The sequence below is a fragment of the Natator depressus genome, chromosome 1 (genome assembly GCF_965152275.1).
Source record: "Natator depressus isolate rNatDep1 chromosome 1, rNatDep2.hap1, whole genome shotgun sequence".
Taxonomy (NCBI): Eukaryota; Metazoa; Chordata; order Testudines; family Cheloniidae; genus Natator; species Natator depressus.
This window is the reverse complement of record NC_134234.1, coordinates 168704956-168777044: the sequence shown is the minus strand read 5'-3', so window position 1 is coordinate 168777044 and position 72089 is coordinate 168704956.

The following is a 72089-nucleotide window of genomic DNA, read 5'->3' as shown; positions in this document are numbered from 1 at the left end:
ATACAGCAGGCACACATACTCATGCTTGTGGGTCAGAGTTCCAAAACCAACTGAAGTGGTCCCCACCTCACTCCTCCCAAGAAAAAGAGGGACGAAACCCCTAAAAACAAAGAAACATCAAGGAATGAAGCAAAACAAACACAAACTAAGAGAGAGACAGCTAGTATTTCCAGAACATAAAAAACACAGCCTCCCTCTCAGAAACTCTTACAATCCCCAGAGAGAGAGAGCAATCATGTGCCTTGGTGACAATCAGACAGTAAAAGTCAGAAGACTAAATGAGGTCTCTGGGGAAAGCTGCAGACAGAGAAAGTTCCCTGCAGGCCCTCCTGGAGAGAGGGAGGAGTTATCAGGAAGGCAGCGGAGGGGCGAGCCTGCTGACCTACCAGAGTCAAAGCCGTTGCTGAGAGGCTGAAAAGGGATCTTAGCTAGGAAGCCAGTGGAGGTGGTAGCCAGATGTCAAAGCCAGAGAATGCTGGAGAAGGCAGAAGGCTGAGAGCAACAGAGGGTGTTGCCTGATGCCTCTAAGCTGGAGAGCCGGTGCCAAATGCCAGAGACAGCTGAATACAGGGGGGGCAGCAGTGGAGCTTGCCTACTGACATCTGCAGGACCAGAGAGCTGGACCCAGAGGAACCGTGAGAAGCCCTGGAGGAGTAAATGATGCTCTCCTGGCAAGGATGCTCCCAGCAGCGAGGGCGTGGAAGTGCTAGGGTGTCTGTCCTGGTAGAAGGACAGGAGAGGACTTTGCTGGACAGCCAATGCATAGTAAGGGATGCTACACAGGAGAGCCAGGGCATGGTGAGGGATGCCGAGGCTGTATGCTGCTTGTACTGTTTGTACTATGCTGGGGGAAATTTTGACTACAGTTGTGGGACTTCTATTATGTGTTTGTGACTTTGATAATAAATGACACCCCCAAAGACTCTCTGGACTATTTCTGGGGAATCTGGAGGGAAACTGAGGCAGACACGGTGCTCCGATCAGCACTGTTCCAGTCAGGGCTACCCTCTGACATTCTGTAACAGTCCACTTCTGCATGTTCTTACAAACTCTGTCAAAAATCTTCCAATAAATATGCTTTCTGGAAGCATTACATTATTTTGGCAATTTAGACTTGAATGTGGTTGCTCATTTTTTCCATGTAACAGAGCACAAAAAAAGTTTATTTGAGGAAACAAAACATTTTCTATGTGCTCCCTGAGGGAAGATATACCAGTAAAATGACCATTTTTTTTTCACAGCACAGTAACATTGATAACGCCCAATAAATAATTCAAAGCTTCATCTGTAATTCAAAGATACTCCTCTAAAACTATAAAGTGCCAATACTGTGGCATCTTGTTTTCCAGCTGAATTTTTGTGATGCTCAATATTTTCAGCCTCATTTACTTACTTTTGCTATGATTGGTCTATAATAACAAACTTTCACAACTCCCTTTTGTGAAAGGCAACTCCAAGTACCATTTGCGAGACTCCCATCAATGATATGATTAGCTAATTTATCATAAAATCATAGGAAAATTTCCATCTGAATCACAGATTTATGGATGAGGCCCATTTTACCTTCTGACATCAACACTGATTTATATTGTGATTCACTCCATTGCCATTCTATATCCTTTTTAAGCACTTGGCTTAGAGATCCTGACACATTGATAAATATGGATTATGTAGTGTGACAAAGTTCCTTCTCTACCTTGGTGGGTCTTGCGCTTATTGGCGGATTTGCTCACCTTGGAGCTGCATGGCAGCCCTCACCTTGGCTGTTTTTCTGAATTCACAGTCCATGTCGATGACTCCTGTGTCTGACCAGGAGTTGGGAGGATTTGGGGGGAACCCGGGCCCACCCTCTACTCCGGTTTCCAGCCCAGGGCCTTGTGGAATGCAGCTGCCTCCTGAAACATCTGTGCGACAGCTACAACTCCCTGGGCTACTTCCCCATGGCCTCCTCCCAACACCTTCTTTATCCTCACCATAGCACCTTCCTCCTGGTGTCTGATAATGCTTGTACACCTCAGTCCTCCAACAGTCCACGTTCTCACTCTCAGCTCCTAGTGCCTCTTGCTCCCAGTTCCTCACACGCACACCACAAACTGAAGTGAGCTCCTTTTTTAAAACTCAGGTGCCCTGATTAGCCTGCCTTAACTGATTCTAGCAGCTTCTTGATCGGCTGCAGGTGTTCTAATCAGCCTGTCTTAATTGTCTCCAGAAGGTTCCTGATTGTTATGGAACCTTCCCTGTTATCTTACCCAGGGAAAAGGGACCTACTTAGCCTGGGGCTAATATATCTGCCTTCTATTACTCTCCTATAGCCATCTGACGTGACCCTGTCACACTAGGTTTACATGGTGACCACTCCTAGAAATGTCTCATGTTCCACTATGGATTGAATCTTCAATTAATTAATCTAACAAGATCTTGACTTATTATATAGTCAAGGATTTTTTATTAATTATTATTATAATTTCAGTTCATTCACACATTTTTCTCCCTTTTTCTTGTTAAATTTCAAGTTTACTGTTTCAGTCTTTGCTCATAATCTTGAGCTGAGGCACCAGACATTAGGTTGTCCCTCAGTGACATCAAAAAGCTGTATAAAACACACTTGTGGAAAACCTCCTTTAAAAAAAAGTGTCTAGGACTTCTGTTTATCTGTAGAAAGCAGTCTTAAATGGTATCAGAAATGATACAGTCAATGAAAATGGACTCTGATAGTGGCCATAACTGGCATCTATTGCAACCCCTGTTGATAGCCAGGAATATTTCTCTACTATGATTATCTGAATATATTCATTCCAAGTATTTAGATTGACATTAACCATAGACGTGACCCATTTAGTCAATCCACCTATGGAATTCTTGTTGGGCATACATAATAGAATTAACTTTGGTAGTTTGGGGAGATATGACAGTTCACATATGCACCTCTCTCTCTCTCTCTTCCATGCTTAGTCAGCCAGTTGCCTGTAGCGATTGTTTGCCATTTGGTCCATTCCTGTGCAACCGTGAAAGCTTGACGGCCTGAGAGTCCAACATCGGAACAGACTTGATGAACCCATGTAATAAGGGGTCTGCTTCTGGGCCTCCTCCACCCCTGAGTTGGTGGAATTTTATCCTGGATGTTAAAAGCCACCCAGAGAATGGCGTTCGCTGGAACATCTTGTGGCACCCTTGCGACATGTCCAAAAAGCATAAGGCGCCGTCTGCGGACAATGGCCCCAGTAGTCTGTAGATCTGAACGATCATAAACATCTGCATTACAGATGAAGTCATTCCACTTTATGCCCAATATACGACGTTAACATTTTGTGTGGAAAGCCTCCAGCTTTGTCCAGTCTGCGTGGCATAGTGTCCATGTTTTGCAGTGTACAACAGTATGGGAAGGATACAGCTTGAATAAATCCTGAATGTGGTTGTCATACTAAGGTGATGTTGATTCCATATCTGTTGTAAATGGCCCACGGCAGATGCTGTGATGCCAATCCGATGGAGAACCTCTGTGTGAGTTGGAGGAGATGGTAAGTATAGAACCCAGATAGCAAAAGCTGGAAGCTGATTCAACGGTTTCATTGTTCAAAGAGATTGGAGTTGTGGATGGACGTGGTCCTAGATTTTGCAGTTTTGTCTTTGACCATGAAGACCAATCTTAGCTGACTCCTCCTCCATATGCTGGAGTGTCTCACGAAACCTGTCAGGGCTCTGTACTAAAAGGACAATGTCATCAGCGTAGTCAAGGTCTGTGAGCAAGAGATCACCGATCTCAATGCCTATGGACCTGATGTAATGCTGCATTATGAAATCCATTGCCCAACAAAAGAGTGCAGGGGCCAAAACGCAACCCTGCCTAACACCAGATACTGATTTAAAAAGTGCTGACATCCGGTTCCCCAGATGAACATGGGCAGTGGTTCCATTATGCGGCTCTAATCAAGTCCAGCAGAGTGGTAGGGACACCTGTCATAAATATAAAGGGAAAGGTAACCACCTTTCTGCATACAGTGCTATAAAATTCCTCCTGGCCAGAGGCAACATCCTGTTACCTGTAAATGGTTAAGAAGCTCAGCTAACCTGGCTGGCACCTGACTCAAAGGACCAATAAGAGGACAAGATACTTTCAAATCTTGGCGGGGGGGGGGGGGAGAGGGAAGGCTTTTGTTTTGTGCTCTTTGTTTATGTGGTTGTTCTCTCTTGGGACTGAGAGAGGCCAGGCAGAAATCCATCTTCTCCAACCCATCCTAATCCAAGTCCCCAATATTGCAACCAGTATAGGTAAGTCAGACAAGGCAGATTAGTTTATCTTTTGTTTTATGTGAATTTTCCCTGTGTTAAGAGGGAGGTTTATTCCTGTTTTCTGTAATTTTAAGGTTTTGCCCAGAGGGGGATCCCCTGTGTTTTGAATCTGAATACCCGTAAAGTATTTTCCATCCTGATTTTACAGAGATGATTTTTACCTTTCTTTTTTTTTTTTAATAAAATCCTTCTTTTAAGAACCTGACTGATTTTTTCATTGTTCCAAGATCCAGGGGTTTGGGTCTTTGATGATTTTGTAACAAATTGGTTAGGATATTATTCTCAAGCCTCCCCAGGAAAGGGGGTGTTTAGGGCTTGGGGGGATATTTTTGGGGAAGACGTCTCCAAGTAGTCTCTTTCCCTGTTCTTTGTTTAAAATGCTTGGTGGTGGCAGCTTACTGTTCAAGGACAAGGCAAAGTTTGTACCTTGGGGAATTTTTTAACCTAAGCTGGTAAGAATAAGCCTAGGGGGTCTTTCATGCGGGTCTCCACATCTTTACCCTAGAGTTCAGAGTGGGGAAGGAACCCTGACAACACCTATGCCCTTTAAGGCCTTCCATAACATTACACAGTCTACTGAATCAAATTCAGCCTTAAGATCAACATGTGCTCCATGAAGGGGCTTCCTGAACTCGTGATGTATCTCCGACAACAAGCGAAGGGCCAAAATGGCGTCTAATGTGGACCTATTCTTCGTAGAGCCTGATTGTTGGGGAGGACGCTTCTGATGTAGTAAAGGCTCCAGACATGCCAGCAAAACATGCACAAACACCTTCCCTGGAACAGAGAGCAAGGTGATCAGCCTGTAGCTCTTACATTCACTGCTCAGTTCCTTGCCCTTGTAGAGTGAGATCACAATCCCTCCAGGTGGTTGGCAGGGTTCCAGTTCTCCACACCAGACAAAAGATGGCCAGAAGTGATTCTGCTACAGGATCAATAGCACATTTTAGCAGCTCTGAGGGGATGCCATGAGCACTGGCTGCACGTCTGTTTTCAGATTAGAGATGGCACACTTCACTTCATCCAGTGTTGGTGCATCAGTACAAATGTCTGGATCTGGAACCACAGTGACTGCCAGATCATCCAGTTCTGAACAAGCGGCAACTGGAGGATGGTTCAGGACACTGTGATAATGTTCCACCCAGTGTGAGAGAATATCATCATCCAATTTACATGGATGGCCTTGGCTGTCATTCAGGATGCCATTTGTAGTGAATACCTCTTGACCGCTGAGGTTGCAAATAGCATGGAATGCTAGTTTCAAGTCAACCCTGGCTAAGCCAAATTCGACATCATCGGCCATTTGGTTATAATATGGCTAATGATCACGGAGTGCCAGAGTGTTAAATTTTCACTTCAGCTGATTATGAGTGCGCTTATCACCATGCTCGCGGGCTGCAGCCTTCAATTTAATTATCTGGAAGGCCTCTTCCGATAGCCATGGTCAGTGTGATGGATGCCTATAGCCAATCGTCTGCTCAGCAGATTGGTTGAGAGTAGAATTGAACAGAGACCAGGCAGCCTCCACGTCGTCTGACAGATTAGCTAGAGCCGAGAATCTGTTGCTGATGTCAATACAAAACCTGTTGGGTAAATCTGGCACATGAAGTGCATCAATGTCAAACTTCATCATCGCAGAGGGCTTACCTGCTTGTTGGAGCATCAGTGAATTGTGGGTGACCACTAGATGGTGATTTGTGTAAAGGGTTAAGAAGCTAGGATAACCTCTCTGGCACCTGACCAAAATGACCAATGAGGAGACAAGATACTTTCAAAGCTGGAGGGCAGAGAGAAACAAAGGTTCTCTCTCTGTCTGTGTGATGCTTTTGCCGGGAACAGAAAAGGAATGGAGTCTTAGAACTTAGTAAGTAATCTAGCTAGATATGCGTTAGATTCTGTTTTGTTTAAATGGCTGATAAAATAAGCTGTGCTGAATGGAACGTATATTCCTGTTTTTGTGTCTTTTTGTAACTTAACGTTTTGCCTAGAGGGTTTCTCTATGTTTTGAATCTGATTACCCTGTAAGGTATTTACCATCCTGATTTTACAGAGGTGATCTCTTACTTTTTTTCTTCAATTAAAATTCTTCTTTTAAAAACCTGATTGCTTTTTCATTGTTCTTAAGATCCAAGGGTTTGGGTCTGTGTTCACCTATGCAAATTGGTGAGGATTTTTATCAAGCCTTCCCCAGGAAAGGGGGTGTAGGTTTTGGGGAGGATTTTGGGGGGGAAAGACGTTTCCAAGTGGGCTCTTTCCCTGTTATTTGTAGACGCTTGGTGGTGGCAGCAATAAAGTCCAAGGGAAAAAGATAAAATAGTTTGTACCTTGGGGAAGTTTTAACCTAAGCTGGTAAAAAATAAGGTTAAGGGGTTTTCATGCAGGTCCCCACATCTGTACCCTAGAGTTCAGAGTGGGGAATGAACCTTGACAAGAGGGTATGTCTACACAGTCCATGGAAACTTCCTTCCACTGGCTGTGTAGACATACCTAGAATGACTTGTGCTTTAGTGTTGTCATTAGGCCAGGAAAGAGCAAGATAAAGGTACTAAGCAAAATGTTTTTTTAAAAAAGACTATACGTCTACTATTGAATGAGAAGTTACCTCCCACCTATCACTTCATGTATCTTGGCAGCATTTTTCCATCTGGTAGTCTGGCTGAACATTTTTAGCTAACGCTCTTTTTCAATACAAAATTGCGGTTTTGACTAAATGAAAAAAAAATCATGGAAAGTGTTTACTTTCCTTGGAAAATTTAATCTTTTCTTCAAAAATCTGAAAACATTACAGTTTTCAATTGAAAGCTGAAATTTGCCCTGGGGTGGAGGAAATGACATTGTTACAAAGAAATTGAATCGCTTAGAGCACAGATATCATCAGTCCTTCATCATCATAAATGGGTGAGGAAGGGGGGATATGTATTGCCTATTGCAAAAGAACTCCCCCATCATCTCTCTACTAAATTCTCTTTTCTTTGTGCTTCTTTACAAAGGACAGACAAAACTTAAAAAGAAGGAAAAGAAACTTCATAAATGTGTCATGGATGCAGCATAATATAGGTATAGCTAAATTGGCTTAAATATCACACCTTAATTAGAATGGCATAACTTCTGCTCTAAACTTTTGAGACGAAAATGGTGGAGAGTACAAAAAAAAGTTATAAACATGTTAAAACAATCTTATGAGCATGAGACATAGATAGAAGTAGTTAGGTTAGAACTGAAATCAAAGAGAGAGAGACTAGCTGGCCCTTTTCCTGTAGCGAAATCATTGAGAATGTCAGGATCCTGACAAGGACAGTCAGAAGCAATTGGGAGAACTGGGTCAAACTTGAGACTGAGAGTAGCAGAGGAGTTCATGGTCAAATTTCAGGCTGGAAAAGGCTCTTGTGGCATTGTGCCTCTTCCATTCACAAGCCCAAGAATGTATTATTTCTTATTCATCTAAATGGGTTAAACAATCCCTAATATAGACACCATGTTACACCTAATGGCATCAGTTTACAAAATCAAGAACCAAAATTATAAAATAAATACTGAGGGCTGGACATTTAGTTCATATAAATTGACACAGCTCTGTTGGTTTCAATACCAGCTGAGGATCTGGCTCAGAACCAAAAGACTTCATATCCACCCATTTTTGGTAAGTATAAACCTAAAATCAGAACATTCTTTTTATTTTCTTGTTTTTGTTCTATGCAGCTTTATCTAAGTGAACAACTAAAATGTAATTGCTTCGCTGAGCAATGCAGTGTGATTAGTAAGCAAATGCCTAATGCCAAAACCATTTCCCCACCCCCTCAACTTCCACATAACTGTGTCTTTGATGGAAATAGTGACAAAAACGTGTCTGAATGCTAAGCAAATTAGAAGTGCCACAGCAATAGCAGTGCTATGAAATTCTTTCTGACCTTTTACATATCAGTGTAGGATGGAGACTTTCTAGACATGTCAGAAATGGAGTGGTTGAGGATTGTGGTGGGTGCAGTGTCAGAAGAGAGGTTACAGAAAATAGTTTCTCTTGTTCTTTTCTAATTTCCTGAAGAAGCTCAGAAGCCCTGATGGTAAAGGATATTTATTTTTCTTTGTCTTCTCTTCAGTTAGTTCATTTGGTGTTCATGTTCCCTATTTAATGTGTAAGATTTTATTTCCTGCATTTTTGTTTCTACTTTCCAGAAGCATGTTTTTGTAAGTTCCTCCCACTTTAAGGGGTTCCATTTAAGATTTTGGGGGGGGGGCAACTTTAACCATGATTCCGGGGGCTAATCAGGCACATGAAAACTCAAGTTTTTTTTCCAGATAACTACTTACAAATTAGCTAACAAGAGCACTATATCTAATTCCTATATAAAGAAAGAAGAAATATATACAAACACCAATTAAACCCTAATTTAAGTTTACAACAATCAGGAGATAATACAGCAATATATTCCCAATCACAAGACTGGAGGTATCATAAGAATGGCTGTACTGGGTCAGACAAATGGTCCATATAGCCCAGTATCCTGTCTTCTGCCAGTAGCCAATGCCAGGTGCTCCAGAGGGAATTAAAAGAACAGGCAATCATCAAGTGATCCATCCCCTGTTGTCCACTCCCAGCTTCTGGCAAACAGAGGCTAGAGACACACAGAGAACAGTGGAGTATTCCTGCCCACTCTGGCTAATAGCCATTGATGTACCTATCCTCCATGAACTTATCTAGTTTGTTTTTTAACCCTGTTATAGTTTTGGCCATCACAACATCCCCTGGCAAAGAGTTCCACAGGTTGACTATGTGTTGTGTGAAGAACTACTTACTTTTGCTTGTTTAAAACTTGCTGCCTATTAATTTAATTTGGTAACCCATAGTTCTTGTGTTATGAGAAGGAGTAAATAAAACTTCTTTATTCACTTTCTCTACACCGTTCATGTCGTTATAGACCTCTATCAATCATATCATAGTCATCTCTTTTCCAACCTGAAAAGTGCCAGTCTTTTCAATTTCTCCTCATACAGAAGCTGTTTCATACCCCTAATCATTTTTGTTGCACTTCTCTGTACCTTTTCAAATGCCAATATATCTTTTTGAGATGGGGTGACCAGATCTACACACAGTATTAAAGATGTGGCTGTACCATGGGTTTATATAGAGGAATTATGATATTTTCCATCTTGTTATTTATCCCTTTAGTAATGGTTCCTAACATTGTTATCTTTTTTGACTGCCCCTGTCAAGGCTGATTCCCCACTCTGGCACTTTGAGTGCAGAAGGTGGGGGCCCGCAAGGATTCTAAAATGTAATACTGGCCACTCCAGGCTTGTATTAAACTCCCAAGTTTACAGCTTTTTTTCTGAACTTGGATGGGTAGATGCTGCCACCACCCAAGTGCAAAAACTCCTTTGAGAACCCAGGAAGGCACACTTGGGATACCCTTCATGTGGGGTACCCTCAAGCCCTTTCACACACACCCCCCTCTGGGGAAGAGCTAAGAAAGAAAAGAAAGGAAATCAGCTGTTGCCACCAGCTAATTAAACAACATGTGCACAAACCTCTTAGGACACAAATATCCAATCCTGTTATTTAAAAAAGGAAAATTTTATTAAAAACAAAAAGAAAGGAAATACATTTGGAACTTACGCTTTTTGCTAGATTTAAAAAAAAACAATTACAAGCATTAAGCATCAAGATAGGTCTCTTGAGGTCCAGCTTAAAGGTTACAAGCAAAACAAAAGCACCTGGGGTAGCACAGAGGAGTCCACAAGTCATAAATAAATAAAAGAGATAATCCTAATCGCATCTTCCTAGACATTTCCTGATCTACTTACATATCTGGGGTTTCAAATGTTTCTAGGTATGATCTGGTGATTTTTCGTACCTGGCCCAAAGCTTTTTACAGCATAGTTCCAGCCTTGTCTCTCCTCTGGAAGAACAACACAGAGAGACAAAAGGGAAGCTTTTTTTCCAGCTTAAAAAAGTTCTAGCCTTCCCATTGGCCCTTTTGGTCAGGTACCCACTCCCTTCCATTTACCTATGCAGGGAGACTTTTTAACCCTTTACAGGTAAAGCAAGTACAACTACCAAGAGGGATTTATAGCTAACTGGCTGGCTGGGTGTCCCTAAAAGAGAGCTTCCGCCCCCCTCCCCTCCCCCGCCCCCGTTTCATTTATCACAGCCCCTGGAGTGGATGTTACCAGAAAATTATCCATGACTCCCGGATTTCTTTCTGGAGTGGTAACAGCTAATGTAGACCCCATCATTTTGTATGTATAATTGGGGTTATGTTTTCCAATGTGCATTATTTGCATTTACTTTCCTATATCTGTTTTGGAGCCTTAATATAAGAACTAATAACTAACCAGTAAATAAAATTTGTGCAGAATATTTGCTCAATATCATCATTCTTAGAACGTCACACCAATCACTCCCAAACATCCACATACTTTATTTTCATTTATGTTACCTACTGGAAAATTATAAGCAAGCAAACACATGCACTTTTAATTTGAATATATCAATGGTTCTCATCCTATTTACCACTGTGGGCCACATATGCAGCTCTCTATTTATTATGTGGGCCGCATCCACACAATATAAATACTACCTGTACGGCCCTGATCATGTCACATGGGCTGCCGCTGTGTGCTGATTGGGCCATGGGTTGAGAACTACTGGTATATCTCATTTTTCATTAAAAAGTTATGAAGTCTAAAGTAGTTCTTCTAAACCATGGAATAACTAACAAATTAGAGAACACATTCATTTTGGCACCAGCTTAAAAAAAATGAAAGACAAAAAGCTTTTAAAGTGCTAATTGGAAAGAAAATATTACAATAGATTGGCCAACATGGGTTTCCTATCAGCTCTAAGACGCCTGACGGTGTATTTCAAGTGGGAAAATATGTTACCTTTTTACCAATAGCAATGTGGCTTTTTTCCTATTAAGTTACTCTGTAATTAGAATGGTGGGTATTGTAAACATTGTAATCTGTTTCTACAATGCATTTGATATTTCTCCGGCACAAATGAAAACACACTTCAGTTCAAGGTACGAAAGGTGTAAAGATTCAAAACATAAAAGGAAATTAAAATGTTTAACTTGCATTTACATATGACTGATCTAAAAGCCTGTTTTAGCTTCTGGAAACTGTTCAGTTCTATAATGTAATATAGAAATCCTCAGTATGTGTCCACAGTAACCCAACTGGATGATTCTTAACCATGCCTTAACGAAAATAGAATATGACAGTATATGTCTTAAATGGTATTAAGAACATTTGTCCTGGAAACAATGTCTTTTCAAGGGCATACTCACATATTAAGGAAGTTAGTAAAGAGACCTGTCCCAAGGCTGTAACAACCTGGCAAGATAAAAGCCCTCCAGGAATTATATGGTTAAAAAAATGACCCAAGGGGACATAGATTAATTCAAGAAAGAAAATATTTTATTTTCTGATTGAGAAGTAGAGGTATGTATCATAATTTACTCTGGTTTCCATCAGGAGCAACTGAAATGTACAAAGGGAAGAACTTATGGTTGCACTGGAAATAAAACTGATCAGTTTTCTGGGAGAAACTTAGGAGATCAGCACTCAGCAAGTCTCTCTGCCAAGGCTATCCAGAAGCAGCTCTTTCCTGGGTCTCATCCTATCAGCTGGGTAACAAGGAGCTATTTACCTACATGAAGTGCTTTGAGTGCCTTTCTGGTCCCGGGGCTGCTAGCACTGCTGCTGGCCATGGCTCTCCCACTCCCGGGTATGGAGCAGCTGACAGAGCCAGGGAAAACATGAGCCGGGGGGGGGGGGGGAAGGGAGGAGTTGCCAGTCCAGCTGCTGCTTTTTGGGGACAGCCCTGCAGCAACTTCTCAGATCACAACTAAAGGCTTCGGGTTCCTCCCGCAACAGTGTGGAGCAGCGGTTCATATTCCTGTTTGCATTCTGCTGTGCTATGAAACTCCTCCCTAAATGATGCCGTGCCCCCCTTCTCTTTTGGCACAGAAGAAAACATTACAGAAAAGAAACATTACTCCTGTTTGCTTCAATGGGCTTTGGCTCAAGTGTCGTTTGACTACTAAAACATTTAGCCTTACTGGGTAACTTTTTTGCAGTCTGTCTAGGTATTTATATGGCCCCTATTAATATAGAATCTAGGCAACATCCATTTTTAAAACATATTTATACTCAGAAAACTGCAGAGGTAGGGAATTACCATTATTCTGATTTTAGAGATGAGGAATTGAGGCACAGAGAGACTAAATTACTTACCCAAGAACACACAAGTGATACTGTGGTGAAGAAAGTCTGGTTCATTTAAGTAACAGGCTTGTGCCCTAATCAAATGGACCATCCTTCCTCCCAAGTTAAGGGACTTGCCCACAGTCACACAGGAAATCTTTGGCAGAACCAGAAACCAAAGCAGCAAGGTTTCCTGACCACCATGCACCTTCTCTAGCCACTACACAACACTACTACCCAGTCTTGAAACTGAATACCCACCATACTCTAGAACTGATTCAACCCTTCCCTGCACATGCTGTCAGATTTGAGGCATAATGGTGAAGAGGCAGCTTGACCAGACACAGTCTAGTCACACCATAGCTTTCTGTAGAGAGAGAAGGGCTGCCTACCTAATATTTTTGACAAAAATGACATTCTTCTTAAATGTTTGATTAGTGAGAAAATATTTTCTGACATCACAAATCACTATCCTTGTTCAAGAAAAATAAGATTCAGTAGAACAAATTTCAGCTCTGGTTATAAGAATACCATTGAAAATAGCAGACACCAGAAGAATAAAGCCAGCAGACCCAATAGGCTATTGGTTGGGTGATTCTCCTTAGGATGAATCACCACCAAGAGGCATAACCCTCCATTAACCCAAAAGAACACTGACCTTTTCTCTTCTCTCTCCAGTGCAGGCCAAATGGAGTGAGAAACCTTGAGCCATTCTTTAGAGGTGAATGTTAATACCATGATGCACAAATAGACAATCAGTCTTTCTATTGGTAACCCATGAGTTTGAAGTAAACATTTTTCCAGCGAGTTCTATTTTGCCACCGTTCAGCATTAAAGGTTTGAGGAGAGCTATAATCTAGCTAGCTAAAGAGGGTTAACTTCTGAAACATAGTAACAATTTCCTAACAAATGTACTGATCAAGAGTATAATGCCTGTTCACACATCAGATCATTAGAACAGTTCTGTTCCCTTAACATCCCTTCTGCTCCGCAGAGAGGGAGAGTCTCTTTTTGGAATGATCTCAGTGTTGTTCATTGAAATTCATCTTGCAGATCACGTGGAATTTTAAAGAGTTATGATTGAATGATGATTTAAAATATTTGGTCTTGTGGTTAAGATATCGGACTGTGTCTCGGGAGATCTGTGTTCTTTTCTTCTGCTCTGTCACAAACTTTCTGCGTGATATTGAACAAATCACATGCAAATTTCTCTGTGGCTTAGTCCACTGAAATAGTCCTGGGTTTGGTACTGCAGTGTTAGCTAGAGCTAACATAATAAGCCAAGTGTTGGCCCAACCCAGTTCCCAGCCCCCCCCCCCCACCCCAACCCAACCCAACCCAACCCAACCCAACCCACACAAATATTAGCTCAAGCTGGGGGCTCCTTTAAACTCAAGCAAGCTCATTTATCAGGGAACATGGATTTAAACTCCAGTGCTGCTGTCGCTCAAGTTGGTGATGCAGCTACAGACTACAGCTCGCATTAGCACAACTCTGTGTAGCTGAAGTCTTACTCCTCAGTGTGGCTCTGATGTCATGTGCCTTTCAATGTTTGATCACTGCTGTTTCTACATGCTCCCGCTGTGTCTGTATATATTTCCTTCTCTGCTGGGTCCAGACATAACAGTGGCCACTCTCATTTGAGCTAGGCTAGCTCAAATTGAGAAACTCAAGCTAATTATTGCAGTGGAGACAAGCCATAAGTGTTTGTGGAGTGCTTAGGCTAACAGGTTCCTAAATCCCAGTTGGAGCCTCTATTTGTACTATGGTAGTGCCCAAACAATAAAATAAAAATGCCTTCAAAGCAAAGTGTGGTGAGTTCAGAAAACCAAGACCTAGACCTTAGTATTCAGTTTACTTATTTTATTTTAGGGTAGGACTGGGAGCAACATTTCAATGCAGTTTGTGTTTCATTTGCTTTCTAAACAAAATAATTTGCATATACTTTCTTTGAGTTCAGAAATTTAAAGGAGGTTTCTAACCCTCAGTGGGGATGAGATTCTGGCCCAACCTACCAATAGGAAGAGTGAGGGCAAATATCATTTTAAGAGGCTGCTGGACAAATATATGCATGGGATTGTATGATGGGTTGCTTGTGATGATACGGGGTCCAGATTGGCAGCCCTGAGGGTCCATTCTGGTTTATGTCTGATGTTTCTAAAAGTCTGTGCTTCTGGGCTTTAGCCAGTCACCCGCACGGGTCAGGAACAGAACCTCCCCCCACCGTTGAAATGTATCCTGGAGTGTGTATTTTGTTTTGTTTGTTTCCTTCCTCTGAAGGATCACAGATGGCCACAACTAGAGATGGGATGGGTTGGAGCTCTCAGGTGCCATGAAGCATTCTCTCAAGTGCTTGGCTGACTGGTTCTTGCTCATATGCTCGGGGTCTAACTAATTGTCATATGTGGGGTTGGGAAGGAATTTTCCCCTAGGTCAGACTAGCAGTGATCTTTCCTCTGCCCCCACCCCTTCTTCTGCAGTGTGGGGATGCAGCTTTATCTGGGTATATATCACTTAATTATGGTCCTGCCATTTGGGGGGGCATTAGCACTCTTTGGTCCTTCCTATTCTCTGCCTGTGGCACATAACAGTCTAGTCTCCAGTGGGCTGTAATACTTTGGTCTAATTTTGTTGCCAGGTTTATTGTGAGGGTGGTGGGCGGCATGATTTGATGGTCCCTTCTGACGTTAAATTCTATGACTGGTACTAATATTCATTTGCTTTTTATTATCCTCATCATAATAATGTCTCTGAAGACTGACAGGTTCATTTGTTTTGACTGAAACTTACTTTAAAGATATACAATTCCTGTTACCATCATGCCATTTAAAGAATTTGTAGCTTTGTCAATATGAAATGAAAGACATAATTGCCACACACATTAATATTATTATAAATTTCTTTGACAGAATTTCTCTCTTTCCATCAACAATATGGTGAGATTGCTGAGGCAGCACTTAGTTCTTTTCAGGTGACAAAATTTGCATAATGAAAATAAATGAAACATAAGCACTTTTATTAAGTATACATCTATACCTTGCAAAAATCATCAAAAAGTATTAAGTCCACATGTAGGACTGGTGGGTTACAAATGCATTTCCACTAGCAGTCAATACAAATTTAATGTTTTCACTGTTCAGTTCTTGTTATGGTTACTAAATGTAGATTAATGCTTTGGAGCCCCAGGGCCTATGCAAGTATATGCATGCCACCACTGAAGCATTAATTTGGCTTGCAGTCTGGAAAATGTTAGTGTTCTACTCAGGATGAAAAACAGTTTTCACGCTCTTTACATTAGTTTTCATATTACTAGTGCATGAAATGATTGTTTTCAGTAAGAAGAACAACATGGCGGGTTAGAAGGCTAGATGAAATGATTGCTCTGGTTATACTCATTTCAAATATATATAATAGTTTATTAATGAAAAAAAACTTGTGAACTTACAAGGTTTCTGTAATGCTTAAAAAAAAATGCATGTTGGGCCAGATGTTCAACTGGTATAAATTGGCTGAGTTAATGGAATTATGTTGATTTAGGTCAGTTGAGGATCTGTCCTACAGTGCCTCTGCTAGAAAGTAGCAACAGCCTGTGGGTGAGTTTCCAAGAGTTTGGCAGCTACCATGAGTGTCCAATTGAAATGAAAGAGAGATTAATGGGATTCCCCAAGAGTACTTTTGTTTTTCTTCTGTTTTTAAGTCTATTATATTCTATTCTCTTCAGGTTCTTGTACCCAACCAATTAATAGGGCATTTGAGTGCCCATGTTCCACCCAGTTGTGTAAACAAAATATCCTTGTGTTCTGCCATATCTAATGCTGACATTTTGAGGTGTTGATATAACCTGAATTTTGGTGTCACAGCTGATAATGCTATCATACACAACAAGGGAGTAAGTGTGCATTGTACAGCAGTAGACTAAGCTTTTAGGCACAATCTGGTGTGAGGCACATTGTGTAAGGGGACCACCCCCAGAGTAGCTCCAACAGAGATTGTGACTGTCACAATTCCTTTGTTTCTCTCCTTTTGTTCTGCTGAGAGTAATTTACTGCAGCCCATTAAAGTGTAACTAACCTTCTCCAAACTTGCTCTGCCAGCTCTGTTAGCTGGTGGGTAGTGGGAGTAAACCATGGCTCCCCCTACTTCCTGCACCTCTTCACCCACTTGCTCTCCAGAGGGGGAGTAACCAGAATGCAGCCCCTGAACTCAGCACAGGGCACAGATGCAAGATCCAGGCTGTCACCTCGAGGAAGAGGGAGAATTTAATCCACTGCATGATCAGGTTAATCCCAGAATCTGAGTGTGATTAATTCTACATGCTAGCTCATTCCTAGCTCAAGTAGTTAAATAGGCACATTCTGTTTAATTATAGATATCAATACAAATAAGACTGATGGGGGGGGGAAAGAGGGGAATCTAGCAGAAAAAAGTACTTTATATCAATATTCTGATATGAGAGTGCAAAGCTTATTCTTCAAGTATGGATTTTGTAAACTCTAAGTGAGATGCTGTATGGGTAAAATTTTATATTGCATAGAAATAACCTGAAAAAATCAACAGCCATAGGTTTAGGCAACCTGCACAAATCAATCTCTTAATTTCATATGTAGTGCATGTGACTGTCCATTCCCATATAATTAGCTAACATATGATAGGTATTCAGCATTGTATGTATGACCACAGATATCCATAGTCTGTAGGATAAGATAGAAAATAACCTCCTTTGTCCATACATTCCCCTCACCCCCACATATTTCTTTATCTTTCAGTGGAAAAGCATCAAAAATCTGATTACATACATAGTAATTGCAGCATTACCTTGAGGTTTGCTACTAACTGCTTTTATAGCTTGCCTTTCTATTGGAGCTAAAACCAGCTCTGTGAGACTAATCAATACAAGGAGGATTTGTAGGATTGCTGTAGATCATAACTGAGAACAATTTAAAGCCCTTTGTTATGATTCAGAATATATCTTTCAGCTAAGATAAGGAAAACTAAAACTCTTTTCATGTCTATAAAGGATAAATAGATACTTTGTAAGAGATACCAATGTATATAACAGATATCCAGATTGCTATTGTGAGAAGGATTACTAAATCCATTCACCTGGGCATATTGAATTCTACTGCTGACAAATTAGACTTTGAAAATATTAGGAAGTACTGGGGAAGAAAGTGTTCCAAGTAATCTATTTTCTTAAATTACTCCAATAGCCTGTTATTAGTTCTTTGGGATTTTTTCGAGATAAAAGACCCTAATTCTCATTTTTATATTTAAAACAGGAATGAGCCAGAGCACAAGATAAAAATCAAATTGACAGACTTCCCTGCACATTGCGGTTCAGATTTTCATTAGACTAAACCATATGCACAAAACTCTCCAAAGACAGTGAACCAAAACTTCGAGCCACAACATTCACTCCATGAATGTATAAACTCCAGACTATAAATGGACTAAAATGCACATGACTATGAATTGAACATTTCTTATACAACCAAGCACAGTGTTTATAATACTTACATATATACACACACATCGTGGAATTATAGAGGGGGGCAAAACAACTACGGATGATTGTATTGTACTGTTGGATCTGTTCACAAGGTAAAATAAATAATTGTGTCTTTTGTTGTTTACACAACAAAGATAACATGAAGGAACAGCACAAGCACAGTAGGGTTCAGATAACTGTATTTACTAATTATACACATGTACAACAATTAGCTACATACACACACTACTGGTCTGACAGGTTTCTAAACACAGAAACACACAGAGTACCAGTAGAGAGTTCACACACTATTTAAAGAGATAATACCCAATTCCTATGCACTACAAGAGTTTTTGGAAGAACTCAGTCTCTCTCTCTCAATATTGCCATATATCTAAATATAAAATCTCAGTGCTCCTGCTCCCATGGAGTATCTGGGCCATAGAGGTTTGGAAGGATAGCATCAGTACATTGTTTTTTTAACAAACAGGTCTTCTGTCATGCACCCACTTATTTTCACCCTGCACCAGCCCCTCTGAGAGAGTTTCAGGACATTCAAAAGGTTGGAAAGAGCAGTGTGAGGCTAGAGGCAAACTAGTTGTTGCAACTCTGTACAGTCACTGGGACACTTGATTGTGTTCCGCTTTTTGAACTGTGACCCTCCTTCTCTCAAAGTGGTCTGTGGAAGGAAGCAGTGGTCAGGGGAACACTTCCATCTGAAGAAGATGTTGTTGGGCTACTGGAAGCTGAGGAAGCAAGAGATCTTTGAACAGATGGCCCTTGTTTCTATGATCCCTGTAGCAATCGATCATAAGGATATGTGAGTATAAAAGAGTGAATCAGCTGCCTCTTCCCGGGGGGAAATCTCCCAGATCCCACATAGAAGTGTACAGGAAATTCAATAGCTGGAGTTCACAGAGCTCCCATTGCCTTATGCAGCAACAACCCACACTTGTGCATGGATAAAAACACTCCTAGATATTCTTTCCCTTCTAAATAGTAGCTGAGCTTTTTGCCTGAACACAAGTATACTTGGTCTTTTTTTCCAAAAAATGTTTTTCTCATCTATGCTTAAAGGAACTGCAAAATTTAGAGCAGAAAGCAAATCACTTCACTGCAGTTCAATCCAAAGTTTCAAGAGTACAGTGTCATTATGCAAATTCAGTACCAAAGCCATAAAGACTGAGGAATGGGAACAGTTTGAAATAATTCAGACCATAATACGCAGCACAATTCAGGCTGTTTGGTAAATTTATAATGACCATCTTAATGACTAGATTGTGGCTTTTGGCACAAACCCTGTGTATGGGGCAGCATATGGCTGTGCCATCTCAGGAGCACCCTAGAAAAGGAATTGTGACCACAGTTCTGTCTGCTTCTCACCTTGCATTTATCTATATCAGCAAGTTACTAACCCCCCGATGCTGGCTCCACCCTGATAGCTAGCAGATTGTAGGGGCTGGTGGTGGACTAAGCTTCAGCCCACCTGCTCTGGAGGGAGTGGGAGGGCACACAGTGCCTACTTACCACTAGATGGCTTGAACTCAAAGTCTTGATCTTCAAGTACCAGTGAAGATTGCTCCCAGTTCTTCCATATCAGGACAGGGCCTCTACCTAGGCTCACAAGGGAGCTGCTGAGATACAATCTTGTACCATCCCCCACTTGAAAACAGAGAGGGTATGGGAAGTCTGTGCCCAACATTAGACATCACTTGGCATGGTGCAAGGGATTTAAACTAGGAACAATGGGATGAAATTATGAAAAAGTCAACATTTAGAATTAAATTGTCTGAGATAATATGCCAAGTACACAAAAAAATCAAAGTGTATCAGATTAGGATTAGGCCTGCCATGATGTATAGGTCAGAATGATAGTCAATGAGGAAGAAAGAAAAACATACTTCATACTACTGAAATGAAAATGATCAGGTGGATACTTGGTAAGATGAGAGTTGACAGGCTTTTTACTGAAGTGGTATGAGACATAGCACAGGTAGCCCTCATCATGGAAAAGCTGAGGGAGTACTGACTGAGATGGCTGGGGGATGTGAGAGATGGGATATGTTGGCCAGAGAGTACAAGAGCTAGTAGTCACGGGACAAAGAACATGAGGAAGACCTAGAAAAAGGTGATTTGAGATGCTGAAGGGTGACATCAAGAAAGCTGGTGTCAGCCTGAAAGATACATTTGACAAGAATGCTTGCAGATGCTAACCCCAAATGATGGGACAAGATTAAGGTGGAGAAAAAGACCACCACCATTTAAAATGAATATGAAGGAAAAAATTGTGGAAGTCTCCCAAGTGACTGGTGAAATCCCTATCACTGGACATGTGTGAAACTAGCTTAGATAAAACAGAGTGTACTGTAAGGGAACAAGTTGGCATTGGAAGGGGGTGACCTGGATGAGCTAAAAGGTGTTTTCTGCCTCATAATTTGTGTGTATTTTTCACAATTTTGCAGTATGCTGGGATAATGGAATGTAGAAATCTTATTTCTAGTATTAGTATCTTTGAGAAAATAAGCTGCATAAACATCTCCAAATATTCAAGATAAATGACAACACATTCATAAAGACAGTTTCCTAATTAATGGTGATTATCTTGCTAACTACATCTTTTGTCAACAGTTTTAAATAGAGTGGCAAAAAGTAGCTATCCCTTCGCAAACCTCCACAGTGATCATTTGGATATAATGCAGTTTACAGTATACTATATATTTATGAAAACTCCTAAGTAACAAAGCTCATTTGCTGGAAAAGATTACAGCACTCTATTATATATGGACACTTGAATGGGTTTGGATATTGGAACTGTGTTATGCTGGTAGATGTAAATGACTGCCAACAAGTGTGTCTTTGATCTATAGTCAATCACAGACCTCATTAAAGCTGATGGGCATGCTAGCCACCCTTCATTCAGGCTACATGGAAGAAACAATTCAACTCCTTTGTGGAGTAAGATAGCTGAAACAATAGAAGTCACCACCCAAGGCACAGGTCCACAAGGAAAGCCTGAGCAAGAACTCACTCAGGGACCATAAGAAGGGTTTCTTGGACTGACTGTAATTGATTGCCATAGTGTTTTTCTGAGTGAGTGTTGGAGGCAGATAGTGATGGGAAGGCAAAGAAAAAGCCAGCAGGTAGAGAAAAACGGTTGTGAAGATAGTCCTGGGAGCTCTTTGGGGCACAACACTGATGGGAGGGTCAAACATGAAAATGTGAGCAAGGCAACTGCCTGCTGTTTGTTTCTGCTATTTACATTCTTTGTAAATAAACAGAATTGCAAAGAAATACCCAACTTCTATCATCACTTTTTCCAACTAATGGGAACAACCCAGCCAGACCCTGTATATTGGCTAACCACTGAAGCAAAGGGGTAACAGTGTATAGATTTCCTTTCATGGCATATAGGCTGGTTGCTGAGTACACTTTTGGTATGTTCATTTCCCCCCCCCCAGATTTCTTTATTTGAAATCTCAGCCATAGTTTGGTAAGATCCCATCCAAAAATCTGCCACTGTAATTCACTATTTAGGCATTGGTATGGATAACAGTGAGCGTGATTATTTCCTGGTATTCCGTAGCAAACTTGCATATCCCAAGAAGCTGGAAATAGGTCTGGCCCTAATAGACATATTTTTAAGATGGAAAACTTCTCTCATGGGTGGAAGTCAGGGAGGAGCAAAGATGCAGGTATGACTCATTCTTAAAATGATTGTTTAAAAATAATGAAACATGTAACATATTTGAAAAACAAAACGTTAACATTCAGCATGGAATGAACCAAGAGTAGAGAAAATCTTCTTTGTATGTTTTTTATTTTTCCCAGGATGTTTGAATTAGGTGAGTCAAATTAGATCATCAGAAGCAAGAAAGGTCAAACTTTACTATGAAATTATCTGTACTAAAAGGAATATCATCAGCACTAGCTTAGAAAGACAAAAGCTACTGAATGAAGGAGTAGACTGGTTAGGCAATGTTATTTACCTTATTTTTTTAAAATCATAGGAAGAAATAAACACACATCAAAAGAACCGTATGGCTTTTAAAATTATTGGGAGCACAGTGAACTATAGTGAATGCTTTCGAACCATTAGTCACTGGGTCAAATTCAGTCCTGTATAATTTAAAGTTGCAGGTGTTCCACTTGTTTTGCCAAGGCTCAGTTTTTTCCCCCATCATTTTTTATTCTTTTGGATAAATCTCTTGGTGTTCTATGAGTCTACAAGGAATACTTTCGCCTTAGAGCTCAAGCTGTTCTTTGCTTAGTGTTTTTCCAAATACTCCATTTCTGAATTATAGTACTGATTTAACAACTAACAAATATTCATGTATATAGCCACTATAGTTCTCTGACTATAGTAGACCAAAATGCTGCAGAGCTAGATTGCTTTTGGCACAAATCTTTGGCATTATTCATAACACTATTATACAAAATTGCACGATGAGAAGCCAAACTTTTGCAACAGTTCTAAGTTTACTAATCATGAATAAAGCTTTTTAAGATACAAAGAAACCATAAGAAAAGTATAAAGGATCTCTTATTTCTAACCTGATTTACAAAAAGTAAAGGTTACTGGAAATAGAATGTCTCCTATGTACTTTGCCATGGTAACATAAAGATGAAATTGAAAACCACGTTAAGTGACTCCTGTAGTACTTTTATCTGTTCTATCTACTTTTTAAAAGTAACATATCCTATTTTAGCCTAATAGAACTGAAATTGATTAGTGAGAGAGTGCAAGTGTTCGTTCAGTTAAGTTTAATTTTCTATTAACATCAGTATGCAGTTCTCAAAAGCTGCAGCATCTCACATAATAGAATCTTAGTAATGACATATGAACATCCAAACTTTTTCCCCCTCTTTTCCTTTTGGACATGTGTCTTAATTAAGCGGTGTAATGTTGCATACACTACTATATAGAGGTATTATGAATAATGGTTTATTTTAGACAGGTTTATTTACACATGAGGTGAACATATGTAAATTTTGGTCTCTTTGAAACATTTTGTGACAAGTCCATTGCCAAGTGAGTTTCTCCTCACCCACAAAGAGAGTGCTTTCAGACATATCCACTATTGCTGTGTAGCTGCAGTGCCATTAATGTGTGCGTACAGATAGCAGAACTGGGTGAATGCTACAAAACTAGTGGGCCAGATTCTCTTCCGAGATCTGGCCCTTTTGTGCTACTGTAGTTGGAGATCATCTGATTCTGCCAGATGGATATTTCCCCTGCAAAGTGGAGCCTGCAGCTGGCATAGTCAGCCTGGCCAGCTTTTACACTAATGTAGGGGCATAACCAGAGCCACCCAATGCATGTTTGAGCAATCTCCCAGCACAGATCTGGCCCCAGAATGACAGCCACAACTGACTCCTTTGCAGCTTCACTATTCCCTGTGCTTAGCAGATATTGGGCACTGCTAAAAAACTGGTACATGAACATTCTAATCCCATGCAACTGTACCCATGTCATTTGCATGCCTCGTTAATTGCTACACACAACTGTTTGGGGAATGGCTATATTTTATATCAACACTAATAGTGGCATGCAATCCACAATAGCTGGTATTCTTCAGTCACTACTCTCCCATTTCAAAGGTCTTCACTATCCAATCACCAAGAAGAAACAATACCATGTGCTTTAGGAGACTCAAACACATAGTAATGAATGGTGAATAGCCAGAAGAAACAAGTAAACATTTTCAGAAGTTTGCATCAACTGTTCAAACAATAGTGAAATTTTTTAAATAAAAGTTTGTTCACAAACACAAAAATGGAGTAAATTTGTCAGATAAACCATTGAGAATAGCTGAAATGAGCTCTAATTTACAGTAAAGAGTGTGATGGTGAATGATGTGAGACAACTTCAATTTCATTAACTAAACAGGACTACGTATAGCTTACATTTAGCTTGAGCGTGGTTATGCCTGAGAAATTACTGTGTTTCAAGTTGATTCGTTGTTTTCATTGTGCTTTGATTAAGTTACTATAATTAGCATTTAAATGCTCTTTGGATTTTAAATCTCAACCCTTGTGTGCCATTGTTTGTCTGTTTTTTCAAACTCTTCTACAATGAAAAAAGGAAAAGAAGGACTCGTGGCACCTTAGAGACCAACACATTTATTTGAGCATAAGCTTTCGTGAGCTACAGCTCACTTCATTGGATGCATCGGTGTAGCTCACGAAAGCTTATGCTCAAATAAATTGGTTAGTCTCTAAGGTGCCACAAGTACTCCTTTTCTTTTTGCGGATAAAGACTAACACGGCTGCTACTCTGAAACCTCTTCTACAATGGTTTATGACACCTGCTGAATACACTGTATCCTGTATGTACACTCTGTATAAAGTCATGTTTGTCATATTAAAAAGTACCATTAATTAGTTTTGTTCACATTTGTTTTGTCATTCCCAATCCTTACTAGTATGAAATTTAGAGACAACTGACTAATGTAATAATATTCCCCAAACTATGAAGTTTACTTTTACCTGCCTTTTGCCATTTTGTAACTTTGTTCCTTTGGATTCAAACAAGTATTTCCAAAATGGAATGTATCCCATTGAATACGTACCCAGTAATATCTGTTCTTTTATCAGTCTATGAGCTCATCCAAGCAGTTAAACTGAATGCAGTGCTAAGTGTTTATTCTTATGTTAAGCTTTGTTGCTTTCTGTACTTTCTAACCTTTTTGATAAATGGATTAAATTAATATGTAATTTGATTTGAATGTCTAAACTACCTTGATGCAACAGAGAAGAACATATTCCTGGCATGCAGCCTAAATGTTTGTCCCTAATGGCTTGTCATACTGTTTTATTTAGTAACATAAACCAGATACCCCCCCTCTCTTTTTGGAGCACATACTCCATACATAAAAACTGACATGATTTCATATGGGAAGAGCAACAGTGGAGATGATCTACTATATATAGGGCATCTTTTCTACAAAGTATCACTAAATCAGCTAGGAAGACAAAGATTTCCTTGTTGGCTATTTAAATCTTATTCTAAAATTGTAGCCACAAATTGATTGTTATACTCAGCTTAACACAGTGCAACAGAAGGAGAGGAGGGGTTGCCCAGCAGTTGTTACAGATCCCTGATTCTCTGCCCAGTTTTACTCTGGCATGAAACCTGGGCAATTTTAGAGCAGCCTTGGGGCTCTAAACTCTGCCATTTGGCAACGATCCTCAAGGAACTATCTGCCAGCTGGGGATATCTGCAGTGCAGCACATTCCAGCCTCACCTCTTTGCCACCCCACAACAACTTCTATGGTTGAGTTGTGAAGGGGAGGGGAGGAGAGAATGCATAGGAGCCAGCTAAGCACTCTTTCTGCCGATTTCCTTACATCAGGGAACTCACCACTTGGGGAGCTGTGACCAGATTTGGATCTGTTAATGTACAAAAGGAGCAAAGCAGGCTCACGAATCTGGTCTGTAAAATAAGTTACAGTTACAAACCATTTAAACATAATCATAATTTTAATTGTACTGATTAAGTTTACATATAAATCTCAACAACATTGGTTTACAGATATGTAATTTTAGGGTAGCAGTAGCCTCTCCAAAGTTAAAGGTTTCATTTTACACCCCATCACAAAGAAGAATCATGAGTCTCAAAACTGGTAGGTTAGATTTGGGTCCAAAGTAAAATTTTAATGAAAAATTGGAAATTAATTGGACAGATGTTCCTTTGAATGACCAAGATTGATAGCTGGTCTGTCCTGACACACAACAACATTAAAAAAGGATCAGGTTTTTGTTGTTGTTTTTTATTTTAAAGCTGCTAACACTTCAGTATTAAGATCAACCAAGACATTGGATACCCTGCAGAAAAGTTGTCAGTGGGAAGTAACGGATATGGCAGGATTTTTTTCAAAATGTCTTTTTTCTTCTGTTCCAGGAGCATGCTGTAAGTACTACCAGTACAAGAGTAATGGAAACCACTTATACTTCCAGCCTTGAAGTCCAGAAACATTTGTGAAAAAAGAATGTGACAGACCCAGACCAGTGGGGTACAGGAGTCTGGTCTTATTGGGATCCAGAAAGTGGGCGGGCGAAGTAATTACGGGGGACAACTAATGAAGAACAGGGACAGGAGTGCGGTCAAAGGGTCAAAAGAAGGGAACCGGACGGGGACACCAAGCAGAGGACCCCGGACAGCGCCCACCGCTCCTCAAAGGCGTCAAGGGAGTCGGTGGACGCCGCCCAGAGGAACTCTGCCCGGAGGCGTGAACGGACTGAGGATCAGAAATAGGCCCCGCAGTCGCAGGAGACTCCATCGGCCAACCTCCTCACCCTGGTTTTATAGATGGCCACTTTAGCCAGGGCCAGGAGGAGGTTGACCAGGAGGTCCCGTTCAGCAGAGTAGTTGAAGGGAGATATACTGGCCACTGGATGAATAGTTTTCTGTTCCCTGAGTGACCAGAGCAGGGGCTGCCCTAGAGCAATCAGAAACCTGCTAGAACCAATTAAGACAGGCAAGCTAATTAAGACACCTGGAGCCAATTAAGAACATACTAGAGTCAATTATGGCAGGCAGACTAATCAGGACACCTAGTTTAAAAAGGACCTCCCATCTATTAGTGGGTGTGTGTGCAAGGAGCGAGAAGGCGTGCTGCTGGAGGACTGAGGAGTACAAGCATGATCATGCTTCAGGAGGAAGATCCTGTGGTGAGGATAAAGAAGGTGCAGGGGGGAAGGCCATGGGGAAGTAGCCCAGGGAGTTGTAGCTGTCATGCAGCTGATACAGGAGATGTAGACAGCTGCTATCCACAGGGCCCTGGGCTGGAACCTGGTGTAGAGGGTGGTCCTGGGTTCCCCTCCCCAACTCCTGATCGGACACAGGAGGAGTTGACCTGGTCTGTGAGAAACACCAGAAGGGAAGCTCTAATTTAGAAAGAGAGCTGGCCTGTCCCCAGCGCACTAGGTAGGGCAACAGAGACTGTTTGCCATTTCCCCCATGCTGGCCAGTGATGAGGTTAGCTGACTGAATGGCAGGTTTGAGCCTCTAGCAGAAGCAGCCAAACTGAGGGCTACTGTGAACCTCTGAGGTGAGCAAATCTGCCAAAAAGCACAAGACCCACCACGGCAGAGGAGGAACTTTGTCACAAATGCTTCCAGAATGTTGCCAGGTTCAACAAGTATTTGTGTGTAACTAAGACTCATGCAACTGCCTGTATCAGAAAATAAGTTTAATATCTATTTGAAATTATCAAAAAGGGTTATATTTTTCCACACTGAAATACATTTTCATGCTCAATTCCAACACATTCAAAATTTTTTGGTATTGAACACCAGGAGCCAGTGAGTAGCCCATTGAACTCTGGGTAATTGTAGCCTGAGCGCAATTTATATGTTAGATACCTAGGACAGCATGTCTCAGTGAAGCATAACTAGGAGAAAGACTGCCATGCTGGCCATCTAGTGGTGTGTGGGAACAGACAGTGACTGCTGCAAATACCCTGGATGGAAGTATCAAGCCACCAGGTGTCCCCTTGGTATATGACCACATAACAAGTGTGAAAACATTAGGACATTTTTTTTCCCCCAGGATGCAGTAAATAGTTATGTATATCAGACAAAGCTCCTAATGTTGTGATGGTCCCATCATCATCAAGATGTCTGGTCACCCTACTTTAGGGAGATCTCTCACAGGGGATTTTAGAGAGTTTTTGAAAAATGGACATTAACACAGGAGGGAAATTAAGTAATGCAATGGAATACTTGAACAGCCTCTGTCTCCTTGTGGAGATCAAGGTCTTTAAACACTTTTGAATATCAAATCAAGGTCCAGTTTGATTTTGATCCTAGGAATGGGTGTAGGTTCATTGAGGTTCTAATTTAATCCAAAATGGTGCATCTCTATTGTATGTAAGGCTAGCCCCAGCCCTCTGTGTTGCTTATCTCTTCAAGCTCAAAGATGCAACACAGTTGTGTTTAATTAAATCTGCAGTTACAAAGCATTGTTTGAAAATTTGAGACAGTTAGCAATTGACAGAAAAAATCAGACTATTACTGATCAGATGAAAGCTTCCAATGTCATTTAAGGGGGGGAAAAACATTTTAGATTAAAAAACTTCAAGGTAAGATGCATTTTTCCACATGGCAATTAGGAAAAAAAACAGCGAGTCATTAACTCACAACTTGTTGATGTCCCAGAGAAGATAAAACTAGGTTCTGCAGTATCTGCACTTTTTTGTTCAATGGCACAAAGTCTCCCTAGTCTCCTTTGTGTCCAGGGGTGGGGAGGGAAGAAGGTCCAAAAACAGAAGCTCAAATGTAACATGGGTGGGAATTACATGAATTTCTCAGATTTAGTGCATTCTTAGTGACTTTACCCTATGGAACACCCCTTGAGCTCCTAGAGGGAATTAAAGGATCTCATACAGTAAGAGGAGAACCTGAGACATAAGCATTTGTATTAAAGGCCTGGTATGAGGCAGGGTCTGCTCACAGAATTTGGCAAGAACAGGGCTGATATTTCAAAAATACATATTCCTAAGTACAGAGTACTTACACAAACACACCCCAATATCAAGTAGTACCAGAACATCTCCGATATCAAGGATGGTACAACAACATTCCTCAAGGATAACAGAAACACACTGGCCCCTCCTAAAAAAATATGGTCAGGATGACAGTATGTAACCTGTTTATATTAGGGTATAAAGATGTATTTTAGAGGGAGTATTTTGGCCAGCCTAGGAGGCAGTGCTGGGACAGCATACAGGGAGAACACACACATAGCCAAACATCTTACCACACCTTGCTCTGGTAGTTACTCTCGAAACCCAGATATTGAACACTAAAATCCAATTTATAACAATAAACAAGAGCTTTGCTGGGAGAAATGTAGATTCTTCACCACCTGGGCAAGAACTATATGAGGCATAGTGCCAGATACTCAGCTGGTGCAAATGGTTGGAGCTCCATCAACTTCAGTGAAACATTACTCATTGCCTAGGTGAGGACTTGGCCCACTGTGTGTAATTTGAAGCACTATTGCCTCCCAGATCTCTCAGGACATGCAGCTGCTACCCCAGCTTTAAGCATGTGATCCTCTCCACAATCAGCTAGCTTTGTAGTGCATGAAGGTGGGAGGGCAGAACTATGGTCCTTCACCAGATTTTACCCCTTTGCACAGTCAAGCCCAAAGAGTAGCAATTAGAACCCTGTGCACAAAGATTCTCATTGTGCTTGACGTTGTGCATTGGTTGCAAAAGGATGGGACTATATGGCTTAAAAATGGAGTTCTGTTTGGTTGTTGCACATATAAGACAAGACTTGTTAGCTACAGGCAGAGCTTTTTTTTGAATATATATTAAATGCCATTTACTATACTGAACCACTAACTGTAGACATCTTGATTAAAAGCCTTGAGAGACATTACAGAAGGGATGGGAGAGTAGTAGTATCCATTCTGGAGGTATATTTACCTTATTTGTCTGTCCTAAGACATCTAGTTTTAGTGAAATTAAAATGAGAAGAATTAGACAGAAAAGGGGAAAAAAGAGCTAGTGATCAATAATCAATTAAACAAGTAACATTCCTATATTCAAATTGCTTAATTCTGTTTCAGCACAAGCCATAATAATAATAATGTGAGGATATGGAGCCTTGAGAGAGGCATCTATTATTGTTCTAAATTAGAAAAAGTCGGTTAAAAAAATAGCATGTAGACATTATAAGCTTGTTACTATAGTTAATTTGTTAAATGCTAATGGACATGGCACCATACAAGACACAGCATATAGTATAGACAGTCCCTGCTCTGACCTCTGTCCTGTGCAGATATTTTAGATCCATTACTTTCCCTATCTTCTTGGAAAACTTCTGAACACATTTAGAGGGACGGCATCTGAGGTCATATAAATGCTGTATGTCCCAAGGGTTCTACCAATTTGTATAGCTTTATTCCTTCAGGCTTCAACTATTACCTCTTCATTTGTTTCTAACGGCTCATACTGCCTCACTTAGGCACAACCTATCTTGGGGCAGCATGGAACTGCACTCCCCCCTAGAAACTCTGGGAAGAATTAATTTCTCCTCAAATTCCCAGGTATTCAGGGGGAACATGCCTAATGGAAGCAGAGAGCATCCATAAAGGGGAGAAACTTTGGCCAAGCGTGCCATCCAGTAGGTCTGAGCTGGCACGGCAGGGGGATGTAATCTGTCCAGTAAAGGGGCTGGCACAGATTATTTCCCACGACAGAAAGTGGTGAAATCTGAGGACTCAAATACAAATTGGATCCTGTTGGGGCAATAAAAATATATACTGACATTTATTCTGGGCAGATTGTAATTTACCTCCCTAGCCCTTAGTGTATATATTTCTCAAAATTCTGTTGTAACAAAGTAATGGCAAACAGAATGACCCTAATTCACTACTTGTGGCTTATTGGAGTAATGTCATGAAAGAATTTGACCTAGTAAATATAAAAGATCAACCATAGTTTGGCTAGAGGAATTTAAAGAACATATATATATTTTTAAAGTATCCATATTTTATTCTATATAGGTTTTTATACTGCACTTATCATTGTGGTATTTGAGTGCCCTCCAGGAGTTCAATAAGCAACATGACTACACATCTCATGTATTCTGTTGTCTCATGCTCTCCCCACAGGGACAAGTGTGTGTAGTGGAATATGTTGGGTGTGTTGTGTAGGGTAGTGGTGTGTTTTTTTCCCTTATTTTTTGTGAAATATACCTGTTACTGTGTGTTTATATTAGAGAAGGCAAGGTCAAAAATGTGCATGCACTTGGAGCAGAAAGTGGTGAGACTTTCGTGGTACATCTCAGTTCCTAGGGGAGTTCATGCCACACTCTCCGACCGTCCCTGGAGAAAGTTCTGTCTCCTGCAAACCAGCTTTACTTTTATTGCTGAAAATTCGACTGTGCCAAAGGAATGAAGTTGTCACCCACAGTCTCTGTCCCAGAGTTTTAAGTTATATTTTAGGTATCCTGGGCCCAAGTCATGGATTACTTTAAAGATAAGATTAAGACCTTAATTTGAAATTCCAGAGTAGAGAGCAGAGGACCAAGCATGATGTACTTATGGTACCCTGTTTTGCTGAGGTAATATGTTCTGCACCTTTTTGTACTATTTGGCGTTTCCTAAATTGTTAAGATTTCATACCCGGGTATACTGCATTGCTGTAATCCAGCTGATAAATCACAAGTATGAATAACTGAGGTCAGGTCTTAGTCTGCCAGGATTACTCATGGTCATTGCGATGAGAGCTTAGCATCAGCAAGGACTCCATGAGTACTCAGATTATGGACTGAACTGACCAGTTGTACATGTGAACCATCCAACAACGGAGACTGTTCTGTAACTGCAAACTCCTCAAAATACTTCCCTCTTCTCACCTGCATCATCTCTGCTGATCTCATCCATGTACTGGGCCATTAGAAGGGATTTTCTATTAACATGATTTTAAAAAAAGCCTTCAGCCTGTATTCTTTATTAAAAAATGAATCTGTGCTTTCAAAATAAAACTTGTTTACATCTAAACATTGTAGAATACTTACATTTCAAGCTGATAAATGTATTTTTTGTATCTTAATAGAACTTTATCTAAAATGTGATAAGATACAACACTTAAAATATTTTAATTGAAATAAAAATCTCAGATATTCAATTAATTATGACAACACCATCAAATTGCAAAATGTTATCTATACAGAAAGGAGAGACAGAACGTAGGTCTACAGTGCAATCTGGAGGTGTTATTGCAGTGCATGTAGACATACTGAGCTAGCTTTGATCAAAGATACCTTGAGTAACAATACTGGTGAACCATGGCAGAACAGTCCAGAGCTGCTTGAGTATGTACCCAGGGTTCTGGTTGGGTGGATCTAGCCCATGCAGCCTCCTGAGCTGTTGTTGCTTCACTATTTGTTACTTGACCAAGCCTGAAGCTATTGCAAGTGTTACTCTAGTAAGGATCAAAGTTAGTTCAGGGATGCTTACGCATGCTGCAATCCCACCTCCCTATGGCAGTGTAGACAAATCCAGGTTTAGCTGCATGCAGCTTCCAGTAAATAGGAAGACTTTCAGTAGGCCTAGTTAGAGTACCTATTTTGTGCCCTCCCTGCTAGTGCTTTTTTTTTTTAAACTACGAATTCAGCCTCTGCCACTTGCTTATTTCAGTCTTCTTAGAACACCCACAAAATGGGAATGACATTATCTGACAGCACTGAATGGATAATGTCTGCTTTCAGTGGAGTTAAGGACTGTAGTCTTTCTATTAATACAGGGAAAAAGCAGTAGATAGCTTACCACAGGGAACAATTTTGTACTGGCAGGGGGATTGATTAAATGATATAATAGGTCTTTTCCATCTCTTATTTCCTTGCTATAAAGATATTGGAAGTAGCGATGTGCAAACAAATTTTGGGTTTTTTTTGTTCACAGGTAATTTAAAAAATAAAACAAGTTGAACCAAATCCAAAATTTCAAAGAAAATTTACTAGTTGAAAAAAAAAACCTATTGTGACTTGAACAAAATGTGCTTCATTTGACCTGAAACAAATTTTGCAATTCCTTTTAAAGTGCTAGATTTACAAAATAGATGGCAGTAGTAGTGATGCTGCCTTCCCTATAATATTTAGCCAGTGATTAAGGCACTCACCTGGAATGAGGGAGACCAGAGTTCAGTTGTCCCTCCCTGCCTGATGTGGAGAAAGGATTTGAAGACTGATCTCCCACCTCTCAGGAGAGTCCCCTAACCACTATATCCCTATGGGATATTCTGAGGTGGGACTCTCCCTTGTCAAAGCTATTCTACTTATTATAAATAATTAAAATGTCACTGGAGCAGAGACTTGAACTTGGGTAATCCATGTTGTAGATGAGAACCCTAATCAACAGGCTATTATTCTTCCTGTCTAGCCCAATGACTATTCACTGTTGTTCACAGTGGCACTTCATAGTCATTCATAATGACAATTTGCTATTCTCTTTCACTTATGTTAGACAAAGTGATTGGGGACACTGATTTTTTATTTTTTGTACAGAGTGCCAAGCACAATGCTGGTCTCTAGATGACAAAATATGATACAATTATTAAACAAGTCATAGGTTTAAGGTCAGATGGGACTTCCAGATAATGTGTTCTGACCACTTGTTTATCATCATAGGCCAGCCACCAACAACCAAAGAAGAACAGCCTTACATACTCTTCTCTACTCTCTTCCCTTGCTACTTTATCTCATCTAGTACCGGTTTCCTTAATGTCTCTTCAAAAAAAACTTTCCAGATGGCATGAGCTGAAGAAGAGAATTATTTCACACCAAAACTGGCATCAGCCTTCAGCATTTCTCCACCTCATTGACTCTTCATCTATTTTCAGTTTTCATCTGAACACCTATTTCTTGTTTATATCCCTTAATTTCTCTCACTCTGATTTTTATTTTAATTTGAACTTTGTAGCTGTATTATTTAACAGTACAAGGTGTTGCAGGAGAACAAATGTTGTATGAAACACATGGTCTGTATGAAAAGATGCTTTTACAAGATTAAGCTGTACTATATTAAAGTCTTACAAATAAATGATATTTGAGGAAATAAAGGTTTCTAGGTGACAGTTACTTGTTAGTTGGTTACTGACTGACTATTTCAGTGTCAGAACATTTTTTTGCATCTTAAAACACTGGATTGCTTTAAATGAAAAAAGAAATTCATATAATTGAAACACTGAGACATAAGAAATGGGTCATCAACTTGTGCCACACATCAGGTGCCCTGAGAACATGAGAGTGTAACTAAAAGTCTCGCACCTAATTGTTAGCTGATTCTGATTGCTATGAATTTTATTTCTAGCTAACAGACGATATCAAAAATCTATGCAGTCAACCATAGAAAATCTCAGAGGGGAAAAAAAATCTAATTCCAGATGAGCAGCAGTATTACAAAAGGTGTAACAATATTTACAATCGATTACATTGAATGAAGTGTGACAAGCCTGAGAAATAACCATGTCATAACTTCAAAACTAAACAAAATATATGAATAACTCATCAGCTGATTGTTTAAACATTTTGTGAGAAAACACAACTTTTAACTATTTGTTTTCTTCCCCTTAAAAGGTCTGAGAAAGGAGGGGATAATTAGAAAAGCAAGATTAGAAAAAAGTAATGATTTTAGGAGGGGGAAAGCCAAGATTCAATTGACTTCAATATTAAAGCAGATTATTGAAATATTGCCTTTGTGCAAACTAATGAACGTTATGAATGATGCTTGAAAGTATTGCCCTAGAAAAATCAATTTGGTAAAATCAATCAAGAATTTTTTTTTTAAAAAAAGGAACCATTACAATTGCAATAGAAACTGCTCAAAAATCAGGAAATTCCAAAAGGTAAGATGGCAGCAATAGTAACTCAGCCAGGATGACAGCTTGCTTTCATAAAGCAAGTAAGTTCTTGATTTTAATAGCAAAGAAAAAAATCCACTGACAAAGAACACATGCAATGCAAATTACAAATTAAATGTCCCATCGCTCAAGATGATGCAACATCATATCTCATGACATTAACACTGATGCTGATATAAATCCAACAAAATTACTTTTCCTAGTTTCACCTACTTTAACCACTACCCTCCACTTTCATGCATTGTAGAGTCTGAAACTTCACATTTCCATAACCCCTCCTTTCTTTAATTGCATATCTGGAGGTAGGACCCTTATTCTGTTCTAACAGAGTTTTTGCATATCCAGCCTCAGAGAAATTATTTTAAAGCCAGACAATTCTAAATTATAAAACAAAAAAACTATAAATGTTAAACATAAGCTTAACTCTCACCTCTTAATTAGCTCAACCCCCAAATTAGTCAAAGGATTCTTCAACAGAGAATAAATCAAAGATCATATATATCTGTGTGGTTTGAACCATCATGGCACTGTAACAGGGCACAGGCATACCCCTCTATCTTCTACCACCTCTGCACCCACAAACCAGCCAAACACCTCTGCTCTGGTGCACTCACCCACGCTCTTTATTTACAGTACGAGTTCCCAACACCATGTAGCTACAGACAGCATCAGGCTTACAGCATCAGGGACTGCTAGCTTCTGTAGCCAGCAAGGTAGAGTAGCCTTTAACTCCCTGGCTTCTCCCTTTCCTCTCCCCTTGCTTCCTGCCAGCCTTTATGTAGCCCCTGGCTAAGGAGGCTAGCAGCTGTATCTTATTTGCCACTTAGGCCTGGGCTTATTCAGCCAGCTCCAATTCCCCTTACACCAGCTCCAATCAGGAGACAGAGGTCTGGCTCAGGGTTTCCTAGCCAGCATCCTGTCACAGGCACAATCATCATCCAAATTCATACACCAATCATCCTCCAGACAGTCTATTTGGTGTATGTTGTAAAACAATATTTTCACCTCTTCTGTGTTATTGGCCTAATGAAGGGGATTGTGGGAAGTTGAAGCTTTCTGTCTTTTACAACACAGATATAACAACATTTACCTTGTAATCATACCATACGGTGCACATTACAATTCTCTATAAACTTCAAGTGTGAAATGGTTCCTCATGATCAACAATATAAGCTAGGCACCTATCTTACCCTTTCACCATCACACTGTCCAGGCTATTATTTGACTTCAGCAATGCATACCATATATTTTTAAGTTATGGACATAGTTTCACATCTCCACAGCTGAAGGCTGCATAATTTCTTAAGAACCTCCAGGTAATTTTACTATCTCAAACTGTGCCTGTTTGTAAAGATTCAGAAACTCCTGGTTGAATCTCTGTGGTTTACATCATTAGAGATGGTAACTAATAGTGCCTGCTATAGTAGGGGACTGATTCTGTACTCACTTAAGCCTCTAAATATCAGGATAATGGCACTGAAGTCACATGAGTAAATAAGATAATTGTAAATAAGATCAGAATACCTGTCCCACATAGAGCTGGGCAATTATTTTCAACTTTTTGCAAAGATTTGTGCATTTCACTCCTTGAATCCAAAATAGAATAATTGATGTTGTCCTGGTTTTAATCTGACCAGTCTCCTAGCAGGACATCAAACTGTGCTCTTCCAAAAAATAGTCATTATGTAAGTTTCTGAGCCACTATCTTGGGTCAGACAGTAGGTACTGTCAGATAAGAGAGATCAACATAAACAAGAGCTCCTTTTAACACTAGTAGGGTGACCACCATCTGTAATTGAGTGGGACAATCGTGAAATGTACATTTCAAGTCCCAGGGTGAATGACTCCAGGAGCCAAGACAGCATTTGTCCCTGACTCCCTCGATGGCTGCTCTGCACGTGCACATGGCTCAGGAGCGGTACCAGCCGCTTCCCCATGGGGGGGGGAGGGAGGGGCTGAGGTGAACTTTAGCTCCTCCTTGTCATGAGGTCCTACCCCCTGCTCATCCTCTTCCCCCCTGAGCCTCCCCTCTCCCCCAGGGGCCATGATGGAAGCCAAAACTGGGCAGTAGTAAGAGCTGCCCAGGGAGCCTGGGCTGCTGTGGGGAGCCCTGGACCCTTCATTTGCCCTGGGTGGCATACCTTAGGGGCAGGGACATGGGGTGGGAGCTGCTCAGGGCAGGTACAGAGTCCGGGGCCCCCTGAGCAACTCTTACCACTGCCCAACTCCAGCTTCCACCTTGGCCTCTGTGGGTGGGGGGAGGAAAGGGGGCTCAGTGGGGAAAGGAGGAGGCGGTGGAGCCATAGAGAAGGGCAGGGATCCTGCACATGTCCTGTTTTTGCATTTTGAAAAGGTGGTCACCCTAAACACAAGCAGCCAATGACTTAGCAGGGAGGCGGAAGAGTGTGTTCCAAGCAGGCGTAGCACTGACTACTGTTTCTCACATAAATCTGGCCACCAAGTCCACCCCCACCCTGAACTGCTGCAATTTTTCCAACAGGGGGCATTCTCAGGTAGCGTGATGTCAGAGCAGCAGTCCCAGAGGCCAGACCAAACATGGGACTGGTGTGGGCAGATGGCCACTTCCACCTTCCTGATACTAGAAAAATCACAGGTGCTGGGGATGGGGTGGGGCGACAAGGCAGCTGGCTTTATGCAAAGGAATGCAGCAGTGACCTTTCACTGACTGCATTCCATGCATTTCCCATGACACTGCCATGATGTATTTTTAATCCAATTTTTTCTCAGGGCTCTAGATGTAATATATGAAAAGGCCCTTGTAGAAGGCATATTACTTCTCTAGAATTCTACAGAAAGGAAAGCAATCATCATATATCATATCATTTCTTCTCATAGAGCCTGATCCAAAGCCCACTGAAGTTAATGGAAGTCTTTTCACTGACTCCAATGGGCTTTGGATCAGGGCCATAATTTCTAATCTAATTAAACTCGGCTCACCCTTTGTCTCTGATGAAGCAGTTCTAACCTGTATGCCAGAAACTCAATGGATGCCATTCTAATATCAAGAGCTTTGTTCTAGTTCAAAACATGAAGCATCATATGCTTCATCTAGACCTTCTGTTTTTGGTGATGTGTATCTGAAAATTTACTTGGCATCAGTTATGAATATTAAAACAACAGATGTGTTCATCAATCAATAAATTACAGATTACATAGCTGACATTTCATCTTTTTTTTAGCTTTATGGAATTAGTGTTCCTGTTTCATATAGCCTAAGACAAGTTCAGACATTTGTAAAGTTTCCAACTTGTTTGAGCAGTTGCACTCCTCTTTTTGCTGTCTAGTTTGGCAGCATATCCCACATTTATAAATTTGCAACAGATGTCTTAACTTTGAAGCATACGTATTATATAGTCAATAGACTGCATCAAATAAAATGATCAAGATATGACAACTATAGGATCAGACTCACTGAAATTTTGAGTTCTGCAGAATCCTTCATGACTTGACTGTTGTTGAACATTCCAGGTGCATTCAGATTAAAAAGAAAAAAAAAAAGCACACGCTTGCTGTATTAAACATCTCAGATATGTCCCACCTTCAGCTGATTTCAATCAGAAGTTGCTAGAAAATGGCAGTACAACAGGGGCACTGAAGAAATAAAAGGGATTTAAATGTGACTGAACTGGATTGTGTTGGTTAAACAAGTCTGGTATTACAATACTTAAATCAAAATGGAAATTCATAATTTTTGAGAAATTTGAAAACTCTCAGATCTTTTTCTCCCCACATTTTTAAAAACAGAACCTGAGTGCTGCCATTTTCTGGCCAGAACTGGAAGAATTGCCAAAATACTGCAAATATTTCTCACAATAGTCACAGCCCAATTTTGCAGATGCAGAAAGTTTTGATAGTTAAGATAGATTCTGGAAACTGTCCAGTCTTTTGCATTTTTATGTAAAGTGAATTGCCAAAGATTTTGAGGTTCACCCATCACAAGTAAAAAACACGTTTTATGTTGTCTTGAGTTGTAATACTATGTGGATTGTGACTATACAACACACTTGGGCCCAGATGGAGTCATGAATTTTAAATATCCTATAAAAAACATTTAGTTTATAAAGCCTACATAATGAGTATTTGATAGTTGCCTTTAGTTTCAAAGGCTGGTAGACAATAGCAATTAACAGCTGCACATACAGCCTTTGACACAATAAGTGTGGTATACATTTCTCTGGATTTTGTTTTAATTTTATACTGTTCTTAGATTAGAGTAAGGTAATTTACTTTGATATTTTGAATAGACTTTCAGAATACAACATAGTGGAGTTAAAAAACGGACAGTCCCCACATACTATTCCCAATTAGATAAATATTAAATGAAAATAAACTGTCTCACCGCATCTATATGAAAATGTTTCTTCCATTTCAACCACTGAGAATATCAGATCTGGTTAAACTTCAATTTTATAGAATGTCAATTTTTCACTGTCAAAATTCAATTTACTGGTAAAAGGACAACACATTTAGAAACAAGACACTTTTATCTTTCCTTAACTTAACTGGAGTTTATCATTGCTTATCATTTCATGAAGAGAGAAACACTACTGTGAGAAAAAGAAAACACCAGTATATACCGCAGGCAGGAACATTATCACCATTATGACTTTGTGACTATGAGATACATTGATGTATCAATGTATATCATAGTCATTATCTTCCAACTCAGCTACCAGTGTTACTGATTACTTAGTAAATGCAGTCTTCTTGTAGCTGTGTCTGTCTCACGATATTAGAGAGACAAGATACATGAGGTAATATCTTTTATTGAACTAACTTCTGTTGGTAAGAGAGATGAGCTTTCAAGCTTACGCAGAGCTGTTCTTCAAAATGTGTCACAGCTAACCACAAGACCGAACAGATAGTTTAGCATAAATAGTTAGCACATATTCTAAGGGACCATTCAAGTGAAGTGGCTAGTCATAGGACCAATAGGGGACATAAAGGCAGTGTCTTTAGTAAGACCATGATTTTTAGTGTCTAGCAAAGTTATGAATTTAAGCTCCCAGGCTTGTCTTTTGCAAGTGTTGTGGAATGTTTTCTTTGAGGAAGAGGACTGATATACAGTGATAGCTTTGTGAAAAGTGTTCACCCAAAGGTGATATGGTGTTTTGTCTTATTTTCCTATGTGAATTCATTGGAGAGCATAGGGATTATCTGGTTTCACCTACATAGTTGTTGTTGGGGCATTTAGTGCACTTAGGGTGACCAGACAGCAAATGTGAAAAATCAGGACAGGGAGTGGGGGGGTAATAGGAGCCTATATAAGAAAAAGACCCAAAAATCGGGACTGTCCCTATAAAAATGGGACACCCTAAGTGCACTGAATGAGGTACACCATTTATCCATTTAATCTCTCCCATAACACTTTTACATTCAATGACAAACACTTTGTCCAAATCATGGGAACAGCCCTAGGTACTAGGATACCTCCCCAACATGCCCATATCTTCATGGGCACCTTGATGAAAAATGTCTGGACAAATGCACTACAAAACCATTTATATATCTGAGATACATTGATGATATTTTCATCCTCTGGATAGACAATTTAAATTTCCTCAGAGATTTCTGCCACAACTTCAGCAACCACCACCTATCCATTAAACTCTCTCTAGAACATGCCCAGATACCACAATCAGCTTCAACAATGGAACCCTACAGACAAATATACACAAAAATAAAAACCCTGGATCACCACACCTACCTTCACAGATCCAGTAACCACCCCAAACACACCAAGAAATCAGCTAGGCATTCAAATATCACGGAATAGGCTCAGAGAAGAAAGTCCGGGATACACACCTTAAAACACTCAAAACCACCATCATTAACAGGGACTCTGCACCAGAGCAGTAGATCCCACCCTGGAACGGGTCACCCAAATACCATGAGAGTACCTGCTTCAGTACAAAAATAAAACCCCCTCCAACCACACACCTGCATGGGGCATAATAAGGCAAAAACTTCCCCCACCAAACCTGCAACCGGGTGTCCAGAGGCAGCACCAGGGGAGGCTGAGCCTCCCCTGGCCTATTATACCTGCCACACATAGCTGCAACCCTGGATGTTGCAACAACAGTAGTGGACAGTGAAGCTCAGCCAGCCACACAGCACTGGAGCTGACAGTGTGGGGTGAGTGCCAAACAGGACCCACACCCCCAGGGGGCAGGACCTGACTGAAATTACCCAGGGCCCCCACCCTCAGGCAATTTACTGGGTCATGATTGGCCATAAACTTTTACAAATGGGTCCTGAGCCCAAAAAGGTTGAGAACTGTTTCAATAAAAGATATGTCACTCACCTTGTCTATTTAGTAAATTGAGGAGACATGTTTGCAGTCAAAGAAGAGGGAAATGATACTCAATTTTTTTCAGACTTTAAAGAGGTAGGTTGATTTGGTTTTAGATCTGTACTAAGGAATAAGACAGTGATTTTTCTCCAAAATAATTTGATATTTCCTACTGCAGACATTCTTGTTGATGCTAATATGATTTTGTTGGATGCTTCTACTTCTTTTGACCAAAGGGTATTTTAGATGTGCTCCAGTAATAAGAGTCAATTCAAAATCTTTGCTTAGCAGAAAGAAATTACTGTCCTGAATTTTGAAATGGCACCCCCAGCAACATATTGAACTACATTATCCAGGACCAAACCAGATGATAATAGTTGCAATATAGCTGTTTGATTAATAAAATCGTCCACTTACTATATAATAATGATAGCACTGAACATGCAAGTCGAAGACCGGAGCAAATTGTTACATGCTTTATAATCTACTTCAAACCTACAAATAATTTGTGTGTACATTTTTTAGCATTAAAGATATTCTATTTCAGTCCATGTTGGTTATTACTGATTTATTTAAATGAGTTAAATCATTCTGATTTTAAAATCTGTAAGGCCAGATATTTCGCTGTGATGCATTATTCCCATTTGAGTGTGTCTCTCTCACAATATAAAAAAGATATTGCTCTTGCCCAAACAAATAGAAACACTGTAGTAGATTTCTTTAGGCGTCCAGGGAAGGGATATTATGATCCCAGCTGCCAAGCATAACAACAAATAGACCTTAGTATACGAATCAGGGGCCAATCTAACTCCCATTAACTTCAATAGGAGTTGGAATGATCTTAAAAGGTGACCCCTATGTAAAGCACATCTGGAGGCGACACAGGTGTAGAACACTGTGGCAAGAGCCTCATTGGAAAGAAAAGGTCATATTTAAACTTATTCTAAGAGCTTCGCAAAGCAATGATTTAAGCAGTGGTACTGTGTTAACTACTCTGTGTAGAGAAATGTGGCAGACAGCATATGCTGCGCAATACCACACACCAAGGATCAGATTGCACCTCACCTGTGTGGAGGGGCTAGGAGAGAGAAGTTGAAGGGAGGCCAGATACAATCATGGATCCTAATCCTGAGTAGGATCCCACTGATTTCAATTAAAAGCCTCATATGTTTAAATTTCTGCCAAGATGGGGGGGCACTATGCACAAGGAGAAACAAGTTTAGCACCACAGCCAATGCTGGATCCCAACTATAAGGAAAGTCCTGCTCAGCAACCACAGCCCTGGGCTGAGCATGCTCAGTAGAGATGGAATATTTGTAGAAATTAGTGGTCAAACTCTAACGAGTCTTTACTGAATATGCACAATTTGAGATTGCACAAAGCCTGATAACTTGGCCAGATTTAGGCAGTTTTTCATAGGAACAGCAAAAGGTTTATCCCTGATATGAAGGTAAACTCTGCAAAATTTCAAGTCCTTGATTCAAAGCATGGAGGCAATAGAGATTCTCAATATTACAGATGTAAGTATTTTTAAATGGTATATGAGGAATACAATTTATTTTCACCTAATCCAATTGTAAGAAAAGGCTGAACCATTTTTGCTTAAAAAACATTAGCCTTAAGCAGACACCCAGAGTGGAACATTTCAGCATGAAAAAAGTTTGGCAGCATTTAAAGTATGTAGTTATAAGTCACTGAAAACAGGGTCTTATAATGGGAAGTGTTGGGCAATCTTAACTAGCCCCGCCTATAATAATTGCTAGGTAACATTCTTACTGTAGCCCAGAGTTGGGAATGCTACCAAACAAATTGCATAGAAACAAACAGATAATTATATTGAACACAATTTATGGGATTTTTATATGCAAATCTTTCACATTTTTTATAGTTGTCAATAAAGAGAAGACAAAAACAAAGTATTCCAGGGTTACATATTTCTGAAATAAATTCTCAGTGCATATATCAACGTGACTTAAATGACACTCTGGTGATTGCAAAACAAGGTGATTGAGTTTAATATATTTTTGACACTTCTTTTTCCAAGTGACTATAAAATGTTTACCCCTGTAATTGTGTCCAATTATACCATTTTGCAATATAAAAAAGCACTCCTAATTAAACCATTAAAATTGCACTACAGAGACTATCAGCCTGGCATTTCTTAATAGAAAAAACATCTGGGCAACATTATTAATTGTATCATGCCTTTGGAAAAAGTGAGTCTAATCAAACTTAAATCTATTCAATGTTTATTTAAAATTGCTGCTACTGTGTATGTCTGCCCTGCAGTTCAAGGTGTGATTGCAGTTGGAGTAGACATACCTGTGCTAGCTTCACCCATGCTCACCCAGCTAAAAATAGAAGTGTAGATGTTGCAGCACAAGCTGTACAAGAACACTTGGGACCCTGGATATACTCGCATTGCTGAAGCCTGGGCGTCCCTCACCTACTTTGCTCTTTTCAGCCGTGTTAGCATGCGTAACATTAGTGCAGGTATGTCTACCAAAGCTGCAATCACCCCTAAGATTGGAGTGTCGGCGTACCCAGTTTCCATTGTTTACAATACATAAGAATAGTTCTGACAGTCTGTGTCTTCTAAAATACAATATTTTAAAGAGTTGTTCTTCCCTAAGAAGAGTCTGTAAAAATGGCAACGTGAAGTTCCATGTTTCTCTCAATGAGTTCCAGACCAGTTAATGAGCAAAGAATATGATTTTTTTCTGTCCCGTTTGAAAAGGCTACCTGGGATCTGAAAATGAAGTTGAGTTCCCTCTTGCAATAGTAAATCAATAGCAGCGCTCCTATGAACTTCAGTGGTGCCAGGTTCTGTCCCTTAGAGTGGAAATCATATAAACTCGTAATGATTTTGTCCAACTAGTGTTTAGGAAGTTAGTGAAGCAGGATCAGGTTGCCATCATCCTCTGATGATTTTAAAGGTGTCACCAGGAAATTTGCCAGTCAATCTCACAACCAAACAGGGTGGCCAAAATTGCCCAACAACAATCTATACTTTGCAAGGATGCCCACAATGTCCAGATATTGCCACAAACTGCTGCAAGAAGATGGTTTTCTGATATTGCACTTGCAATGAAGCACTGAAAGGCTAGAATGCTTATTGATGAAGTTATATTTTATTCTCGAACAAATGGCACTAAACTACTCATTACATATGGTAGATACAGAATCTGGTCCTATATTAGAGTCATATTTATGTTGTTCTTAGCACATACTGCCAGAACAGACAGACAGTTTGAACTGGCTGCTATAGCAACACAGAAAGCAAAAAGCAAGCACCCAACAAAATATAGAAACCCTTCTAATGCCACAGAAAGTTGTACAAACTTGGATTGAGAACAAATCCATTTGTGTAGTGATATGCAGAAGTTGAATCATCATCACACCATTTAAAAAACCTGAAAAAGCAATCGTAAACACAAATGGAACAATAGAAAACAAATTCCCCCAAATCCCATATCTCCCAAACACATTGTTTTTGGACCTTACTTCCAAATATCAGCAAAGGCAGCAGCAGTTTTCTTAACAATGAAATATTTTCAGACACCGAACATCTAAGTAGGAATCTTTTTGCAGAATGGGCATTCTAAAGAAACTGGTTTTAGTTCATTTAAGATTTAGGTAAATGTTGAGAATTTAAGCTTTATAAAACATGCTAGATTGACAGATCTGAACTGAAGTGCTCTATCCAGTCTATAATTTTACGTTTAATACTCTTTTTCTTAATTTTTTATTTGTTTTTAGGAATAAAATTCCTCTGTTTGCATTAATGACTGTACAGTTTGTTTTCTAACTTTAAACTAGAAATATGACAAAACAACAGTAATTAATAGGGAAAAAATCTTACATAGACCTTTGGGGCACAGCCAAATGGGTCTAATGAGACTACAAAGGTATCTATAAACCCCACTGTAGGTTCCTGGTTTATTGATCCTTAGTTCCATAGCATATATGCTCAATTAATAAGTAAAGAGATGTTTTAACAAGCCAATCCCATAAAACCAAACTAGAATATGAGCCTTAAAGTGGCTTATTCCTTCTTTTGCATCATCATCATCATCTAGTACTAAAGGATCTATAGGCTAAATTATGCCTCTCATATCTTCGTCAATGCTATTTCATCAAATTACACTGCAATTGAAGGCAATGAGATTGGAAGGATGTAATTGATTGGAATGTAGTAGGCCATCCTGTAAATGCAAATGGTAGAATAGAATCCAGCTCTCACTTTCTGACTTGTGTTATTTTTGTAGTTTAACTAGCGTAAAAAAACAGTAAAAACTTGTTTTTGCCACTAAAATGAGCAGATATGACCTTGTCCACACTGTTGAATGTGGTGTCATTTTACACAGTCATTTTTAAGTAGTATTTTGATAGCAATGAGTATTTAAATAGGTAATAGTCCACAGGACTAACTATTTTAACCTACTGGCTTTGTCTACAGCGATATGAAAACTATCAATTATAGCTAGAAATATTGTTCTCTGTAAAAACACTGACTTCCACAAAATATGGCCTATGATGAGCTCTAATCCCAAAAGAAAAAAATATCTTGTGCCCAGTCCCTGCCCTGAACAGCCAGTCCAGGTACTGGTAGATGATCATCTTCTCCCCATCACAGTCATGGAACCGTTCCGTGGAGGCTACACAAGCTAACAGCTGAAGTGGGCTTCAGGATCCAAAGGAGAGTCCATCCACACAGAAGCATACATCCAGGCTCACTGATGGCAAGCTTCCTCCTGTCTGTTCTCCACAGGGGGCAAATAGAGCTCTACACTTTGCAGAGAATGTGCACTGCTGGGCAACTCCCACACATACACATCCAGACAACCACATTGCTTCTATTGCAAAGCCTTCTGGATTTTCCCCTAACTAATCAGCCAGCAACTTGATGCACATTTTCAATAAAAGGTCTGATGCATTTGGGCTATGCTGCCACCAAATTCTCCTTGTTTTAAACATTTGTGTGTTCAATAGAGCTGGTTGAATTATGTTTTGTCTAAAATTTAGTTTACAAATGTGTGTTTTTTTAAAGGCTGTTTTTTTTTTAAATGATAATTTCTTGTGCATATGTGGTGGGGGGCTACTTCAGATTTTTTTTGATGAAAGAAACAAAAATGGAAAATGTTAAGGCTTTTGGAATCAAAAATGGGGGGGGGGGAGAGGAATGTTTTTTGGTTGCAAAACCAGAATATTTCAAAAAAAATTCACAAATCAATTTCAAAAGACATTTTTTTTTAAAAAGTAATCACACACCATAATTACCATTTTCAAACAGTCTAATAAGTCTCTTTCTGGATCCCTCTATAGTTTTTAAGAAGCAAGTTTTGAAGGCAGTCATGTTCTACCCTTGTGTACTATGAAGGTTTCTATAAAGTTATATTGATAATATATAGGAAAATATACACAGATGTAAAATCTGTTGACAAAAATTAACATAGCAATAAATTATAGCCAAATGGTAGTTGATAGCCATCACACTAATATGATTAAAATATTAATGTTTATTTATTATCCAGTAAATAGTACTGATGACATCAGGTTATATTACTTTCTCCAAACTGGAGGCCTCCTGTTTCACTTAACGGCCTCATGAAGAATTTAATATATATATTTTTGTAAATTGTTAAACTGATGAGATTTTACTGACTGAACTATGATAGGAATGTCAAATTTAAAATCATTTTGCCTTCCACCTTATTCAGACATCTATAATGAACGTGTACCAAAGTTCAAGATTATACTTCAAAAAGGCACTTGTTTCAAGACTATAGCTCTAAAAGACACTTGTACGGTTGAAATAGGATAAGACAGACAAACAGCCTATTGGTGATTTCTAATGTAATGGACAAATTTAGGATGTGTGTATGTAATCAGAGACCAATAGTGAAGGTCTGTATTAAATTTCTAGTTCAAAATTTAGCTCAAAAAGGCACTTCAAAGGGTGAAGTACAATAAGAGTAATGACCTTTTGGTAACCAATGATGGAAATGTAAAAGCCAAATACAGAACATGTTCTAAAGAGGGAGTTAGTATCAATCAAGAATGAATAATTAAATATCAAGACTATCTCAAAAGAGACGTAGGCCAAAATTTTCAAAATTCGCCAGCAATTTTGTATGCCCAATTTGAGACACCAGCCTCCCATGTCAATGTTACAATGAGGCAGACTATACATTTATTATTGTAGCTCTAATTCAAGAAATAAGATGGCATTCCTCTTCTTAAAACTTTATTACAGGCCAACACTTGTCACATATTTTGGAGAAGATATATAGCACTGGTACCCCAGGTTCCTCCTATTCTCTGCTTGTGGCAGATATTGTAATAGTCAAGCCTTCTGTGGGCTGTAATACTTTGGTCTCATTTCAGTTGTTGGTCTTAGTGGTGCTGGGTGGTATTGCTGGGCCTGTTATATACAGGTCAGACTAGATGATCTGGTGGTCCCTTCTGGCCTTAAACTGCATGACTCTAAACTGAGGACACATTTCAACAATTACAAAGGCTGTACTATCTTCTATAGATTTTCCACATTTTTCAAGTGTCACTCATATACTGAAACAAATAAAAATAAATAAAACATTTTTTTCCTGGTGGCAGCATGAGCAGGGTTCCTGTTATCACTGCTACTCTGTGCATCAGCTATAGTGGAACATTCCTGATAATAAGTAATTCAAATTAAAGACATTCACAAAAAAACACTTTGACATAATAAAGTCTGTCAAGACAAGTATAATGAAGTCTATGCATAAACTATAATCAGGCTTGCAAATAATAGATTTTTATTGGTAAATGTCTCACATATACAATCCAATGAAAAATATTTCCATCAAAAATCATTAAAATTTACAGAGAGGCGACATGAGAAAAAATGCAATTTGAGAGCTTATTAGAATTTTATTTAAGAATAGTTACTGTGTATTTATGACATACACTGTTGACAATTTGTGTTCTACGGTTTATAAAGCTTTAACTTGTTTACTCTGTACATCTACAGGCATTAAATAAAAAGAAAAGGAGTACTAGTGGCACCTTAGAGACTAACCAATTTATTTGAGCATAAGCTTTCGTGAGCTACAGCTCACTTCATCGGATGCATTATAATTATCATTTGACCCCCTGCTAAATTTCCCTCAATAGTGAAAATTTAAATTGATAAAAATAAAAATGTTTAAAAATAATCAATATTACTTGTCGAAATTATAAAAAATAAAATCTAATTCTGCCAAGCCTAACTATAATTGAGTGGTCCTGATAACACATTATAGAAGGGAATGCTTTTTATTATACTTGACTATAGAAACAAATATATTAATCTGCTATGCAAATTCCAGGACTTTGAAAATACCAGTGGAAGATTTTGTTTTAACCATTTTTAATTTCCTATTAAAGGAAATATTGAGAATAATTAGATTTCTTGTCTTTTACTCATTTAGTTTATCATCATCTATCACGCTGCACAAAATGTATCAACATACATTAACATTGCTGTTCAATTCCATACTAAGAGCTATATCAATACAATCGTGTGGGTTTGCACACAATGTTTTATCCATTTGAAAAAAAAAACATGGTACATTTCTACAGCTGGGCAGGCATTCCTCTGGAATAAGGGTCACCATCGCATACATCATCACCAGCACAGCATCAACTAGTATGATATCAAGGGGCATCTCAAAATGAAAATGGAAAGTGAGTGAAGGATATCCTGCCAAGACTACTGAGTTTCTTACATTTCCCTAGAGGGTAATTTAAAAAAAAAACACAATGAAAACAATAGTTGCTAGCTCTCTATGGTATGTGTAACATGACATCACTATAGTTAGAGGTGGGGGAATAGAGAAATAATTGTGCTGTGAATATTTTCTGCCCTTTGTGTATCACTTTTCTGTGAATATTCTAGTGGACAAGTATACTCTGGGAGGGATCTTTGGCTGAAACAGTAAAGATTGCAGATTATCCTCAGAAAAAAGAATTTAAAATCCATAATCATGAGATTTCACCTCAGAAACATGATTAAGAATTATGTTAATTCAATTGAGACATCTAAAATACCTTACCACTACATAAACTAACCATCTAAGCTCAGAATTTAAGATCATGCAGTGAATTATTAATTAATTAATTAACAGATCAAGAATGATTTAAAGATTCTCAGCAAATAGTTTCTGGCAACAAACATTATCTGGTTATAGAGTACTTGCAAACACAAAATGGATTAATTACCTAAACAATAACAAATTTATTTGCCAATTGTAATATTAGCCCCCAATGCTCCAAACACATATGCATGTGCTTACATTTACTACTGCATATCTGTTAGCAGGATTGGGGCTGTAGTATCTACGTGCCAATATATTGGGTAGTTTGAAATCTTATATACAATATGTAGGATTCTTTTCATTTTCAATAGTGTACAGTATTATAGCACAACAATATATAGTTCAGATTTATTGATACATTAACATTATTATAGCAACAATCTTAATGTTACATAGTTTTTATACTTCACAGCAACTTTTTTATTTTTGATACTCCACTGGGGGTTGATGGCACCAACTGATCTTTATGCAAAAAATAATTTGTTCACCAAAGGTTGAGGTTGCATTCCCAAATATTTTGCACTATCAAGAGCAGCAGCAGCAAAGCTCCAGATTTCAATAATTTGCTGTGGCATGCATCAGTTATTCATTTATATTTGATTTCTCTCCAATGCCAATAGCTCAGACAAATGTGATCCTCTTGTTTAGTTTTGCCAGAAGCATGAATGAGGTAATAATTGCTCTAGGTGAGATTCTCACCAAATAAACAAACCCATGGATTGTACTATAGCTTCTCAAGCACAGTAGAACTCCTAACACATTCACCTGACAGGTTGACCCACATTCACTAACAGAAAGGAGTGTACATGCACATCTTGTTGACTGAGAGCCATTTAGAAAAAGACATCCAAGTCTGTGAATATTACAACTTTCATTTTTACTTAGACAGGGATGTACCTCCTCCCTGTTTTATTTGGCAACTAAAATGTTACCAAATAAATGTTACCCCCTTTCTGTCTAATAAAGTTCAGTTTGTTTTCACTGCCCTGCCTCAGTCCTTGTGAGTGGGAAAGAATTGTTCATTGGTGCTTTCACAGGAAATCTGGTTTGGCAAAAAATAGTGTGTGAATGGGGGGGGGGGGTGAGGTGGTGGGACATGGAGCATTTGGTCTTATTTTGAGAGCCATTAGAGCTCATCATTGTTGAAAAATCTGGCAAAAGGTTTTGGGAACCCTACTCCTTGCTGTATCAAGCATTGTGCTCTTCCATTTAAATTATATCACATATGCCAATATTAGAGAAATCAGTGAAAGGTAAGAACCTAAACACTATTGATGATTGGGGCGTGAGAGATTAAAAATTGCTTTCTACTTCAAGGCTTTCTTTCTGAATATTCCTGGATCAAATAAAATCATATTTGTCTAGGCTGTGGTCAGCATTATTCAACCGTTTTCCCCTCCCCTAAATTTAGGAAAAGAAGTCACAGTTGTTAACTATGTGGTATCTTTTGATAAACTTTTCACTAGAGACCTGTAAATCACCATTCTTTATAATTATGTTTCTATCAAAAATCCACTTAAAATATCATTTCTGTAAATTACATGCAAAAACTATATTACATGAATAGGATTTGGACTTATTCTTTTAGAGTGGATTATCTTCATTTCTGGTTCACCTTTGCATGTGAGGTCTGCTGATCTACTTAGCTTTTGAATACTATCTAAAGCAGATGGTCTGCTAAAGCACTTCCGTCTATGAAATCAGACAGTTCCATAGTACAATTTTTTTAAAAAATGAATTCTATGGAAATATTTCCAGGAAGTCTCCCTTTTCCATTAACTGACATTTGCACACTGCACTAAAGCTTTTATAATGAAATCATACACAATGATTGCATCCGATGAAGTGAGCTGTAGCTCACGAAAGCTTGTGCTCAAATAAACGTGTTAGTGTCTAAGGTGCCTTTCCTTTTCTTTTTACACAATGCAGTGGAATTTGATTATGGGACAAGGCCACCTTTGTATGGTAAGGCTTTTGTTGACACATTCAGGCTGAAGCTGAAAAGCTTTGAGAGAAAGGAAGTCTGAACATTTGTGAGAGTGTTATATGCCAGAATGCAGTCTTTATCACCAAGATATAGATTGAGGAATATATAGAAAAACTGTTTTAAAGTCATTCTTCAAGACATGAATAAAGAACTTTTAAATAAAGAAGCAGTGAGAGATAAAAAGGCATCTTTTAAAAAGTGGAAGTCAAATCCTAGTGAGGTAAATAGAAAGAAGCATAAACACTGCCAAATTAAATGTAAAAATGTAATAAGAAAAGTGAAAAAGGAGTTTGAAGAACAGCTAGCCAAAAACTCAAAAGGTAATAACAAAATGTTTTTTAACTACATCAGAAGCAGGAAGCCTGCTAAACAACCAGTGGACGATCGAGATACAAAAGGAGCACTTAAATATGATAAAGTCATCGCGGAGAAACTAAATGAATTCTTTGCTTCAGTCTTCACGGCTGAGGATGTTAGGGAGATTCCCAAACCTGAGCCGTCCTTTGCAGGTGACAAATCTGAAGAATTGTTACAGATTGAAGTAACACTGGAGGAGGTTTGGGAATTAATTGAGAAACTTAAAAGTAACAAGTCACCGGGACCAGATGGCATTCACCCAGGAGTACTGAAAGAACTCAAATGTGAAATTGCGGAACTGTTAACTATGGTTTGTAAACTGTCCTTTAAATCAGCTACTGTACCCAATGACTAGAAGATAGCTAATGTAACACCAATATTTAAGAAGGGCTCTAGAGATGATTCTGGCAATTACAGACTGGTAAGTCTAACTTCAGTACCGGGCAAATTAGTTGAAACAATAATAAAGAAGAAAATTGTCAGACATATAGAAGAACATAAATTGTTAGGCAAAAGTCAACATGGTTTCTGTAAAGGGAGATCATGTGTTACTAATGTATTAGAATTCTTTGAGGGGGTCAACAAACATGTGGACAAGAGGGATCCAGTGGACATAGTGTATTTAGATTTCCAGAAAGCCTTTGACAAGGTCCCTCAACAAAGGCTCTTATGTAAATTAAGTTGTCATGGGATAAGAGGGAAGATCCTTTCATGGATTGAGAACTGGTTAAAAGACAGGGAACCAAGGGTAGGAATAAATGGTACATTTTCAGAATGGAGAGGGGTAACTAGTGGTGTTCCCCAAGGGTAAGTCCTAGGACCAATCCTATTCAACCTATTCATAAATGATCTGGAGAAAGGGGTAAACAGTGAGGTGGCAAAGTTTGCAGATGATACTAAACTGCTCAAGATAGTTAAGACCAAAGCAGACTGTGAAGAACTTCAAAAAGATTTCACAAAACTAAGTGACTGGGCAACAAAATGACAAATGAAATTTAATGTGGATAAATGTAAAGTAATGCACATTGGAAAAAATAACCCCAACTATCCATACAATACAATGGGGGCTAATTTAGCTACAACTAATCAGGAGAAAGATCTTGGGGTCATCTTGGATAGTTCTCTGAAGACGTCTACACAGTGTGCAGCGGCAGTCAAAAAAGCAAGTGGGGTGTTAGGAATCATTAAAAAAGGGATAGAGAATAAGACGGAAAATATCTTATTGCCCTTATATAAATCCATGTTACACCCACATCTTGAATACTGCGTACAGATTTGGTCCCCTCATCTCAAAAAAGATATACTGGCATTAGAAAAGGTTCAGAAAAGGGCAACTAAAATGATTAGGGGTTTGGAATGGGTCCCATATGAAGAGAAATTAAAGAGGCTAGGACTTTTCAGCTTGGAAAAGAGGAGACTAAGGGGAGATATGATAGAGGTCTATAAAATCATGAGTGGTATGGAGAAAGTGAATAAGGAAAAGTTATTTACTTGTTTCCACAATATAAGAACTAGGGACCACCAAATGAAATTAATGGGTAGCAGGTTTAAAATGAATAAAAGGAAGTTCTTCTTCACTCAGTGCACAGTCAACCTGTGGAACTCCTTGCCTGGGGAGGTTGTGAAGGCTAGGACTATAACAGGGTTTAAAAGAGAACTGGATAAATTTATGGAGGGTAAGTCCATTAATGGCTATTACCCAGGATGGGTAAGGAATGGTGTCCCTAGCCTCTGTTTGTCAAAGGGTGGAGATGGATGGCAGGAGAGAGATCACTACATCATCACCTGTTAGGTTCACTCCCTCTGGGGCACCTGGTATTGGCCACTGTCGGTAGACAGGATTCTGGGCTGGATGGACCTTTGGTCTGACCCAGTATGCCCATTCTTATGTTCTAACTTTCATGAAATTCCTTTCATGAAGAGATTGCACAGCTGATGAAAAGACTCCATATGCTCAAAGTGCTTTTCCACAAAGCCAGAGAGATTGGAAGCAGCCAATCTGTGTGGCCAGCTGTGTTCTGAAACTGGGGCGTGGGAGTTCCGTTCAAAAATCCTGTGGAAGTTAATGCTCAATGCCATGTGAAGAAGTGAGGTAAAGGTGAAGTGAGCTGCCAGAAGGTAGAACATAAGAATGGCCATACTGGGTCAGACCAAAGGTCCATCTAGCCCAATATCCTGTCTTCTGACAGTGGCCAATACTAGATGCCCCAGAGGGAATGAACAGAACAGGCAATCACTAAGTGATCCATCCCCTACTGCCCACTCCCAGTTGCTAGCAAACACAGGCTAGGGACCCATCCCTGCCCATTGATGGACCTATCCTCCATGAATTTATCTAGTTCTTTTTTGATAGTCTTGGCCTTCACAACATTGTCACTTTACACTCCATATTATTTATAGAAATATGCTTATGATATGAATATGGCATAAGTAAAACATACTTTATGGAAGATGGCTCATGTAAGACATCTTCGGTAAGGTTATGATTTACTGAATGTGATTATCCAATTTGTATGCCTGTATCATTTCTGTATCTGAAGTTAGGAATATTGACCACGTATCTGTATTTCAAATGTGCTACTTTGGGTGCCACCCACAACTAGTCCTTCAGATACAACAATGAAAAACAGACAGGGCTGATGGCTCATTAGGAAGAAACAAGACTGTGAAGATACTATTTTTTCTCCTTCTGAGAGGCATCCTGAGATGTAGCTGTGGCAATACTAGGTCAGCTGGTCTTGTCACCTGATACTAAACATTATCTTGGACTTCTTGTAACTTTCCACTAAAAGGAGAAAGGGGTGAAGTTTGGGAAACAAAAGATTCCCGCCTTATGTGAATCTTATTTAAGGGTGGGGAGGAAGGCAAACTGGACTCTCCTCCATTGCTTACCTAGGAAGAAAGACTGCTGAAAGTACCTGAAAGGACAAAGGAACTAACCCAGGGGTTCCCAAACTTGATTCTTGGCTTGTTCAGGATAAGCCCCTGGTGGACTGTGAGATGCTTTGTTTATCTGAGCGTCTGCAGGTAGGGCCGCTCACAGCTCCCAGTGGCTGCGGTTCAGCATTCCCGGCCGATGGGAGCTGTGGGAAGCGGTGGCCCGGTCCGCGCCATTTCCCACAGCTCCCATCATCCGGGAATGGTGAACCGCGGCCACTGGGACCTGCGAGCGGCCATACCTGCAGATGCTCAGGTAAACAAAGCATCTCGCGGACCGCCAGGGGCTTACCCCGAACAAGCCGTGAACCAAGTTTGGGAACCCCTGAACTAATCTAAAGGGAAAGGCAGGGGAGAGTCCAGACTGAGTCATGGGTCCAGTCTGTAAGAAGAAATAAATGGAACTCTGAGCTACAGCAACTCTGCATCCTGCCTTATTCAACATTTACGGTGAGAAATTACATTCTGTAGCCTGTTTCTTTAGTGAATCCAGCTTAATTTGCATGTTTTGTTTTATTTGCTCAATAATCTGCTTTGTTTCATTTGCTACCTCTTTAACCACTTAAAATTTGCCTTTTATAGTTAAGAATGTTTGTTTTGTTTATTATTAAACTCAGTTTCTATAATTTCTAACTGGAAGGGCGGGAAGAAGTTGTGCATATCTTTCTCTACATTGAGGGAGGGGGCGAATTTATGAGCTTGCGTTGTATAGATTTTTCTACAGTGCAAGACAATATACCATTGGGTTTGCACTGCAAGGGAGGTGGACACCTGAGTGCTGGGGCAAGTCCTTTAAGCTGAATCTTCCCAGAGCTGATCTCAGCATCTGTGTCTTTCTGCAGCGGCCCTCAGCAGTGTGGCCCTGCCTGTGTGCACACTAGAGGAGGCTTAAGAGCCTGGCTCAGCAAGACAGGTTAAAGGGGGCCCATGCTGACAGAACTGGCAGGCTCAGTGGTATCTAAGCACACCAGGTGGCATCTTGAAGGGGGGCAAGCCATCACAAACAGCCTCTGGCAAGGAGCTCCACAGATTGACTGTGTGTTGTGTATCTTATTATCGGAAGTTCCCTTGACATCTCTGGGACTGCTCACATAAGTAAGGCAAGCTGGATTCAGTACCAAATCATGAGATAACATCACTATGCTCCAATAACCACTGCAGAGGGGGCCGGCTGGCCTGGAGTCTGTTATCAGAACCTCCCCGCTGCTAACTTTTGAAAATATTAGTATTTTTTATTTTTATTTTTCCTTCTTTTGTACCCAGATTCCCCAACCATTGGGGAGGGGAGGGGCATCAATTCCCTTATGAGAAGGATGGTCTTGAGGCTAGGGCACATATTTAGGATATGGGAAACCTGAGTCCAAGCCCCTGTTCTACCACAGACGACCTTGGGCAAGTATGTCTCAGCTGCACATTGGGGACAATGGTACTTAGTTTGTGAGGGTTAGTACGCTGAAGATTGTGAGATGCTCAGCTACCCCAATCTGATAGACAGAAACAAGGTTAAGGATGAGGAAGCTTTCCAGGAATGTGTGCCTACCACATGTCAATCATAACACAGCTACCGGGAGCAGCAACTTAAACAGCTTTTATCCCAACCACCTCACTGAGGCCTGTCTCAATTACTTCTACAGTATGCTTCATTCAACTTCAGGGGTGTTGGGCAGCAGGAGGGGGAGAATGAGACAAGTTCCTGAACGTAGGTCTCCCACACACTAGCATGGTGCACATACCCCAAGCACTCACAATGACGGTCTCAAACAACACAAAGGAAGAGCTTTGCTTTAGAGCAGCTAAATACTGTCGTTCTCAAAAGAGCTTTCAGTGCATCTTTCAAGTAACATGTTGCACTTTCTAGCCTGCATTAAGTACACCACTTAAAAAGAAGTCATCTTTCTGCCCACAACAAATTTCCAAGGATAAAAACAATTGAGAGAAATTTAAAATGCACACATTGGAAAGAAAACTTCCTGTGTTTGTATAGCTGTTGGTAGTGTGTTGACCATCACTCAGACAAAGCCAAGTCTTCTCTTTTCTATTATGGGATTCACATATACAGCATATGTACTAACTGAGCACTCATGCTCATTCGTTAAAGTAGTTAAGAAGGGTGTGTGCATGGGGACCCCAGACAATACAAGGTGAGGTGCCTGTTGGGAGAGAGAGAGATTTAGGGAAAAGTAGAGTCTGGAGAGTAACACTGAAAGACAAAAAGAAAAGGAGTACTTGTGGCACCTTAGAGACTAACCAATTTATTTGAGCATAAGCTTTCGTGAGCTACATCTTACAGCTACAAAAGCTTATGCTTAAATAAATTGGTTAGTCTCTAAGGTGCCACAAGTACTCCTTTTCTTTTTGCGAATACAGACTAACACGGCTGTTACTCTGAAATCTGAAAGACAAGTAATTTTGCAGGATTGCATTTTCCTTTTCCTATTTAGTCCTGGAATCCAACTGATTTGAAGGCCATGACACCTGCCCCATGAGTACTTCTCCAAACTGTAAGGTAGGGAACTACGGTCTGTCACAGTTTCAGTATAACTGCACCTTCGACTGTCTCTGTGGTCTGTTCTAAGAATACCTGTTCAGGTATCAGGCCCCTAGCCTTTAGCACTGTATGGACAGTGACCAACATCCATCTCCTCTCCAGACGATGGTTTGAAGCTGCAGAGTTCCCAGCATTTCCTTGTGATTCACCCCAGCAAGTAAGTATGACTGAGTCCAGATCCTGTTCTGTGCTCTCTCTCCAAGGACTATGAATAGTTAAAGTCTGTAGTTACAAATTACCACACAGCTCTTTCCAAATACCACATTTATTCAGGACAGAAAACATACAGAGAAGACAAATAATATAGTTATACAGATTGAAATGAAATTCATACTACATGTAGCAGAAATCTGCTGTCAGTTCTATGGGGCTCTGGAAGATTAATGTTCTTCCAACCCTTCATCAAGGGTTGAGACTCCCCCTTAGACAAAAAGTCATATTAGTTTGCAAAGAACACCTTGGATCTGTTTAAACTCAGCCTTTTATACCCAAAGCCCTTTCTTTGTTTCTCTTGGGCCTTTGATACCTGTTTAACCCAACATATGTAAAGTACCCTACTGATGCTACTTTTCTGGATAGGTTTAAACCTCAGGGGCTGCAGTAATTAGCCATCAGCACTGTTTTTAGTTCCTGGAAAAGATGTGTAACTCTCCCCCCATGGAGATGAATAAAATTCCTAGCCCCAAAATGTTGTTCATAAATTTAACACAACATGGTCCCCAAATATACTGTATGTGGTTGCAATATATGTCACACTATCAACTCCATTTTAGAGATGGGTGATGCAGGCTCCAGTGTTTAAAGGTGTTGAGACACTGCTCTGCTGAGTGTTGTAATGCCTAAATGATTTAGTTGCCTAAGTCACTTTTGAAAATGGGGCTTAGCTGTTTAAGTTGTATAGGGAATTGAACCAAGGTCTCCTAAGTCCCAGGCTATCACCATAATCAAGGAATACAGGATTTCTGGGTGTCTAAGTCCTCCAAGCAGCTTCAAAAATTTCAAATGAAGTGTTTAAAAATCCAATTTACTTTTCAACAGCTTATCCTGTTGTTTAAAAACTATATTTAATCTAAATATTTATATTCCAACTACATTCAAGATTTGGAATAATGAAACTATCTTTTTGCCCTTCCCTCACTCACAGCTATCTCAGCTCAGCTCACTGTCCTCAGAAAGGTTTCCTAGCCCCCTCATAGCTGCTCTTTTCTGTTCTTCATAGAGAGCTGACTGATCTCTTCCCTCCCTGCCTATCAAAACTACTCTTTAAAAGCTATAGTGCAAATTTTATTGCCCAACAGTTTAGGACCAGAATTGAAGAGTGGGCTTTATGCAATTGATATTTAATGGGAAATTTATGTAGGCAGAATACAGTTCTCCAAATCAGAAACTGGGCAGGATGTCAGGGTCAACATTGCTACTCTCCAGAAAAGTGGTACAGGATCTTCATTAAATGACCTCAAGCTGTCAGAGGCTTGATTAAATTACTGAGCACAGTGTTGGCCCCTGGGGTATGTGTACGCTATGTAGAGGGAAGAGTGCTATTTACCAAATGTGGTTGATTTTTTACTATGGTCCTCATCATTTAGACACTTAAAAGTGCCTAAAAGTATAAATGTATCCTCCCTACATTGTACATTGAGGAAACCTATACAGGACTTATCCAGGCTAAACTCAACTTGAACCAATGCTGAGTTTCCCATTCTACCTTGTATAAGCACTAAATTTTGTGCACATATTTTATACACACTTTCTACAGAGTGACACTCCAAGAAATGATACAATCCAAATAGAAACAGCTGCTACAGAAATGCTGTACCTAACAGTTAGCATCTTGACAGACATTCATCATGACTCAAAGAGCTGCTATATGGGAGATAGCCCAAGTAAGTATACACTGTGGCAGTAATTTGGGATGATGGCTCTGATGAGAAAGCTGCTTTGGGCATTCTGCCACACCAACCATTCAGTATACATATTCACTTTTCAGGTATATGGCCTCACTCTGCGGAGGTGCTTAGCAGAGGTGTGTGTGCAGCCCACAGCTACCAGGATAAACATTTCTATTATCATATTGTAGAATTCATGACCTCTTACTGGGCCATCTGACTTTTTGTAAAAAATCTAGTATATTGATTCAACTTTATTAGAAGAGGACCAATACAATTTATGATAACATGGCTGGTAACTAACTGTCAATACCTAGGCTGTCTCTGAAAGTGGCCAGAAAAGTCTTCCAGCTCAAAAAGACCCAGGCTACTACTATTTTTGTCCAGGGATGGCTACTCTTGATCTACCATTACAAATTAATTTTGCTATCACAGAACATGTACAACCCAAAATGTGATTTTGAGGTGTTACAGAATTATATCCAACTCAAGACACAGAATACATCATGCACCATAAGAAAAATTGTGAGTGTTCTAAGAATGACAAGGGACTCAAAGCCTGATTTAATGCAATTGAATCTCTCCCTATACTCTATGACTATTTCATGTTAGAAGTTTAACTGTTTGTACTGGTGTACATTTAGATTTCAAATGTATGGTTGACTTTTGTTCCTTTTTGGCCTCTTTGATGGCTCTTTACAGGATCAGTACATTTTGGAAGCATTTTGTTTCTTTAGGTTTTCAGGTTACTATTCACTTTGATGGAACAAAGTGGAATGAAATTTGGTCCTAATGAAGTGAGAGTTTTGCCATTGACTTTGGTGCGATGAGGATTTCACCCTGCTAGGGAATTCAGCTCTCTTACTACTATAAAACAATTACATTTCTTTCATAGAAAAGTAATGGTACATTTTTATTTGGCATTCCATATTGTTCAGCTGCATTAGTCTAAGTTTGCTCCTGGTGTGCAAGAATGAGATCATCACTAACACAGCAAAATATAATTTGAACCTATCATATTTAGATTTGTCTTTGACTGTCTTGGTTTTCTATTTACTGTGACTAAATGAAGGAAATCACCACTAGATATTAGTTTCATCCCTAGGAACAGTCAACTGGTTTATATTTGGAAGCAAAGTTAGAAAATTGAAATGTTTCATAGAATAACTGAGGTTAAATGAAGAAAATATTAGCTATTTGTCATGTACGCAAGGGAGTCGAGATATGTTCACAAAAACAAAAAAAAATCAAAATGCCATTTTGTGAGAGAGACTTCTGTTTTGTCTTATTTCTTGGAACGCTTATTTCAATCTTCACCTATAGAAAAGACTCACCTGATAATTGAAACTGACATGTTAGTTCAATGTAAACTATCTAGTTTTAATAGTGAGGTTTTTAGAAATAATTCAGTTTGTTGCTGTACCATTAACAGTTGATGATCGAATTATGATATATTGTAAAAAATAAAAATTGGCTATCATGTAAAATTTATATAATATAATCCGATGCAAGAGACCATACAAATTGAGGATTACCAAACTTCAATATTATAAATGAAGAAAGATGACTGAACACCTTGACCAATCAGGGCTTAAACATGTGGCTTACTGTAAGCTTGACTAGTACCAAGCACACTCAGAGAACAACATACCTTCAAACAGCAGATCAAAAGCAGAATGTCTATGTCTATATTGGAGCTGGCCAGGAATTTGTTGACAAGACATTCCCCTCGCACCTCCCCTGCTCAGTCAAACAAACGCTGAATTATCAAAAGCAAGACTTTCTGCTGGAAAGGTTTTGATTAATTTTGAAGTTTTTTTAACTGTACCATTTTCACATTTTCAACATAAACAAATCCAGTGTTCTGGTCCCAATGACTAGTTAAACATTTAAGCTAATTAGAGTAAAAAAATAAATGAAAGAGGTCAAAATCAAAATGAAACACTTCAAAAACATCAAAACATTTCCATAGACTGCAATAAAAATAATTTTCAGTTCACACAAATTTTATCCATTTGACTTTTCATTCCAATTCTAGACAAGAAATTTTTTGAAACCTAATTTTTTTACAGGACAGGAAAACTGTTTCCTGCCCAGTTCTAGTCTATATGTCCATTAGGCAATCACATCAAATTACACTAAAATCTCAGTTCAGCAAAGTTCTTAAAAGCATGCCTAAATTTAAGCCTGTAAGTAACTTGCCTTGACAAAGTTAGGCATGTGCTCAACTACTTTGCTGAACTAGGGCCTTAGTGTTGTTTTCTATTATTCTGTTATAAAGAAGTAGACACAGGTTCTTTCTGTGCTACTGTTTGTGTTTCCAGGATTACAAGTTCATGATGATCTTTGAAAAGTCCCAAGCTTTCCTTGGAGAAAGCTTTAAGCGAGAGCTATTATATATTAAGTATAGTGTTGGATCACAGAATATAGCGATCATGAAAGCATTTTGCTATATACAAAATATAAACGCATTTCACTCCACTGTGTGTTTGTCTAGGCAATTGATATGTTCAGGCTGAGAACAGGATAACAGTGCTGCAAAACCAGCTCTATTCAAGATAGAATGAAAGGACATTAATGTTTCTACCTTCAGTGTAAAGGAAATAAGGTGAACCATAGTGACCATTAAAACCTTTTGCTCTATAGTTGCACAGACCCATTATTCTATAGGAGGAGGGTTTCAATGACTGGATGGAGATTTGGTTCCCTAAAATACCTCCCTTGGTTATTTAATATTAGGTTCTTTACAGGCCATATACAGTTTAACACATCCAGAATTACTTTAAAAAACTGTTTCCCTTTATTTTTGTAAGACATGGAAGCAGGGGAATGTTACTAAACAGAATGAGTTGTTTCAGTCTGGATTAAAGTGACAGAGATGTGGAAACAATTAAATAGAAGCTAAACTTCATGCAGAACACATCTATTTTTGTGCCTTTTCTGTGAGGAGAGTGCTTATGGAATATAATTTGGGCATGATTTAGTTACCCGTGGGCCTCAGATATTACTCTCGTACCTGAATGCACACATGTCCACCTTGAAAAGACAAGTATGAAAAATATTTTAGTAACAGCAAAAAACACATTTTCCATAACTTAGAAGCAAAGTATACATATACTTCAGCCTGCAAAAAAAAATGTTCTGGAGACTAAAAAGAATTGAAGTGGGTAAAACATGAAAACTGGAACCAGATAGAAAGGTACAATATGCCCTTTCATTGAGAAGTTACTTTTTCATGTAAGTGGGAAATGTACAGTATTATAATTTCTTCTGACTGTCAGAATAAAGCAGGAAAGAGCCTCTCTTTTTGAATTAAAATGTAGTGTGCTTCATGCAGATCAGTATGATTTAATCTCAAAATGCATTAATGAAAAGTATTAAACTAGGCAACATGCAGATGCAGCTGTAATATTTACATTTCTGACCCAAATATAATCAAAAATAAGAGTTTTTTTTAAGAATGGGTTCATAGATTTTTTTTTTTCAATTTAATTTCATTTATGGCTGGAACTGCAGATTTCATAATAGTGAAATTGGGTTGTACGGGAAAGTCCTAAAATTGATTACTTTTATTTTCTATATCCAGAATCAAGATTCTGCATGAACAATTCTAAGAGCCATGGGGTGAAATATTGGTTCCATTAAAGTCAACGGAAGTTGTGCCATGGAGTTGTCTCTTTATGGGAGTTGTGTCTCTTTCATGCATCTCCCTAATCTCTCTTTCCCTCCATCAACACATTTATTCCTAGACTATCCATGATTATTGCCATTCAAAAATGGCATTCTAGTGGGATCAGTTCAAGTAGGCCTGCTTGTCTCTCAAAGGGCTGTACTTCCAAACAGACAGATCCTGCTCTTCTTGCATCAAGTGCATGATACTCTGAAACACTCCAAAATGCCTTAGAAATATAGTAAGCTCCTTCCCCTTCAGGAAGATGTACTTGAAGATGAGTATTCCGGGATGCCAATCAAGAAGCATTTGTTCTGTTTGGTCTCTGTTCACTGGTGGCCATGAGAAGGGAAGGAAGAGAGAGCAGTGCAGGAAGAATTCTTCTGGAGACATACGAGGGTACGAAGCACCAGAACATTGCCCAAGCTGCTTTCTTTTAGAAGGAGAAAGCAGCTCCGCTGCAAAAGCAAGCTACTGAAAGGCTGGGTTTCGGTTGTGCTGCTCCTGACCATTGTGGGTACGTCTACGCTACACAACATTTTAGACCAAGCAGGGCAAGCACCCCATGCCAGGTTGTCAGGCTGAAGCCTAGGAAGGGGGGTGGGCTCCAGAGCTCAAGTTCTAGCCCACGCCACAACTTCAAAGTTCTGTCTACACAGCTACCTGTAGAGCACCAGCTTGATCTCCACTAATCTAATCTACCTTCCAGGCTGGGAGGCTCCAAAATGTGTAGACATACCTTATAAGGCCTCTGCCTACACAATAGGCCTGACATAACTGTGCGTTCAGAGACATAACCAGTATGAATAGAATACTCAAGGAGCTGACTGAGGAGGTTATCTGAGCCATTAGCAATTATCTTTGAAAAGTCATGAAAGACAGGAGAGATTCCAGAGGACTGGAAAAGGGCAAATGTAGTGCCGATGTATAAAAAGGGGGGAAAAAAGACAACCTGGGGAATTACAGACCAATCAGCTTAACTTCTGTGCCCAGAAAGATAGTGAAGCAAATATTTAAGCAATCAATTTGCAAACACCTACGAGATGGTAAGATAAGTAACAGTTAACATGGATTTGTCAAGAACAAATCTTGTCAAACAAACAATAGCTTTCTCTAATAGCGTAACAAGCTTTGTGGATTGGGAGGGGAGTGGTAGATGTGGTATATCTTGACTTTAGTAAGCCCTTTAATACTGTTCACATGACAACCTCCAGAAACAAACTTGGGAAATACAACCCAGACAGAGCTACTATAGGGTGGTTGCATAACCGGTTGAAAACCATTCCCAGAGAGTAGTTATCAGTGGTTCACGGTCAAGATGGAAGGGCATATCAAGTATGGTTCCACAGGGATCAGTTCTGAGTCCAGTTCTTTTCAATAGCTTCATAAATGATTTATATAATAACATAGAAAGTACACACATAAAATTTGTGGATGATACTAAACTGGGAGGGGTTGCAAGTGTCGTCGAGTATAGGATTAAAATTCAAAATGATCTGAAGTCTGGACAAACTGGAGAAATGGTCTGAAGTAAATAGGATGAAATTCAATAAGGAAAAATGCAAAGTACTCCACTTAGGAAGGAAAAATCAGACACATACAAATGGGAAATGACTGCCTAGGAAGGAATACTACAGAAAGGGATCTGAGGGTCATAGTGGATCACAGCTAAATATGAGTGAACAGTGTAACACTGTTGCAAAAAAAGCAAACATCATTCTGGGATGTATTACCAGGAATGTTGTAAGTAAGACACAAGAAGTAATTCTTCCAATCTATGCCATGCTGTTTAGGAAAGATATGGACAAATTGGAGAAAGCCCAGAGAAGAGGAACGACAATGATTAAACATCTGGAAAACATGACCTGTGAGGGAAGATTGAAAAAAAATGGATTTGTTTTGTCTGGAGAAGAGAAGTCTGAGGGGACATGATAACAGTTTTCAAGTACATTAAAAGGTAACACAAGGAGAAGGGATAAAAATTGTTCTCCTTGACATCTGAGGATAGGAGAAGAAGCAATAGGCTTAAATTGCAGCAAGGTTGGTTTAGGTTGGATATTAGGGAAAAAAAACTTCCTCACTGTCAGGGCAGTTAAGCACTCAAATAAATTGCCTAGGTAGGTTGTTAAATTTCCATCATTGAAGATTTTTAAGAGCATGTTAGACAAACACCTGTCAGGGACAGTCATGAGTTCAGAGAACTGGACTAGATGACCTCTCAAGATCCCTTCCAGTCCTACAATTCTATGATTATTACCCAGTAAATGAGAAAAAGTGACTTCTCCTGAATTGAGGATGTTTTGGCAGCTTGACAAAATCAGTTCAGGACCCATAAATACTATCTTAGATTTTGGGAAAATTGGCAACCCTACTCAGAATCAGCAGAGACGGATATAAAAAAGCATTTTCTTACATTAATAGTTCTTCCTCCAACCATTTTGAACGAGCTTTTCTGCTAGCTAGGATTTCAGCTTATATTTGCCTTAATTATTTTTTCCTTTAATTCTTCCATTTCAGTCAGTAAAAGTCAAAGATACAGAACCTAAATAAAAGACAAAATGTATAGAGCATGATGTCTCTTGTTATTTTGGTGGTTACTGCTGTCACAATACACCAGTTCTACCATTTCTAGCATTAATTCTGTGTTAGGACTGGACAGATTAATTAAAAAAAAAACAACAACCCTGTCAAAGGGTGAAATCCTGGCCCCTTCAAAGTCAATGGGAGTTTTGCTATGGACTTCAATATGATCAGGCTTTCACCCATAGTGTTTCAAGATTAAAATACTGTGTTCTAAATGGTACCTTAATTTAGACAGCTGTAAAATATATACTTAAAGTTGAAGCCACAACTAGGTTTAGAAAGAAACCAAATGACAGGTTTTTTTTTAAAAGGCTTAATCAAAATCATATTGCTTATAGCTCATTCTTTATTTTGCCTGGAGTGAATATCAGTGCTATTGTTATTTCCACTTTCACTTTTCAAGAGTGTGTTTTTGGACACAAAAGACCTGATGCTGATCTCACTTTCATTGGTTTTAAACCAGTGTAACACTATTGATTTAAGTGAAATTACTCCTGATTTACACTGGATTGCTAAGACAATCAGGTGCACCTCACACTGGTGACAAATAAGAGTAACATCGCTGAAGTTAAAGGAGTTACACCAGTAAAAGTGAGTTCAGAATCAGGTATATCATTTGTTAGGCACAACATCCATTGCTCTCAAGGCAGTATCAGATATGATTTGTTTAAATAGCCTGGAAGAACAAGTCATTTAAAAGAAGTGAGATACCAATGTGCTACAGAATAGACTAATAAAAGTGGGTAATGAGAAAAGGTTATTTGACAGATTAAATTCTGTCCTTGGTAAAAATTGGTTTGTGGATCTTACTTCTCACTGTTTGTTTCTAGAAATTTGTTTCAAGTAATTTTTTGGCCTCAGAGTATAATATAACTCTGAAAAACAGAAGTCATTTCAGGAAATAAAAAGTGACTGCCTACAGAAGAGTCTAAACAGCTAATATTTGTGCAGTTAGTGCATTGCAAAGACCTCTTATTTAATCACCTGACAATTGTGACAGCTTTCATCTGGTCAGTTGAAGCTATCCCATCTTGGAAAGATAGAGATGATCTAGAACAAAAGGGCTTCATTCATATGAAAGAAAAAAGAAAAAGGAAAGAAAAAGGTTACTTACTTGTACTGTATCTGATGTTCTTCACAACGTCTACTCTGTATACCTACTCCACAGATGGGCAAGTGCATGCCCAGTGCACACAGGTCAGAGAATTTTCTAGTCAGCAGAATCTATCATGGTAGTGCACATGCCTTTCCTTTCTTTTTCTGCTCCATGAAAGTATAAAGGATGGAGCTACACTTCCACACTTAAGAGCTTATGACATCAGGACTCCAAATTAGTGCGGTTGGTGGATAAGTCATGGAATATATATATATATATATATACACACACTAATTATACAACTCTGAGAATTTCATTTACTGTACAGGTAATTAACCTCTTTTTCTTCAAGAGCTAGTCCATATAAAGTATTTCACAGTTGGTGACTGTCAAGCAGTAGCCTTCATCAAGGGCAGGAACATGGACTGTAACAAGGATTATTTTAATCATACGTAGTTAATCATCATCCTGGCCACTTGCACCAGCACATAGTGCATTGTTAACATGCATACAGATGAGCAGATCACTTGCTTTGCAAATATCCAAGATTGGCTGGTTGACTAGAGAGGACACAGAGATGGACCATAGATTGTAACCTGTTGGTAATGCATATTGGAGGGGCAAAAAACTGAATTATTCATACGCCTTACATGGATCTAAATTAACTATCAGCTGAGCGAATGGACCTGGCCATCAGAGTAGACAGCTCAGTAGAGACTTCTGCTCAATGTATAGCTCCAATAAAAAAAAAAAAAAAGCAAACAAGATGAATGGCATTCTGAATCATACAGAGAAAACATCTGTCTTTGGCCACTGTCAGAGAGAGTATACTGAACTAAATGAACCTTGGGTCTGATTCAGTATAGAAATTCCTAAGTGGCTGCAAAATCCAAATAGGCCATTGTCAGTCAGCCTGATCCAGCACTTGGTTAGAATTCTCTAGGAGACTGTATTAAAAAACAAAACATATTTGATAACAACAGTTTGCCAACATACTGTTCCACTTCTGTGATGGGATAGTGAGAAGCTTTTAAATTTCTGCCTTGCAGTGATCAGACAGCAATAGACATGGAGTTTCTTCCTGATGGACCAGAAATCAGGTCTAGTGATGGTCTGAAATGCTGCTGAACACACGTTTAATCACGTCTCTTACTGTTGTCACAACAACTGTAATATGAAGGAGACATAGTGAGGTACAGATAAACACTTTCATTAAATTATATACAAATATAAAAGGCCTAGCCCCCCCCCCCCCCCCACACACACACACCCCTACTGCTGCTCTGACAGATTCTGGAACACAGAAGACAGTAAAGGCCACTATATAAAAGGGATACTATCTACAGTAGGGTATAGTCCTTTACACTGCAGTTGATGTGAGAACCGATTGTGAAGCTACTTCACAGCAATAAAAGAAATGAGTAGCAATAAATTTATTAGCAAATAAGACTTGAGATCTCAAACTATGCAACATAAAGGTGATTAAACACAAATACTAAGATGGAAGCAGAAGGCAAATCCTGCACTGCCAGGGACTTATGACCATGTTAATGGAATGTGGTTCCTTCACATATCAAACATATGGACAGTTACAAATTAGATTTTAGTTCAACTGCTTTTTAAAATTTCTTTGTAAAACAGTTTTAAAAAGGAGAGAGAGAGAGAGAGAGAGAGAGATTAGCAAGTTAAACATAAGTTCAGAAAAACTACTCTACCAATGCATTTAATTGAAAAGCAGAGGTTTTGTCAGATGTTGATGGATGTTCAGCTGTGTATGTGTGTGTGTGTGTGTCTCTGTGTGTGTGTTCTCCCTGTGTGCCGTCCCAGCTCCATGGAGACAGCTGGCACAGCAGACCTCGAGCAAACTACCCAACGACCAAAAGATCCATCAAGATGCGAAGGCACTTGGTCAGGTTTACTGTCAGCAAATCATGGCCCTAGCTCCTCGGATCAATGTCTACAGTTATGCTAGCACAGTGATTCTCAAAGCCAGTCCACTGCTTGTTCAGGGAAAGCACCTGGTGGGCTGGGCCGGTTTGTTTACCTGCCGCGTCTGCAGGTTCGGCCGATCGCTGCTCCCATTGGCCGCGGTTCTCTGCTCCAGGCCAATGGGAGCTGCGGGAAGGGCGGCCAGCATGTCCCTCAGCCTGCACCGCTTTCTGCAGCTCCCATTGGCCTGGAACAGTGAACCGCGGCCAGTGGGAGCCGCGATCGGCCGAACCTGCGGATGCGGCAGGTAAACAAACGGGCCCGGCCCGCCAGGGGCTTTCCCTAAACAAGTGGTGGACCGGCTTTGAGAGCCACTGTGCTAGCACATGTATGCCCGTGACAATGGACTGGCCCAGTTAGTGGCGGGACTTTCCACTATCCCCTAGGCCAGACAAAGATACTCCCTCTGAGACACATATTTATACACCAATACAAACAAGTTATGCATCACTCCTGACGTCTCAGGGTGCCACTCTCAGACGTATTAGGGTGCCACCAATTGACATATCCAGGGGCCTCTCATTACCTTGTACCTGTTGGTTCGATCAAAATATCTCCATTCATCATGTCATCCTGATCTCATCTTTAGGATGAGTCAGTGTGTTCCTCTTATCTATGGGGAATGTGCTGGTATCAAGGTGTTCTGGTACCTCCCTTCTGGAATGTGCTTGCGTGAATGTTCAATATCAGCCCTATGCTTGCCAAATTCTGTGAGCAGGGCCTGCCTTTTGCTCACAACCTGACTTTGCTTTATATTAGCAAGTTTTGACCATTACTTTAGCCCAGGCCTCAGGCCTCATACAAGGCTTCTGATACTCGGCCTTATATTTCAGGTTCTCTCCCTACAAAAGCATTAAGCAGTGTTTTTTACAATTTCAACTGGTAATCTTAGTGTTTATTTTAAGCCTTTCCTCCCATTTTTATCAGGTTTAATTTTCAGTTGCACACAGTTATGGGTTTTAAGTATTTTTTTCTTAGTTTTATGGATTTATATTTTCACATTTGCAGGAAATTATGTGGGGAACAGACAGTTTTTTAATGACAGTAGCCATTAAGATTCAAAGAGTTAAATGCTTTATAACTGTTAAAACACAAATTGTCAACATCACATCAAAATATACAAAGTAAATATCCTTAAATCAAACTCTAATAAGGTCCCAAGCAGCATTTTTCTTACTTTGCCTATCTGTAAATGTTGATTATTATTGATGGAGGTATTTTACCTTTTTCTTTTATTGATGTGCTGACATACCCAGAGATGGCTGTACTTCAGTAGTGGATGAAATTATATCACACATAGATAATTATCCTTGTATGTGTGCATACAAGAAATTAATTATTTACGTTTATAATCACAGTTATCTGTATTTAGGTGTGTATGTATACAAATACATATAAGTATATACACATTGCGTGCATGCTGTGCCTCTCTGAGGAGACACAGAACTGTGAGACACTGTGTTACCTCTCAGCCTCAGCAAGGGAGAGCTTTGCTGTATCTTAGACTGCGTGTCAGCTCCCTGACACACCAGTTTGCCTACCTCACCAGCAATCTCCACAAAACTCTGCCAGTCTAAACCATGCCTTGCAGGTAACATTCAATAAACCCCAGTTTCTGAGTTCTCCAGAGATGTCTCTCCACAGTGGTCAGTCTCTCTCACTGGAGACTCACAGAAATTGCCAAATCCTCTGCCCTCAAAGAGACAAAGTACACACCAGCCTGTTAGCTGAGCTGAGGGGACACACTTCTCTTTGACATAGTGAACTGTGATGGTTTATAGAAAAACTAAAAATGAATTTATCAATAAAGAACATAGATTTAAGAGATACGAACCAGAGTAACAGACCAATAAACATTACCAATAAAACAAAACTTAAAAATGTTTTCTAGTCTCTAAAATTTAACAGATTATAAACCTGGACCTCAAGCAATTTCTCACCAACAATAAATTCTAAGTGAGTTGAGAACACTTTGTTGAGGGAGCCACCAAGAGTGCTATTCCCTTTTGTCTCCTAGGTGATGGATACAACATTGACTTTTTGTTTCCCTTATATTTCCCCACAGTCCATTGATCTTTGCCTCAAGAGCCAGGAAGGCTTACTGGGGGCTTAGACACTGGTGTGGCCCCCAGTGCACTTGCCAGGCTGTTTTCTCCAACCCTTGTTTCCTGATTGCTTTGTTTACCTTATATGTAAATATATTTTTATTGTCCTCTGCCTGTAATCAAGTCAGTCAGACAGGTGAATCCACATTCCTTTATCTGATGCAGGCTTGTTTATTCACTGCCTCCAAAACATATTTTAACATATTTCCAGCACACATTCGTAACTGTATACAGAACCCAAAAAATACATCATTCAATGACAGTCGTGACCAGTTTTTAATATAATACCTTACGTGATACTCTTTTCTAGTACAATAATATTGTATATAATCAGTTGATTGATTGCTTATTCTTTGGGGTTCAGATCCCCCTGGTTTCCCTGATTCAGTGTCCAGATTCCTTTTTTGGATGCTGATTGTCACACACATACACACAGATTTTCAATATTGAAATATCAACTGAGTTCTCATTGCAGTGAAGTCACCAGGTGTGTCATATATCTGAACATGGAAATATTACTGTGTGTGCATGAGTGACAGAGAACTTTCAAATGGTTATAGTTTAATCCTACTCCCTCTCCCCTAAAGCACACAGACATTGCCCTCTACCTCTCCTCCCTGCTGTGCTATGGGGCCTTGCTGTTGCTACTGCTTCTCGGTGTGTGTGTGGCATTGGGGGAAGGACCCCTATTGCCACTATCTGCTGCTACTAGATGGACAATTACACCTGTTGCTGCTCCTGGGAAGGTAGGAGGCCCCAGTGCCACTTCCTGAGTCTACTCATTTAAGGGTTAGAACCATTTTGCAGATCCATGGGGTGGAATTGTAAAAGGTGCTGTATTATTACGTGTCAGGGGCTTCAATTCCCTTAACCAGCTGTGGATGGAAGCACCTATGCTTGGCAAAATATTACTTCACAGTGAATCCCACTGGCTCTAGTGGGGAAACATCATATTAGGGGGAGTAACTGTGGCTGCCATTTGCACTCTGTCAGCAATTCCTAACCAATATTTGAATCAGGAGAAAAATATTACATCTAAATTATAAAACAAAGAAAACAAGGGATTGCAACTTCTGACAGACCCAATGACTTTATAATGACGCTAATGAGCACTTCTGTAATTCATGCCTGCTATGGACTGTAGTGTTTATTACTTCAAATGATATTTATCATGAATTACAGCAGAAGGAGGAAAAGCAAACCTCAGTTAGAAATTTAACACTACTCAAACTGGCAAGCACAGCAGGTCAATGCCTATTCTATTTAAATTCCCTACATGAGCCTATTTGTCACTATATTTTTGTTTCTTACTATCACTGTACCATTCTGACCTTGTAACAGTGCCCCCCATAAGGCTTTATGGAAATATGCTTGTGAATGTACATATGACATAATTGGAATATGTTTTATGCTATATATGTCATGTAACATATCTCTGTAAAGGTTACGATTTACTGAATACATTTCTCCTATTTGTATGCATGTATCATTTTTGTCCTTGAAGTTATGAATATTGGCTGTGTACTTGCTTGATTTCTAAGTAAGCTTTGTAAGGCATTTGGTTAGCTTCATTAGAAAGGAATTTACAAAGTTAAGTGCCCAATCAAGAAGAACTTAAGGAACAATGGATTTTGGAATGCTACAATCCACATAAGTCTACTTGAGGACATTCAAGGTAGCATGTGAACCATGGCTGCTACCTATAGTTCGGAGTCATGCAGGGACATGTGACTGGCCCATGTGACTCCAAACTCCATATTGTAGCTGGGATTCTACACAGGGGGAGGGAGAGGTGTTCACCCACAAGAGAAAGTCTATTTAAACCCTGGGGAGACCGCTCCATTTTGTCTTCAGCTGGCTAAAGAGAGAGCCTCTCCACCCCCAAGGATACCTGAAAGAAACTGGAACAAAAGACAGTAACGACAGGGGGTTGAGTGATTGCTGGACCCAGACTAGAAGGAGACTAGTCTGTAAAAGGAAGCTTACTGGGTGAGGATTTTATCTGTATTCAGTTTTATTACTGTACTAGACTTAGACTTGCATGTTTTATTTTATTTTGCTTGGTAATTCACTTTGTTCTGTCTGTTACTACTTGAAACCGCTTAAATCCTACCTTCTGTATTTAATAAAATAACTTT